The sequence below is a fragment of the Adiantum capillus-veneris genome, chromosome 14 (assembly GCF_014529385.1).
Source record: "Adiantum capillus-veneris isolate H3 chromosome 14, ASM1452938v2, whole genome shotgun sequence".
In the NCBI taxonomy this organism is placed as follows: domain Eukaryota; kingdom Viridiplantae; phylum Streptophyta; class Polypodiopsida; order Polypodiales; family Pteridaceae; genus Adiantum; species Adiantum capillus-veneris.
Window position 1 is genome coordinate 25,156,642 of NC_140944.1, and position 72,089 is coordinate 25,228,730.

Consider the following 72,089-nt stretch of genomic DNA (forward strand, 5'->3'; position numbering starts at 1 on the left):
ATGTAGCTACTCCAATTTATCCTAACTTCAATCAAACGGTTTTCGTCAGGTTATGTCAAGTGGTTACTTGAGTGAGAGTCGAGGTGTTGACTAGACTCACGGTTTTAATGCCATAACTGTTAACGCCATGCATTTGCATTCATCAATTTTGTGTGTGTTTGTGTTTGTGTGTGTGTGTGTAGGTAGTCTCTCTCTCTCTCTCACACACACACACACACACACACACACACACACACACACACACACACACACACACACACACACACACACACACACACACACACACACACACACACACAATTGTCTGTCAGCTGCATCTCACCATCGCACAAATCTCTCTCTCTCTCTCTCTCTCTCTCTCTCTCTCTCTCTCTCTTTCTCTTTAGTGGGCACTCCTCTCCCCAGTTCCCCATTTCCTCCAAGCCGTTGCTGCTTGTTTGCCTCCCCCTAGCACCCTCCTGGAGTCCTCAGGTTGCACCACCTCCGCTTTATTTTTCTTTGACCACGTGGTAGCCAAGAATGTTCTTCTCCTTAATACAGTACAAAAAAAGGTTTTGTAATGTGATTTTAATGGATTTGATTTTTTTCTACAATGCTACATCATTAGTTAGAGACAAATCCAAACATGAATGCAATCACAATTGGCCTATTGGCCACTGCACTTGGTTTACACCTCTAGATGGAGGAAATAAGTGGGACAATTTAAGTTTATTTTCTTTGTTGAGCTTACACTATTCTCAGTTCTCTCTAAGTTCAACCTACGGCGGCAAGGCACATGAGGGAGAACCAATGGGAGAGAAGATGGTGGTTTGGAGGAGGTCATTGCATGAACTAATTATATTGTGCCCAGGACCACAATCATGTGTCATCAAGTAGCACCAACCACCATGGGTAGTGTAGACCTCAATTTCTTACCACAAAACTCAAGTGTGAACATCGATGCTTTGCAAAATAGGGTATATCATAGCTGGGGAAAGTCTTGCAATGTGATGACAAACACGCTAAGATGTTGGCCCTAGAAATGACAAATATTCTCATGTGAATATCTTATCCCAAATGGTGCAAACCTGGCATTTCTAAACCTATAGAGGGCACATTTGTATGTGGCCCTTGTCAAAGCTAGGGCCAATACCACTTTCTTGCTCCTCTCCTCTACCTTTATTCATCCTCCCATGCCCTCTCAAGCCAACCTTGCTCTTGACTTAAACCTCCCATCACTTGCTCTAAATTCTACTCGCATTTTTTTTGCTCTAAAACTTTCTAAAGGCAATATCCTCCGCCATTGCGACTTTGATTGAAGGTCATTTTCAAGCCCGAGCATGGAACTCGACAATTAGAAGCTTGAGAACACGAGAACTTGGAGCTAAACAGGTGTTTGAGATATGAAATATAGCCAAGGAAGGTGAACTGTGAACAACACAATGCAAGTGTCCAAGCAGTGGGAAAGTAAGTGGATTCAAGCGACGGGTTGGTGAGAGCTCAAGCGGCAAATCAGTATATGGAACTCAATAAAAGCTCCTTTGTAGGTGTGGCTGACCAGTTAGAGCCAAAGATTTATACATGTTTAGAGAGAGAGAGAGAGAGAGAGAGAGAGAGAGAGAGAGAGAGAGAGAGAGAGAGAGAGGAACAATTTTAGTGGGGCCAAAAATTTTCGGATATTTAGAACAAATTTTCAAGGTACTAGTACTTCTAAACAACATTAATGGATGTTTGTTTATGCATATAGCAAGGCTATGAGTTGTTAATGAAAAGGTTTCATTGTTTGTACATAGAAGTGATTAATGTTTCACCTTCTTTTATGGTTCAAACGTTTTAGCAGCATAAAGTATTTAGTTTCTTTCCAGGACTATTTACACTACTCTTTAATGTAGGAGCATCACATTCGGCATAAGTATTGGCAAGCATGATCGTGGATATGCAAGTTCGGATCTGTTTTTGCTAAATGCATGCACACTAGGTGTAATGGGCCCTAGTTTTTAGCAAAGGTTGATTTGGAGTGGCATCCATATTCATCTCAGTAGTTGCTTATGAAGTATTTTGCACTCTATGTGCACTATCTCTATCAGATTACTTTTGGATTTACCAATCACCAATAGAGGTCATGGCTTGGTTTAGGTGCTTGTGGTTCTTTCAACATAACCAGGATCGTTACTTAGGACATTGTTGATTCCTCATCAATGTTGTACTACATTGTGATCCTCATGTACCAATCATTTAGAAAGATTGTCTATAAACAATGGGGAATCACACACACCTCACTGCTGTGAGTATCTAAAGGGCTAGGTAGATTATAAAACCTTAATTCAGTCAGTATCCAAGGGGATATGCAGATTACCTTGCTTTTAGTTATCCAAAGAGGATAGCGAGATTACTCTTACACTATGTTTTAATGATATCCAAACGTCCTAATACTCTTAACCAGCTTCTTTCTTACATTATCCTTGTTTTAGGTGTGCCCTTAGACCGGCTTCAGTCTCGCACGCGGGTTCATGCCTGCAACCTACCTCAACTCATTCCTTAGAGTAGCCTCTGCTAAATGTGGTTGTATATAACCCTCATATTGTGGACAAGTTTTCTTATTTTAGACAAGGAAGCCCACCTGTTTGAGTCGACTTTCTGCGCATGCACGCACGCACACACACACGTGCACGCGCGCGCACACACACACACACACATGCGCTTGGCATGAGAAGATACTATTTATCTTTGACATGCACATACCCCTACCATGAGAAGTGATTTTGATTACAACTACTTCACCCTTCTAGCCCTAGTTGTCTAAGGCGGTTTTGGGCACTTGGAAGGAAAAAAACAAGGGTGCATTGGCTTCTTATGTGTATGCATCTACACACACAAACACACTCTCCACATTTCTCGGAAGGAGGAACTTAAATATTGGAACTCACCTATCTTTATTTTGTAAGCCCTATCAGGAGCGGGTTTTGTCCTTGGCTACGCATATTCATCCTTGTAGTAGCATCACGTTCTGGCATGAGTTGTGCTCGCCCCTCTCAGCTGAAACACATTGAAGGCAATAAAACAATTCACACACACACACACACACACACAAAATCTTTTCACTGGAAAAAAAGCTTAGCTGATGATTATTTCAGGAGCCCTTCGTCTACATCTCTATTATGCCGCCCATTACATGATCACACAAACAGCTGTCACAGTAGAAGCAGGTGTTTGGACGCTCAGCCAAAGGTAAGATACGAGTTGCCAAGACTACCCCATACTCCCGAGTGCGGGGAGTAATGTTAAAATATCCTCTTAGTTGATGACCATAACTACGGTACAAGAAAATCTTATGAGAAGGTAGAAACTGGGCTAGCAGGTATAACCGATCTGAAAAACCTGGCTTTATTGAATATTCTATGTAATAATACTGTGGCCCGAGACCAAGTACCTCAGCAACCATCGCCAATCGGATATTGTTTTTGAAATGCTCACGACCCCAAAGAGTCACTCGCGTCACTCGGTCCTGACAGGTCCACCACTTAGTTTGGGAAACCGAGGTTCCTAATTGCGGAAATAAATGAAGTTCATAACGGAGTAAGGTTGCTCTCCGAGTAGATGTACTGGACAGATAAAGATGTGCAATTGCTATGGAAAAAACCTGTTCTTGACTGTATGCCATAATTTATTAGATATGCCTGGTAAGCAGATTAGCTGAAGATGCTAAACTTCGGAAAGGTTACTCTGGACTTTGTTTTTGTAAATATATCACCCATCTTTTATAGACCCACTGGTTTTTGACTCCTAGACCAGATTGGAAAGAAAATTGATTACCCAAAACTGGTTATACTCTCACCTTTATGATTGGTGCATCTTTTACCCTAGTGATAGAGCTAAATGACATAAATCTTTCTATAGGGTTGGGAAGTAGGTGTAAAACTGCTATTTATGATCATCCCAGGCTTAATATAATAAAACTCTTAACTAATTTATGGACCAGGTATCGACTATGGAATAGTTTGTTATCCATTACAATTAGGTATGTGGTGTACAATATGAGCTGTCTGTGCATTTAACTTTATACTATCCGTTCATTGTTCAGAAAATGTTGTGTAGCATGGTTTGTTTCACCAAGTGTGCAATGCAGCTGGAGTTGCTTCGGAAAATTGACTCTGGACTCGGTTTTTTGTAAAAATATCACTTTCTCTTTTATAAACCCACTGTACGACTCCGAGACCAAAATGGAAAATTAAATAAAACTACCCAATGGTGGTAAATCTCTCACCTTTTAGTATGACAAGAGCTTATTATAAGGTTCGGGGATTTATATGAGAACAGATCCTAGGCCGGTTGCAATAACTCCGACTGGGTGTAGACTATGGGAATGCTTAGTTATTTGGGGGCCATAAGGTGGCAGACTATATTGCCTGTCTTAGTATGTAACTTAATGTTATCTTTACCTTTTTTAGGGTAAATTTAGAAATGCTTTGTGGGTGGCTTTTATTCCCTGCATTAAGTAATCGTGCCTCTTGCTGCACGCTACCGCCTGTACTGTGGGGTGTATCTGCAGCCGATTAGGGTAAGCAAAATTAGCGCGTAAGGGGCCTGATTCTGCCGGATCTCTTGCTTGGTGTAATCCCTAAAGATTTGCTCGCATAAAGCGACCTCGATTGTAGGGGCTGGTACTACTGTGGGTCGCGTCTTCTGCAGATGGCATCAACTTGTATAAATAAACTCACAAGGTGAGTAGTCATACTCACTTAGCAACGTTTTTTCCGTTTTCACCTCTGTGTGTGTGTGAGTTCATTACTGTGTGAGTGAATATCTGCTGAAGCTGTGGGCTCAACATGCCGAAAAAATCTGAGAAGACGATTGTGGAGGTTTCCTCGGCTCCTAATCTACAGGTTAACTTAAATCTGTTCTGCTCTTTGGATTGTTGAAAGATTGTATAGCCGGATGATCTGGCTGTAGCGTATTTCTTTGGTAAATGGAAAATTTGGAAACTTGCTCAAAATTGTCCTTTTTTGAAAAAAAGAACCAGGCACTGTAAATCAGTTTCGTTCTTGTTTATGATATGTATCTCATGTTGCTATGAAGCATTGGGAATTTCTCTATGGGTTTACTTAATAAATATATGGGAAGTAGTGTTTCGCTAATAAGTTTCCGTGAAATAAGGGGAGTGGCGAATATTGGCTGGGTTCTGAAAATGGTTTTTTAGCTGGGATTACGGCCAGGTTTTGATGGTATGCTAATGATGTACTAATTACTAGGGCATGATGTCTAAATGGAAATTGGGATTTCTATGAGTTTTGTTTACTTCCCAAAAGAAGGTTAGCACTGTTGTAGTGTGTACTTCAGGGCTCGGATTGAATGCTGAAATTTCATAAAATAAGTTAAACTTAAAAATAAACTAAAAACAGTGAGCCTGATAGTTCGGGTACCTTGGTAAGTTAAAAAACAAAGTGAAATATAGTACTCTAGATAATGGTACTGATCTTGGACTAAATTTTTTAGAACAGACTTTGAATCTTCTGATTTAAACTAAAAGATTTTCTGGAATTACTGAATACTGCTGGTGTATTGCCCCAGTTTTGGATATTTTGGAAGTAAATGAATGGCAACATATACAAGAAAGTGGAAGATAGCTGGTTTCAAATGTATCTGGACTTTTTTTACTCCACTAACAGGGATTATTAATGAATGTTTCCTATTACTGTTCACCTAGTCAGCATACACACTGATTTTTACTAGCCATTGTTAGTTGGAACCTTGAATATTCAATAATAATTGCTGGCCATTGAGTGCTAGTTTTTATTTTTTTCTCAAGTGGATATTAACTGGTCTTTTTCTAACAGCTTGTTGTATATAACACAATAGGCTTCTTGTAGGTTGGTTTTTTATAAAAAAAAGGGGGGTGCTTGATACGATGAGGTTGTCATAAATTTTCCCTCTATCTGAGCCTAGCCGGAGACTTTTGAGACATTTCTCAGGTGGTGTCTGAGCTGGCTCTTTGTGACTGAGTCGTCCAGTGTACTATGGTATACAATTGATTAGCTAACATGTGGCAGCAGTATGTTTGACATAACATAATAGCAAGGGTATTTGTTGAATAAAGTTATGAATTTATCTAAGATATGGGTATCTCAGGAATGTAAAGAGGTAAATCTTGAGTTGTTTTTTGGGTGTTATCTTAGCTTGGTTATAAATCTGGTTCCAAATATAGGATCAATTCCAAAAGTTGTGTATTTACAAGGAAGTGGTAAGATTAGGTCTGGCTTAAGATTGCTTGTATATAAATCAATAGATTATAAGGTCGCTCCAATCTGGTTAGGAATGAAGTTCTGGTTAAAATTTTGATATTTTCCTTAACTCCTTAAATCTTAAGGATTGGTTAAAGAAAGCTTTGTATAAAAAACAGTAGAATCAGATTTATGGCTGCTCTATGAGGATGATCACTTTCCGTATCAGATTGGCAGAAAAGCCAAGAAACTTCATTTTTTCTAAAAAGAAACTTTTTTATCTTAAAAAAAAAACACACAAATTACAAGTTAAGAACTATGTTCTTTTTATGGTGACATGGATAACAACTGGGATGCCCAACATCACCTGCGTACAATCACGTGCTAACGAATTGTTTTCTTGTGGCTATGGGTGCAGGTGAGGGCTACCTTCCTTGATTAAAACGCTCTGTTCTTAACAAATGGTGGATCTCTTATTGTGAAGCCAAATTTCCTAGACTTTGGGTTTTACGGATTCCTGAGCTATATTCTGTTATTTTCATTACCTTGTACAAAATTTATTTTCAACTTCAAATAGATTATTGTACAAATCCATTGTACTTTTCTAGATATGTTGGTCTGTGAACAGTTAGTGTTCGTTTGGGTATATATATAGATTTAGAACTGTCACACACACACACACACACACACACACACACACACACACACACACACACACACATAGTATATTGAACACATGACACATATAGTCAACACTCCGTGATATCATGCGCACACAAGTACACACCAACTTAGCACACAAAAAATAACACCCTTTGGGTTTTTTTGAAAAAGACACAAGTATTGATAATATGCCACTAGAAATCTACTAATCTTCTGACATGGCACAGGCGACTACTTCATTAGCAGAAGAATGATGGAAGAAAGAAGTAAAGTTGGACACATGATGGTTTTTTACCAAGCCGAACGGCCCCTTTTATAGACATTTCCATCATGGAAAAGTCCTTTATTTGTAATTTTTGGAAGTCACCAAAAGTGTGTACAAACCCTTGAATAATCAAATTTCCACTGTCATTAATTGTGGAAATCCTAGAAAACAAGAAGTTTTGACAACACTCAAGTGGTGGATACACTAGCATAAGTAAAACAAGTGCACATGCTTAGTTAGTACACAGACAAAGTTGGTTTATATAGAATATGCATATTTTTCCCAAATTGGATCGTTACCTGGTTATGTTTATACACACTAATGGTGGATACACGGACCCATTGGCACATTGTAAGTTATTGCACATCTTACAAGGTTTTATTGCGATAATAAGCTTCTTATATAGTAAATTTTATAGTATTCTGTCTCACTGTGGGAGAGGACATGAATATCTCAATCTATCTAAAATGAGAGGAAAACTCAATCATTTTTAGATAAACATGAATTGTTTGGGGTTTACTTAACATTGCAAACATTTGATTTAGCACAACCAAGTATTGCTCATTTTCCATACTCTAGTGTGCATGGAAGAGTGAGCATATGATCTAACACAATCAAACAACATCCATTATATAATTAATACCTAAGTAAAACTCATAATTGACCTAAGTCTACTTAGAAGAGTGAGCAATGCTCTAACACATGATCATCCTTGTAGTAGCATCACATTCTGCCATGAGTTGTGCTCACCCCTCTTAGCTCAAACACATTGGAAGCAATAAACCAATACACACACACACACACACACACACACACACACACACACACACACACACAGAGTGGTACTTTAGAGCTCCTAGCCTATTTCTTTATTAACTCAAAAGCTTCACTTCAAATAAAGTCCATGGGACTTGGCACAACTTAAGGGACATGTTGGGGTAGCAACTTTTGTCTGGTCGGGCTAATATTCACACACACACACACACACACACACACACACACACACACACACACACACACACACACACACACACACACACACACACACACACACACACACACACTCATCTCCCATATGATCTATTGCTAATTAGTAATTAGTTGAAATTGAATTTTGTGTCTTTTTAGGCTTGATAAGGACTTTTTTTGTGTTTTTTTCTCGTCCTAGTGTTTTTGGGCTTTAGAAATCTCTATCTCTCTTTCTCTCTCTGAGGCATGATTTTTTGTGTCTTTATCGACTCGATAATGGTTTACTTTTGTGTATTTATGGTCGTATTGTTTTTCTAGCCTTGAGAAATGTGTGTGTGTGTGTGTGTGTACAAAATAATTTTCTGTGTCCTTGTCGACTTGATAATGGTTTGTTTTTGTGTTTTTCTAGTCGTAGTGTTTTTCTAGCCTTGGCAAATCTCTGTGTGTGTGTGTGTGTGTGTGTGTGTACAGAATGATTTTTTGCAGAGAGAGAGAGAGAGAGAGAGAGAGAGAGAGAGAGAGAGAGAGAGAGAGAGAGAGAGAGAGAGAGAGAGAGAGAGAGAGAGAGAGAGAGAGAGAGAGAATCCAGGCTATCCCTCAACCATGGCACAAACACATGCACAATCAGGCCATCTCTCTCCACACACACACACACACACATTTAAACATGACATTATGGTTTTACACTTAATAGATGAGAGCTGCGTGTCTCTTCTGGTTCGGAATCCCTATCATGTATCTCTTGCAAGGTTTGGTAGCCTATACCAATCTCCGTTCATGTTCCATGCTCAGAATTTCCGCATGTGTATATTATGACACAATTGCCAAAGGTATATCTTGCTATCTACTCCTTTTGCCACATTGTCCGACAGTAGGGATCATACGCATTCTGTTAATCCCAAACCATGCTCATGGAACCTCTTTATTTATATATAAAGCATGATATTCTTGTACATCTGGCACCTCTCTTGTATCATCTGGCATATGAACACTAGTGGCTTATACTAGGTTGATTTTACTTGTACATGGCTTTCAAAAACGTCTGATGCTACTTGTCAGCTAGTACCACCTTCCCTCATATATTCAGTCCAATAATCTAATGTTTTTTGATTATATCCCTAAAATGGGGTTCCACACTTGGCTTGTAACAAGCTTGAAAGCACTATAGCTAGTTGGCAAGTTTACCTTTTGTGGAGGCTCTCCAACTTAATATAGCTTGATATATTTACTACCTACCATAATCCTTGGGCTTGGTTTTCCTAAGCTGATGGCTAACTATTTGTAGTGGTCTCCAACCTAATATAGCATATCATGTTTATTGCTTACTAAATATAGCTAGATTACCCTTGTGGTGGTCGTCAACTTAATATAGCTTGGTTTACTGAATGCTTAACATACTCCTTTTGCTTGATTTTCTCGGTGTGTGGAGATATTCAACTAAATAATGCTTGGTTTACTGAATGCATTACATATTTCCCTACACACATTTTGCTATTTGATGGTGGTGTGTCTTTTGTATTAGCTGGAGCTGTGAACATGTGGTTGACTTGAACTAGTGATCTGTGAGATAATTCCCATAATATAGATGATCATAATGTAGTCAACAACGGTAGGCATGGGTGCTTAAATGGCCCCTCTAATTTTGGAATGGTCATTCTTTTATTATAGAGTGGTTGGCGTTCTCTGCATACCCACATTTCCTTCTAGTTCGGCTCTTTCCTGCGAGAGCGAACGTAGGCAAGAGCACATACACATACACACTTGTTCTGTCTCCCTCTCTCTCTCTCTCTCTCTCTCTCTCTCTCTCTCTCTCTCGCACACACACACACACACACACACACACACACACACACACACACACACACACACACACACACACACACACACACACACACACACACACACACACACACACACACACACACACACACATGCTTTGCATGGACAAGACTAACCCTGTGTAATTACTTGCGTGCACACATACCCGTACCTAGGAATTTCCCTCTTTTCTTACTAGTATGATGGGGTTTGCTACTCATGATCAGCAGGCTATGGCTCTACTCACAGATCCGTTTTCTATGATACGCTTGCGCATGCTTTTCACCTTGCTACACACACTCACACACACAACCAAGATGACGGTGTTGGAAGTTCGGCTAGTGAGGATCTTCCATTGAAAGTGGAACCGAGAGGATCTTCCTAATTGTACATACAATTCACATTCACTATGCTACAACGCCTGCAACCTCGACATCAGCATAACAGGTAGGTGGCCATGCACCTACTCAGGATGAATCACATGCTTTAGAAACGGTGTAGATTTGTAGTGTTTGCAGGATTTGATGTATATTCCCTCTAAACCAAAAATGGTACTGGATAATGAAAACGTTTTGCACTTTTTGATACAATTTTGAATGCACTTTCTATGTCCTATAATGCAATTTTTGATGCACTTTTTGGGTCGTGTAATGCGATTTGATGATGGGGTAAGGTTTGTCCTTTGAAAAAATGATCACAAACACAAACAATTTGCAATTTGCTAGCACCTAAGCTTATCCTTTGATTTGCTGGAGTTCTAGATGTAGGTAGTTTGGGCTTTTAACTTACTAACATTTTATGATGAAAATACTCTGGATTGTAATGATAGGTATTCGTGGTGGATTTTAACTTTATATTGAGAATAAATATTGTCTGGGCTTTGGGCTGAACATAAACATGGTTTTAGCTCTGGCATTCTCTTAAACTTTTACATACTAATTGCAAAAAGAGTCTCAAACATCTACCTATCAACGTGGCTCTGGTAGACTAGATCTGGGATCCTTTAAGCACACATATGGTAGGCTTATAGCTTAGATTGGGTTACCCCCATGGATTACATCTTGACACTCAGATCTGGTTTACATAGATTGGATTAATTTTGAATGTTCACTTACTAGCTTGAGGTAATAATGATCGATCGAGCTCAATAAATAATATTGATATGCTTATGCCTCTGGTAATGATCGTACAAGAATAGGTAATGATTAATTTTTTAAAGATACAATCTGTGTGACTTGAGGAAATTGTAGCATCATTTCAGGGCTACCATACCCAACTTTAGTACCTGGGCACTACTTTAACTAGTGTTCATGGCCACGAGGAATGCATGCATAGCAGTAATATAGTAAATAAATGCCGAAACAGATTACCATAACTTTACAAGAACTTGGTCCTAGAGACAAAGTTCTTTTATTTCTACCTTTTTACAGAGGAACTCAAATTTGATGAAGGTAAGTATATAATGGAAAATTCACAATTGTATAGTGCTTATGGATGCTATAATGTACTATTAATACTATCCAAAGATTGTTAAAAAAGCCTTAATCTTCAAGTGGGGGTCTCGAAGGAGATGGCAATACATTGGACTTTTGAAAATTGATCCAATTTACAAAGGAGACGCTGTCAGATTTTTTCTGGAAATAAAAGATGAAAACGTTATGGAAAATAAATGGCTCATTCTTTAACTTCATATTTCATCTAGGTTATGTTGTTTGTTTCTGTTGTAATTTTTGACACCAATAACAAGGGGAGGGTGTCATTGACTGACTGCTCCAATTTATCCTGACTTCAATCAAATGGTTTTTGTCAGGCTATGTCAAGTGGTTACTTGAGTAAGAGTCGAGGTGTTGACTGGACTGAGGGTTTTACTGCCATAGAGTGTTAACGCCATGCATTTGCATTCATCAATTCTCTCTCTCTCTCTCTCTCTCTCTCTCTGTGTGTGTGTATATATATGTGTGTCTAGGTAGCCTCTCTCTCTATCTCACACACACTCTCTCTCTCTCTCTCTCTCTCTCACACACACACACACACACACACACACACACACACACTCAGCTCTCTCTCTCACTCACACACACACACACGCGTGTGTGCGCGCGCGCACACACACACACACAAACGCACACACAACTGTCAGTCAGCTGCATCTCACCATCCCACGAATCTCTCTCTCTCTCTCTCTCTCTCTCTCTCTCTCTCTCTCTCTCTTTAGTGGGCACTCCTCTCCCCACTCCCGCATTTCCTCCAAGCCGTAGCTGCCTGTTCGCCTCCCCCCTGGCACCCTCTTGGCGTCCTCAGGTTGCACCACCTCCGCTTTATTTTTCTTTGACGACGTGGCACCAAGAATGTTCTTCTCCTTAATACAGTAGAAAAGATGGTTTTGTGATGTGATGTTAATGGATTTGATTTTTTTCTACAATGCTACATCATTAGTTAGAGACAAGTCTAAACATGAATGCAATCATAGTTGGCCTATGGGCCATTGCACTCGGTTTACACCTGTAGATGGAGGAAATAAGTGGGACAATTTAAGAGAAGATGGTGGTTTGGAAGAGGTCATTGCATGAACTAATTATATTGTGCCCAGGACAACAATCATGTGTCATCAACAATGTGCCCTTTGAATCATGCTTGGCCACATAACCCTGTAGCACCAACCACCATGGGCAGTGCACACCTCAATTTCTTACCACAAAACTCAAGAGTGAACATCGATGCTTTGCAAAATAGGGTGTATCACAGCTGGGGAAAGTCTTGCAATGTGATGACAAACACGCTAAGATGTTGGCCCTAGAAATGACAAGTATTCTCACATGAATATCTTACCCCAAATGGTGCAACCCTTGCATTTCTAAACCTATAGAGGGCACATTTGCACGTGGCCCTTGCCAAATCTAGGGCTAGTACCACTTTCTTGCTCCTCTCCTCTACCTCGATTCATCCTTCTACACCCTCTCAACCCAACCTTGCTCTTGACTTAGACCTCCCATCACTTGCTCTGAATTGTGCCCGCATTTGCTCTGCTTTAAAAATTTCTAAAGGCGATATCCTCCACCATTGCGACTTTGATTGAGGGTCATTTTTGAGCCCGAGCATGGAACTGGACAATCAGAAGCTTGAGAACACGAGAACTTGGAGCTGAACAGGCATTTGAGGTATGAAATATAGCCAAGGAAGGTGAATTGTGAACAACACAATGCAAGTGTCCAAGCAGTGGGAAAGTAAGTGGATTCAAGCGACGGGTTGGTGAGAGCTCAAGTGGAAAATCAATATATGGAACTCAATAAAAGCTCCTTTATAGGTGTGGCCGACCAGTTAGAGCGAGAGATTTATACATGTTGAGAGACAGAGAGAGAGATAGAGAGAGATAGAGAGAAGAAGAAGAAGACCAGTAGGAGTAGCTGATTGAGATTCGAAAGTGCTTGCAAAAAGTGAGGTTTATTGATCTTTGACCTACAAATTTTCAAACTTACATCTCAAAAGTCCATTTAATGGTCTTAAACTAGATCTCTTAAGTTTTTTTAACTTACCTCTCAAAAGTCCACTAAACGGTCTTGAACTGAGGACCTGCTAAGTTATATATATATATATATATATATATATATATATATATATATATATATATATATATATATATATATATATATATAGAGAGAGAGAGAGAGAGAGAGAGAGATTTAAAAAGGGGGCTTGATCATTTATCACAAAAAACCTAGGTTTTAATGTTCTTTAACACATAGGTTTTAAACTTGCCTCTAAATTATTTGGAAGCTTGAAGGTGACGAAATGCTCAAAGTTTAAAGAAAGGGTTTAAGCACTGAGCTTGATGACGATACAACGTGTCCCCCCCCCCCCCCCCCCCTTCTCTCATTCAGAAAAACACCATGTTCCACCTTTCACTATAGCCCAAATGGGAAGGGTACCCAATGCACAAGTAATGGCCTTTTTCAACCTAGTTAGCCTTTCTCAACCTAGAATTATTGTTCGACTTCTCTTTCAAAGACGCTATGTGTGATTGATGTATCTATTTCTCATGTTCTTAAGAGACCTCTAACTTTTATGGATCTTAAGGCTTGCAATGATGAGTCTCTCCCTCTCTCTCTCTCTCTCTCTCTCTCTCGGACAATGTGCACATTACCTTCTCATGCTATCTAGTGGAGCTTTGGAGAGTTTTTCGACTATCCCTCGCACCCCCTCTATCTTTGTCTTTCCATTATACAACCTTTTGATTGCAAGCCAGACCAATGGTGCTCTCGATTCAACCTTTGATGTTGATTTCACATGCGTAAGAAGAGAAGAAGAGGAGAATCTGTAAAAGTTATAGGAGGCCCTCGAGTGGTGGTGAAACGAATTCTATTCCAAAAACTTGGAAAACCTATTTCTCATAATTTATCTATCTATACTCTATATGAATGAGACTAATATTCCGGCTGCCACATGTCTTCAAAAGCACATTCCGGCTCAAATACAAGCGGGCCGATCTGAGGAGTTAAATTGCAAGAAAACGTTAGGCGAGCACTTCAGCCAACCTTGCAAGAAAACAAGAAGAGAGAGACCCTTCAACTCACCTGGCCGTCGTGCTATAAAAGCATCGATGAGTGAAAAGTTTCGCTGTTGCTAACCTACGACATTGTGCAAGGTGAGCTAGATTATAGAGTATAGATTTGGCTCTCTCCCGCCACAGTATGCAGTAGCCAACTAATGCTCTTTCTGTTGCTATGCTAGGCGGTTCTCTCCATTGGCTGTAGGCGGTTCGCTTCTCTCCATTGGCGTAGCCACCTGACCGACAACGACCAGCTGCCCAGGTTCTCTCTCTCTCTCTCTCTCTCTCTCTCTCTCTCTCTCTCTCTCTCTCTCTCTCTCTCTCTCTCTCTCAGATACTCTGTCGGGAGGGCAGTAGGAGGCTTATAAGCCTTTCTCAACCTTTCTCTCTCTCGGTTCTCCCTTCGGCCAGCAGGGGAAAGAAAAAAGGCAGGCCCCTGCAACAAGCGTTTCAATTGCTCGCCATGATTTAAGAAGCTCACATCTGGTGACTCTCTCTCTCTCTCTCTCTCTCTCTCAGACACACACACACACACACACACACACACAGCCTTTGCGCTTATGTTGTCGGCTTCGCTACCAACAGAGCTGCCTCTGCACTTTAGCTACGATCTCTCTCTCTCTCTCTCTCTCTCTCACACACACACACACACACACACACACACACACACACACACACACACACACACACACACACACACACACACACACACACACACACACACACACACACACAGAGGATAATTGTCTCTGCAACTGCGCTGCCTCTACCCTCTTTGTGAGCTTGGTGTGCATGCACGGGAGGAAAGCATGGCGGGGGAGGAAATCTTGCGGCCGCACAGAAAGCGAGTGAGAGTGTGCCTGCACACTCTAGGCTACCAGGGCCAAGCAAGGGAGAGAAGAGAGGTTGTTGTACATTTGTCGGGCTGTGAGCAGTCGCGGGTGTCGACGGATAGCATCCGAATTGTCCGTAGTTGTCGACGGATTATAGCAGCTGAGCTGTCCGCAGCAAGTGAGCAACAGCCTGGGTGTGAGCAGCAGCAATTGCCGGGGAGAGTAGGTGGACAATATCCGAGGTGTGAGCGTCCGTGGCTGTGTGTGGACAGCTGCTTCGTCAGTGGTGTGCCCGTCCACTTTCTGGCTGCATGGCTGCACGCAGGGGGAGGTATCAACCAAGGCAACAGGCCGTGGCTGTGTGTGGACAGCTGCTTCGTCAGTGGTGTGCGCATGCGCGGCTCGGTAGAGGAGTAGGGAGGTGCAGCCAGTGTTGGGCTCTGGCAGGCCTGCAGCGTGGTGCCCTTACATGGAGGAGGGCACTGGAGACTAATATTCCCATGCGGCCGACGCCAGTGGCACCCCAACTGCAGCATGCGCCCATGAATTGCTTCATTAATTTTAGCGCACTCAGAAACGAAAACGAAATATAATGAATTGCTTCATTATTTTTAGCACTCATTATTTTAGAATCTCAGGAATAAAGTCTTTAACAATCCAACCAAAATAAAAACAAGGGTATTTTGGAATTTTTTTTTGAAATTTGATTGGGTATTGTGGGAATTCCTGCAAATCAGAGGGGTATTTTGATAATTTTTCCTAAATGTAATTATGGGCGGCACCCACATGTGCATCCTTGCGAGAGTAGAGGAGAGAGAGAAAGCCTTTTGCCAAGCCAATACCGAGTTCATCGAGGCGTGAAGGGGCAGTGTCCTACTCCTCGCTCTACTTCAACGACTAGACTCTCGACAAACGTTAACATTCTTCGTGAGGCTCTCAACAAGTGAGCTTATATTACTGAGAATGTCTTGCTCAACAGAAAGTTACGAAGGTACCCAAGCTTTCAGGTGCAAGTTGCAGAGAGAGACATAGGCAAGACCCCTGCGTTTAGAAGTAGCTGTCCTTGCGGCCCTTGAATCCATGAAGGAGAACAATGAAGACATTGTCTTCTTCTTTATCTTCTACGTGGAATTTATTGCTAAACTGGCCAGCACGAACATCGTCCACGTGTCTTGATGAGGCAAGGGTTAGCGCCAAGATGCATGCAAAATTTGTTTATGGAAGCTCTCAATAATGCTTCCAAAATTTGTTTAAAAATACTATTTAGATGCCATCACAACCATTTGGAAATGTATGCCTAAGAAAACTCATTAGAAAAGAATAAGAAAACTCATTAGAAAAGAATCAAATTATGATGATTGTTAAGTAATGATTAGGACTCACATGGGTGCTTCTGCTTATATATGCTTTGACACAATATATAGACACTCGGATTTGAGGCCAAAGCACATAGATGATTGGATAATCACATGCAGCCACCATCGACACATGATTCTCATTCAGAATTACCCATCTTTGAAAACGCCACAATATTAAGCTGAGACACATTTTTTCCCAGACACTGGAAGAGAGGTGCAACACTGACTTCATGGCCATTTTGCATGTAATCTTTGTCAAAGCCTTTACCAATGGTTATTGTAATCGGCTTGAGTATGCATTGATATGAAAAACTTGGTCATTTTTAAGTGGGACCATGGCAAGTGAAACACATTGCCAACAATAGATAGGGCTAGGGCCACAAAGTTGTGGCCTATTTTTAGTGGATATGAAGTGGAGACATCTCTCTAGATGAAAGCGTGATGCTTGGCCGAATGTGGTTCCCCCCCCTCTCCCCCCCGCTATATGCACCTCCATGACTAAGCAATGACAAGTGTCTCTCTCTTTTTAGATCTAAGTTGTTCCACTTCATCATAATTTGTTTCTACCTAACCAAAGCGTACTTTTTCATGATCACTTGCAATTTGTCATAATAATCAATATCTAATTCTCCTAAATGATTTTCTCATATTAAACTGATCATTTAATGTGGTGAAGTGCCAGGGGAGAAAAAGCTAGAATATTGGTTAAGCTAGCAGACCGGCCACAATAGGTATCCAAAGGAGGGAAAATAGGGATCCAAAGGGGGGGGCCATTTGCAAAAGAGCCATGTGAAACAATGGGCTAAAAAGACCCTAAGGTTCAGCCCATTAAGACTTCCAAAATGCTAAGGTTCCAAAATTCAAAGGTTGTGTCCAAAGGTCAACCCTAGGGAAAATTGGATGCTTTGTGTGTGCCCTAAAAGTCTTTGCACATCCCTATATGGGAGGGGGCGAGCCCTAAAGGTAGGGGATGAGAGAGAAAGCCACACACACACACAGAGGCTCCCTTTACACAAAGGGAATGAGGGACACATGTCAGCTCCCTAGGCCAGATGCCCACAATGTGTGCCCAATTTCTATTGGATGACCCTTGAAGTGGACCAATGAGAATTAAGCTAGAGTAAATCTATTTTAATTAATTTAAAAATATTTAATAAAAGAAACCAATAAGAATTAAGTCTCCTAGAAGACTATTGGGCAGTCTCCCAAGGGGTCCAATGAGCATTCAAGAGCCCCATGGCTTGCCTGATTCCTATTGGCCAAGAGGCAAAGGGGTCCAATGAGAGTTTAGTTTAATTATTTAATTACCTAAAGCTCTCACAAAAGGGGAAAGGGGGACACATGTCAGAAGGCTATCACATATGCTGCTTAATTATAATTGGCTTGACTTGGGGGAGGGCCAATGAGGCTGCAGGAAGAGAAAATAGCAAGGGGGCTCGCCCAAGAGAGAGAGGGGGCTGATTTTTGCAAGGCATTATCACACACACACTCACACACAGGTTATGTGTGAAGCAAAGAAGACTATCTCTTCCCAAGCTTTAATGGAGAGCTCATCACCTACTCCAAGCTTGTGAGATAGAAGCCTACATCGACACTCTCTTGGCATGTGGATGCAAATCCAACCAAGAGCCAAGCTTCAATGCATGCTCATCTCCTCTACCAAGCTAATTACTAAGCTAAGCTATGCTAATATGAGTGATTATGTGAGGAGATGTACATCTTTCTCGTAAGATACTCCTTCTTCCTCTCAATCTACTCTCATACCCTGCTAGCTCTCACCATCTTCGAAGGTGTGTGAGGTCTTGGGTCTGAGAACGGGGATAGTTAAAGTTGTGTTTGTTAAGTGTTTTGCTTAGTGCATGAAGCTTTCATCTTCATTGCACTAGCTAGTCTTGAAGGAACACAAAGAATTGTATTGTACAATGTCTCTCTTGATGGGAGAAACCATAATACAAAGCCTTTTGGAGTGGGGACCGGCTCCATGCAAATCCGGTCCTCAACTGTTGTCAATAGCTTAATTTCTCTCTCTTTTGAAAGTATTGTCGATGCTATCTAACTAGGTGTTATGCTTTTTGTTGCTCTCTCCACCCAAGCACTCTTGTAATTCTCATTAGGAATCTATTCTAATGAAATGCCCACTATGTTCATGCTAATTTCCGCTACACAGAAGTTATTAGGCCATTAAATGCTACACAATTAATCGACGCATCTATTCTCTTTTAGTGAGGATAGCCCTTCTTCCGACTCTGGGAATGTTTCTCAAGGAGATCATGATGTAAATGAAGTCATCATGCCTACACCTCCAGAGTGCAATAGTGTGCGAGCCGCAAAGCAGTTGGCCAGATCAATGGGGCGATTGAATTGCAAGGGTCCTTCAAAGCGTTTACAAATCATTCATGGACTTTGTGAACACAATGAAGCTGTCCAACAAGAGTGCAAAAACTACTTACAAAAGGTTTGCAAACAAGTTCAAGGTGAAGAAGACCACATCACCTTTCGAGAGGAGGTGATTTTGGCATTGCAGGGTATCAAGGACGAAACTGCACGTTTGGAAATCAATCAACATGAAATCTATATGAATGAGACTAATATTCCGGCTGCTACGTGTCTTCAAAAGCACATTCCGGCTCAAATACGGGCGGGGAGATCTGAGGAGTTAAATTGCAAGAAAACGTTAGGCGAGCACTTCAGCAAACCTTGCAAGAAAACAAGAAGAGAGAGACCCTTCAACTCACCTGGCCATCGTGCTATAAAAGCATCGATGAGTGGAAATTTTCGCTACTGCTAACCTACGACATTGTGCAAGGTGAGCTAGATTATAGAGTATAGATTTGGCTCTCTCCCGCCACAGTATGCAGTAGCAAACTAATGCTCTTTCTGTTGCTATGCTAGGCGGTTCTCTCCATTGGCTGTAGGCGGTTCGCTTCTCTCCATTGGCGCAGCCACCTGACCCACAACGACCAGCTGCCCAGGTTCTCTCTCTCTCTCTCTCTCTCTCTCTCAGATACTCTGTCGGGAGGGCAATAGGAGGCTTATAAGCCTTTCTCAACCTTTCTCACTCTCGGTTCTCCCTTCGGCTAGCAGGGGAAAGAAAAAAGGCAAGCCCCTGTAAGCGTTTGAGTTGCTCATTCAGCCACCATCGACACATGATTCTCATTCAGAATTACCCATCTTTGAAAACGCCACAATATTAAGCTGAGACACATTTTTTCCCAGACACTGGAAGAGAGGTGCAACACTAACTTCATGGCCATTTTGCATGTAATCTTTGTCAAAGCCTTTACCAATGGTTATTGTAATCGGGTTGAGTATGCATTGATATGAAAAACTTGGTCATTTTTAAGTGGGACCATGGCAAGTGAAACACATTGCCAACAATAGATAGGGCTAGGGCCACAAAGCTGTGGCCTATTTTTAGTGGATATGAAGTGGAGACATCTCTCTAGATGAAAGCGTGATGCTTGGCCGAATGTGGTCTCCCCCCCTCTCCCCCCTGCTATATGCACCTCCATGACTAAGCAGTGACAAGTGTCTCTCTCTTTTTAGATCTAAGTTGTTCCACTTCATCATAATTTGTTTCTACTTAACCAAAGCATACTTTTTCATGATCACTTGCAATTAATCGACGCATCTATTCTCTTTCAGTGATGGATAGCCCTTTTTCCGAATCTGGGAATTTTTCTCAAGGAGATCATGATGTAAATGAAGTCATCATGCCTACACCTCCAGAGTGCAATAGTGTGCGAGCCGCAAAGCAGTTGGCCAGATCAGGGGGGCGATTGAATTGCGAGGGTCCTTCAAAGCGTTTACAAATCATTCATGGACTTTGTGAACACAACGAAGCTGCCCAACAAGAGTGCAAAAACTACTTACAAAAGGTTTTCAAACAAGTGCAAGGTGAAGAAGACCACATTACCTTTCGAGAGGAGGTGATTTTGGCATTGCAGGGTATCAAGGACGAAACTGCACGTTTGGAAATCAATCAACATGAAATCTATACATTCATGGAAAATTTCCAGAATGAGGTTGTGCAACAATTGTCTTTGTGCTTCAAGGAATACAAGGACCAAGTCGAAGCCTTGAAAGCACCCTTTAAAGAACAGAAGGAGCAAGTTGAAGCTGTGAAAGCGCATGTAGCAGATTTAGGGTCTGAGATGAAGACTTTAAAAATTGCAATTAATCGCTTGAATGCCATCAATAGGAGACTTAGTCGTGTTGTCATACCTAACGCACAGGGAGGTGTTACTACATCTTATCCTAAAATGTAATGTTTTTTAAACTAATGCTGTAGCAAAACTTCAAATTATCATTGCCACGCATAACGCACAAGGGGGGGTTACTACATCCTATCCTAAAATGTAATGGTTTTTGATCTAATGATGTTGCAAAACTTCAAATTATCATTGTAGTATCTCTCTTTCTCTCTCTCTCTCTCTCTCTCTCTCTCTCTCGATCAGGAACACATGCATGAAAAGCTGTGTGTGTGTGTGTGTGTGTGTGTGTGAGAGAGAGAGAGAGAGAGAGAGAGAGAGAGGGTTTTAGGGGTAGGGAATGAACAAAAAGGAAAACAGAAAAAGATATAGGGAGGGGTAGAAACACAAACGGAGAGGTAGCGAAAGGGGGAGGAAAGGAGATATGGAATGAAAAGTAATTCCTGCCAAACTTATGTGACACAAATACTCAGGGCCAAGCAGATTGGTGGCTCATATTAGATAGATGAAAATCTTCCTATTTAGAAGACTCCAATTTATTGACAACCTTTAAAAAAATTATTTAACACAGATGGTGTTCGGACCACGGGTTTTGGCCCCAGGACACACACATCGAGCTAGATTGTGCAACATTTCTCAAAAATCTAGGCGAGAAACAGCATGGGCTAGGGCTCAACGATCTTTGCAGCGAATCCCATTGGGTATTTTAGGAGATTGTGTGAATATCATGCATTTAAGCCATGGCGGTCAACAAATGGATGCAATGGCTATGCATATTGAAAATTGTACTACAAATGCTCAAAGCACTAGACCTTTAGAAGTACCTTCCGTTATTGGAGTTGCCAACAATTGGGAGGGTCAACAAAAACATCCTTGCATTGTTTTTGAAGAAGGAGGATTCTCTAAAATTGAGCATTATTGTCTATCTATTCGTTGCATTTATCAAAATGCAACAATCTTGAAGCATGACTCTATGCTTGCCCTCTACCATGGAAAATGCTTGGTCCACAACTTGGGTGGCTTAAATTTTGTGTGCTCCTTTTGTGGTGCATGTGCTTGGAAGGTTGAAGGTAGGTCTATACGCACATTTGTAGGTAAGTATTGTTGCTTATCAGGAAAAGTCAAATTACTTCCTTTGAGTGATCCGCCAATGGAGCTCAAAGAATTGATGCAAGGTGGTACTACCAAGAGCAAAAAATTTCTTAAACACATCAGAGCATATAATAATGTATTGGCTTTTTCTTCTTTGGGTGCTCATGTTGATGAGCAACTTACGCGAGGGAGAGGTGTGTACACTTTTAAAGTTCACGGTGCCATCTACCATAATATTGGGCCCATGACACCGTGCAAAAGAGTGGATCAGATCCCTCGCTTTGCACAATTGTACTTTTTTGATACAGAGAATGAGCTCAACAATAAATTGCATCATGTGCCAGATTTAGATAGAGATTCCTTGCATAGTTTCCAAGCTATGATGCATCGTGTTAACCCATATGCAAATGCCTTTCGGTTTGCCGCTACAACAATGGGGAATGAAGGAATCCCAAACATGAAGATGGTCATTACTGAGAAGCGTACAAATGGTTGGCAATATTTATCTCCACGTGGATCTGAGGTTGCAGCTATTATGCCAGGGCAAGGAGATGAGAGCAACATCGGCCATCGTGATATTGTATTGCAGTATCGTGATGGGGGGCTTAAAAGGATCTCCAACCTACATCGATCATATATGCCTTTACTATATGTTCTATTATTTCCTAATGGAGAGGATGGGTGGCATCCATATATACCGCAAACTCCCAATGAGCAGCAATTTATTACACAAAAACAATATTACACTTTTAGGTTGCAGATTAGGAGTGACACCACAGAATGCCTTTTACGTGGAGGACGATTGTTGCAGCAATACATTGTTGATGCCTACAGTACTATGGAGGAGTCAAGGTTATTATGGTTTAGAAACAATCAAAGATCAATTCGTGCAGAAGTGTATCAAGGCCTTGCAAACATGCTTGCTTCCAGTGACAATGTGCATGGGGTCATGGGTGTTAATGTTGGAAGAAGAATTGTATTGCCTTCATATTTTGTGGGGGGACCTCGGTACATGCATCAACTCTATCAAGATTCTATGGCAATTGTACGTAAGAGAGGAAAGCCCGATCTATTCATAACTTTCACATGAAACCCAAGGTGGAAGGAAATAGAAGATGCGTTATTGCCAGGACAGACTGCTTTTGATCGTCCTGACTTGACTACACGTGTCTTTTATCATAAATTCAAATATTTGATGGACTTGCTTCTTAAAAGGGCTATCTTTGGAAAGGTTGTTGGACATGTTTGTGTGATAGAATTTTAGAAGAGAGGTCTTCCCCATGCTCATATCTTACTGATTCTTGCGTTCGAATATAAGCCGACAGAGATGTGGCATTACGATAGAATGGTTTGTACTGAACTTACAGATAAAAATTTATTTCCTGATTTATATGATGTTGTGAGTCGTTGCAATGTTCATGGTCTGTGTTGCGCATTGGATCGAAATGCTCCATGCATGGTAGATCAAAGATGTAGATTCAAATACCCGCGCGAGTTTTGTGAATCTACTTCTGTTGATGGTGATGGATATCCAAGGTGTATGCGGCGAGATGATGGTCAATATGTGGTTCAAAAGCAAGAGAGGCTTGATAACAGATGGATTGTTCCCTATAATCCATTGTTGTCTCTAAGATATAAAGCTCACATCAATGTAGAGATATGCTCAACCATATCAGCAGTGAAGTATCTCTATAAGTATGTGTACAAAGGACATGATAGGGCCACAATTGTGCTCCAAGATGGAGAAGGTGTTCTTGATGAAATCAAGAGTTATTTAGATGCACACTATGTATCCGCATTGGAAGCAATTTGGAGAATTTTTGGATTCTCATTGCATGAGGAAACGCCTGATATATTGCGTTTGCAAGTGCATCTTCCACAACAAAATATGGTTGCTTTTGGAGACTCTACTGACATATCCAATTTGGTGAATAATGATGATAATAGAAAGACAACACTTACAGAGTGGTCGAATCAACAATATCCAGAAGCAAATGATTTATTATATATAGATTTTCCCTCCGAATGGGTTTGGAACCCCACTAATAAAGTGTGGTCACATAGGCAAAGAGGTGATACTATAGGGAGAATGTACAATGTTGTTCCCAATGCAGGCGATCTATATTATTTACGTATGCTGCTTACCATATGCAAGGGTTGTAAATCATTTGAGGAGCTTCGCACTTTCAATGGACAAACCTATGCCACTTTCAAGGAAGCTTGCAGTGCCAGGGGTTTGCTACAAAATGATGATGAATGGTTTATGTGTTTGCAAGAGGCATCATGTACAAGTACCGGCTTGCAATTACGACAACTATTTGTTATGATCTTGGTATTTTGTGAGCCATTATGTCCAGGTACAATGTGGAACCGATTCTCCTTGGAGCTTTCTGAGGATTATGTTTATGATTTTCATGAATGTACAAGTGATGAGGATGTATGTCATGAGATAGCGAAGAATCGAGCATTATGTACCTTGGAGTCTCTACTTCAATCATATGGGAAACGACTTTGTGACTACTCTGGGATGCCCGAAGTAGACCGTTCTGTATTATCTGGATGTGGGAGTGGTTTGATAGCAGATGAGAGGATGTTCAATGCAAACAATCAAATGACTTTAGCCATTTGTATGGAAGCATCTTTGAATTCTGGACAAAGAGCTACTTATAACGAAATCATGCAAGCAGTTGACTCATCAAATGGGACAATTTTTTTCTTGGATGGACCCGGTGGGACTGGGAAGACTTATCTCTATAATGCACTACTTTGTCGTGTACGTGGTCAACAAAATGTCGCTTTAGCATGTGCATCCTTGGGAATTGCAGCTTTACTTCTTAGCAATGGACGTACAGCACATTCAAGATTTAAGATACCAATAGAAGTGCATTCTGAATCAACATGCAACATCAAAGTAAATAGTCAACTTGCAGAGCTTTTGAGATTAGCATCATTGATCATCTGGGACGAGGCTCCCATGGTCCATCGTTATGCTTTTGAGGCCTTGGACAGGACATTGAGAGATGTTATGAAAAGTGATGCATTGTTTGGGGGAAAGGTGTTTCTCCTTGGGGGTGATTTTAGACAAAGTTTACCAGTTGTGCCCAAAGGAAGTCGAGTAGATATTGTTGATGCCTCTTTGTGCCGATCTTATGTATGGAAACATGTGAAGAATCTGAAGCTAATAGAGAATATGCGCGTACTTCATTGTTCCAATGACTTTGTTGAGAGAGACTTTGCAAAATGGGTACTAGACATTGGCAATGGGAATGTATGTCATGGGGATTTACTTGATATTGTAGCATTTCCAAGTAGTATGATGCTCGAAGATAACAATGTTCAAGGCCTAATTCACAGTGTATATGGTGACTTACAAAATGTCCAAAGACATACAAGCTTCTTTAGGGACAGAGGTATTCTTGCACCACGCAATAAGGATGTTTCCATAATCAATGACTTGGCTATGCATAAAATGAGAGGACTTGACAAAAAGTACTTGAGTGCAGATTATCTTTGTACATCAGATTATAATGGTGGGTTATATCCAATAGAGTTTTTAAACTCATTGGATCTTGGTGGTGGCTTCCCACCACACTGCTTGCACCTGAAAGAGAATGCTCCAATCATGCTCCTTCGCAACCTGGATCCAAGGCGTGGTTTATGCAATGGGACAAGATTGATATGTAAGCATTTTTATCACAGGGTCATTGAGGCGGAAGTAATCACAGGTTCTCATGTTGGAGACAATGTGTTCATACCAATGATCGACTTTATTATAGGAGCTTCTCAAGGATTACCTTTTGAAATGAAGCGCAAACAATTTCCTGTGAGACTTGCATTCGGAATGACCATCAACAAGGCACAAGGTCAAACACTTGGATTCTTAGGTTTGTACCTTGCTACACCTGTTTTTACTCATGGTCAGCTCTATGTAGCAATGTCTCGCGTGCATTCTTCTGCTGCCATAAAGATTTTGATAGATGGTAGTCAAACATTGATGGAAAATTCAAATGCAAATCCAATGGCTTGCAGCCCAAACATTGTCTACAAAGAAGTGCTAGAGGTCAGAAATGTTTAAGGTATCATACTATCTTTCATCCATGCATTACTCTTTGTCATTAACTTTTTGTTAAATGAAGTTTTATATTAATCCTAATCTTTGTTGTTGTTTATAGATGGCCAGCCGATCTACAATCAAATACACAATGGATAGGGTGTCTGAATATATTCGAGGTAATTTGTTGAAACTTTACAAAAAAATGAGCCCCACTTTGAAGTTTGAATGATTAAAGCATACTAATCGTGTTGTATGATGCATAGATCCACTTTTTTGGAGGGGACCCATACCTGCAAATGATGCTGTCCATATCTTAGAAGACTTTGATGTCATAAGGTATGGCTTTTGAATTATTATTATTTATTTATGTCTTGCAATAGGCTTGGATTTTTCTTAACATACTCTTTCTTTTTTGTAGAAAACACTATTATCCAGCCCATCTATTGGTAGGTCTATATGAGTCCACGTGCTATTTAGGACTCATAGGATACTATCATGTTGTCTTAGAGCTAGACGAGGTAGCAGGACGGGGTCATGTCTCTCTTAGAGAGATAGGGTATCAACAACCCATAAATGCACTACCTTCCTTTGGATTTGAAGTAGAGAATTGGAAAGTGAGAATGTATGTTGTCGATGATACTCTAAGGTGGCTTGGACAAAGTGTGCGATACATTGGGCCCTGGGTGTTACACGTGCGAAACCGTGTCTATCGCAAGCTTCGCTTTCAACCTAAATGATGCCTTCTACAATGGGTTTTGTTTGATGGTGATCTCTTTTTGGGGTTGGGATTCCTTATGTTTTATCCCTTATGTTTCTGATGATTACTCTCTTATCAAGAAGCCTCTTTTTGGTAACAAAACTATTGGCTCCTATTTGGAATGAAAACCATGTTGCACTCTTTGCGCGCGCGTGTATGTGTGTGTGTGTGTGTGTACCATGAAAAAAACTAATTAAGATCATACAAGCACAACTTATATGAATACCATGTGTGTCATCAATTTAATTTGTGTCAAAGTAAGAGCGAGCGAGACCCGCCGGTAGGCGGGTCGCGCAAGTTAGTTTACTCTATAATGGAGAGCGATATTCAAGCAAGGCCACGTGATGGGGAAGCAGGGTGGTAAGTAGGGGATCATAGCCTAGAATTGGTGAGCCAAGAGTATGTCGAAGGAGATGAAGCAACACCTTGCCACACGTGGCTGCGTATGCAGCTTTCAACCCCTCAGATGCGTTGCATGTAGTCTCTCTCCCCTCTCAAAATCTCTTGGTGAGTGTACTCTCCTCCAAAGTCTTGTGTGAGATCTATAGCTTCAGCCTCATCTCTCTCTCTCTCTCTCTCTCTCTCTCTCTCTCTCTCTCTCTCTCTCTCTCTCTCTCTCTCTCTTAGTTGAGCGCACTGCCACTTTGCCAAATAGGGTCTATCACGGCTTGGGAAAAGTCTTGCAATGTGATGACAAACACACTGAGATGCTGGCTGTAGAAATGACAAATATTCTCATGTGAATCTCTTGCCTTACTTGGTGCAAACCTGACATTTCTAAACCTACTGAGGTCACATATTTGTATGCGGCCCTTGCCAAAGCTAAGGACATTACCACTTCCTAGCTCCTCTCCTCCACATCCATATTCTCCCACGCCCTCTCAAACCAACCTTGCTCTTGAATTAAACCTCCCATAACTTACTCAGAATTCTGCCCGCATTTGCTATACTCTCAAACCTTCTCAAGGAAATATCCTCCCCCATTGTGACTTTAATTGAACCTGGTCATTTTCGAGCCCGAGCATGGAACTGAACAATCAGAAGCTCAAGAACACGAGAACGTGGAGCTGAACAAGTGGTTGAGATATGAGATATAGCTGAGGAAGGTGAACTATGAACAACCCAATGCAAGTGTCCAAGCAGTGGATTCAAGCGGCGGGTTTGTGAGAGCTCAAGCGATAGATCAATATATGGCACTCAATAAAAGAACCTCTGTAGGTGGGGCCGACCAAGTAGAGTGAGAGATTTATAAATTTTGGGGGAGAGAGAGGAAGAAGAAGAAGACGAGTAGGAGTAGTTGATTGAGATTCAAAATTGATCGCAAGAAAGCAAGGTTTAGTGATCTTTGACCTACAAATTCTTGAACTTACATCGCCAAAGTCCACTTAATGGTCTTGAACTAGACCTCAAGTTTTTGAAATTTACCTCTCAAAAGTCCAATTAACGGTCTTGAATTGAAGACCTGTTGTGAGAGAGAGAGAGAGAGAGAGAGAGAGAGAGAGAGAGAGAGAGAGAGAGAGAGAGAGAGAGAGAGAGAGAGAGAGAGAGAGATTCCTTCTCCAAGGTCTCCGAAAAAGTCTTGAATTTAAGACCTAATAAGTTTTTGTGTGTGTGTGTGTGTGTGTGTGTGAGAGAGAGAGAGAGAGAGAGAGAGAGAGAGAGAGAGAGAGAGAGAGAGAGAGAGAGAGAGAGAGTGTAAACAAGTGATAAATCACGAGGCCTGCAACCAGGAAGACAAGACTTTAGTAAAACTTAGGGAAAATTATTAAAATACTGCTCTAATTTGTGAAAATTCCCCAAAATACCCTTCAAATTTCAAGCATTGCTTCAAATTTCAAACATTGCTGCAGGGCTCTAGGCTAGGTAGACTAAAATTGAAACCGAGACAGAATTGCCGGAAAGCGCGTGCGCACACACACAAGTGTTGATCTGTTGAAGAGTTGTGTTACACACTGTGAGGGTCGATATTGATCTTGAGGGAGAGAGTGAAGAGCTTAGCAGTTTCCTGTTATAGACGTCCATAGCATTCTGTTTAGCCTGTAGGGGAGACGCATGGGCGAAGAGTGCATGAGAATGCACAGATTCTGGGGTGTCTTTTGTAAATTGACATGTTCTTGTGTGTGTGTGAGAGAGAGAGAGAGAGAGAGAGAGAGAGAGAGAGAGAGAGAGAGAGAGAGAGAGAGAGAGAGAGAGAGAGAGAGAGAGAGAGAGAGAGAGAGAGAGAGGGAGGGAGAGAGACGACGACGGTTATACAAAGAGCGAGTGCATCTCTTCCTTAGAGTGTGGAAGTTTCTCTATATCCTTATTGTCACTGCCCATGCAAGAAGAAACCGCAAAAGAGAGATTAAGGGGGAGAGGGGACTTTTAAGTAGGGAAAAGGAAGCCAATCAGGAAATTGATCCCCCGTGTGTAGCATGCCCATTACTCCTTAATATTACACTAATTTAGGGCAGGGGTGCCCATTTAAGTGTAGATCAGAGGCGAGAGCACTGGTACAGAGGTGGTTATATAGGATCAGGAGTGTCAACTCCAACAAACTAGTAGAACTAGCATGCAACTGTGACAAGGCCCAGGTCCCCCCTTCCTAGAATTGGATATTGGGAGACTCTGGAAGTCAAAGGCAACTGCCCCATAATCCATTGGCGTACTACTATTGCTTATACAACAATTAGATACTACCTGTTATAGAATCTACAGGCTCAGCCCTTGCATGAATCGTCACGAGGCATGGTCGCAGAGTGTAAGATCGAGGTCAGCATCTGCACAACATTATAGAAGTAATGATCCAGCTAGAAATGCAGGGTACTACTACAACGGCTACCACTGCACCTAGTATCGATAGCAAGTGGTTCGGCTGCTATCTTGCTAATAAATTTAACAGTCATTAAAGTATGCCTTCAACTATAATCATTTGGAGGTTGCTCGCTTCGTCCCCCTTCTTCACATACTCACTTTGAGAAGAGTATCGACCAATGACCATACCCACAATTCTCATGAGGTGTCTCCGTCCACACACGGTGTTTTCTCCTCTACAATGAGGCCTTGGATCGGCAGCTATGCTTGCTCTAAGTCTTGACCCCCTCGCGGACCATTTACCGCCACATTGCCTAGCACTCCTGCGTGCACAACTCCATTTGCTGCTAATACTGCTCCTGCTCATGCTTTGCATACGTCCCCTGGCTGCTTCGTGAAACTGAGGGCGGCGATCGACACAAAAAGCATCACATGCAGTGGTGCAGTGCAAACTACTCAACACAAGAGAGTGCGAGACAGAGAGAGAGAATCTCTCCAAATTTATCCGCGCTCGTCACCATCACTCTCCTATATTGGATTCTATCCTTGCTAAGAAATCCTCAACCTGCTCACCCGAAGGCGCGCAGAACCAGAGAGGCGCAGGCATGTTGGGATGGCGAGCCTGTTAGAGCTGAGCTGTCATAAGAAGCATAGCAATAGAGCTGCGCAGGCTGAGGCTCTCTTCCTGAGTGAGAGAGAGAGAGAGAGAGAGAGAGAGAGAGAGAGAGAGAGAGAGAGAGAGAGAGAGAGAGAGAGAGAGAGAGAGAGAGAGAGAGAACTGCGCCTCTCCCCACACCACCAACATCTCCTGCTTCGTATGCAATTACTAAAGAGCAACGCTGTAGCACTCTCTCTCTCTCTGGACACAAACCCAAGACTCGAGGTGCGAGGGCCTTCTCAGTAGGCACTCTGTGCAAACAAGAGCGTGCCTCATCAGAATCTCTTGCTTCTTCTCCACCTCGCTCTTTTGCACAACCATGGCTCTGACGGGGGCAATGGTTGCCTTCACACTCGGACGAGCAACAACAAGAGCCACCTTCATTCTCGACAAGTGGATGCAAGCATTCCTGCAGGAGCAGAGATTGTCAAGGATGCCATGGTTGTTGATCTCTCTCTCTCTCTCTCTCTCTCTCTCTCTCTCTCTCTCTCTCTCTCTCTCTCTCTCTCTCTCTCTCTCTCTCTCTCTCTCTCTTTCAGCGCAGGGGCGCAATGGTGCACGGCTTCGTCTCTCTCTCCAAGCACGACGAGGAAGCGGCCGAGGGCAAGCGTTTCTGCAGGGGCTCAAGGATTCCATGGTGCTGCTCGATCCATCCACCCCCCCCCCCCCCCCCCCCCCTCTCTCTCTCCTCCTACACAAAGGAAGAAGATGGAAAGAGTGGGGAATAGTAATTCACTGAAAAGCGACAGACTCACACACACCCCAAGTTCATAATTTTTTGGATCTCCTTGGCGCATAATGAGTGTCCACTGTCTCCATCGACCAATAAAGTAATCCTAAAAATTGTTTATTTTTTAAAAATTAACCTCTCCTTTTTTGTTAGCAAAAAGGGCACACATCACTATGACCACCCTTTGGGCAGATCAAAAAACTCAAAATTAAACTTTTCATTAGAGGCAGCTCAAAATCTTTAATATTTCAAAACTCAAAACATGTCATCATTAGAGTTACACACTCTTCATTTAAATGAGTACCCACTATCTTAATTCAACCAATCAACATTTTTGCCTTAGCAAAAAATGTTTAAAAATACAACTCAATTATTATTTTTATTTTAGTCAGCAAAAAGACATTGCATCGCTATAACCTTTGCCGTTTGCGCAGGCCAAAAATGGGGCTTGATCAGTTATCGCAAAAAAACAAGGTTTAATGTTCTTTGACCCACAAGTTTTAAACTTGCCTATAAATTACTTGAAATCTTGAAGGCCACAAAATGAACAAAGTTCAAAGAAAGGCTTTGAGCACTCAGTGTGATGATGATACAATCCCCCCCCCTCGGGCGGCCCGCCCCTCCCCTCGTCCCCAAAAAAAACCACTTTAGAAAAACACCATGTTCCACCTTTCACTAGATCCCATTTGCACAAGCAATGGCATTTTAATTAGCCTTTCTCAACTTGTTCGTCTCTTTCTGAGACGCTATGTGTGTTTGATGTATCTATTTCTCATATTCTAAGAGACCTCTGACTTCTATGCATCTAACGTCTTGTAATGATAAGGCCCCTCCCCTCCTCCTCCTCTCCCTCCCTCTCTCTCTCTCTCCCTCCGTGGCCATGTGCAGAGTGACATCTCATGCTATCGACTGGAGCTTTGGAGAGTTTTGGGACTGTTCCTCGCACCCCCTCTATCTCTATCGTTACATTATACAACCTTTTGAAAGTAGGCCAGACCAATGGTGCTCTGGCTTGCGTTCAACTTTTGGTGTTGAGTTCTCATGTGCAAGAATAGAAAAAAGAGGAGAATCCTTAAAAGTATAGTAGGCCTTGGGTGGTGGAAAACAAATTTTATTCCAAAAACTCAAAAAACCTATATCTACTTATCTATCTATTTTGGTGTTGAGTTCTCATGTGCAAGAATAGAAAAAAGAGGAGAATCCTTAAAAGTATAGTAGGCCCTTGGGTGGTGGAAAACAAATTTTATTCCAAAAACTCAAAAAACCTATATCTACTTATCTATCTATTTACTCTATTATAGAGAGCGATATTCAGGCAAGGCCATGTGATAAAAATAGAGAAATGTGGGGAAGAAGGGTGGTAAGTAGGGGATCAGAGCCAAGAATTGGTGAGCCAGGAGTATGTTGGAGGAGACGAAGCTCACCATGCATGGTTGCGTATGCAACTTTCGGCCTTCATATGAGCCGCATGTAGTCTCTCTCCCCTCTCAAAATCTCTAGGTGGGCGTACTCTCTTCCAAAGTCTCACATGTCATTTGTAGCCTCAAAGTTGCATCTCTCTCTCTCTCTCTCTCTCTCTCTCTCTCTATGTGTGTGTGTGTGTGTGTGTGTGTGTACATGCGTGCATTGCCCCTGTAAGCCCCCTTAACTCCTCACCCCGGCTTCAAATACCTATAAAGCCTTGCCTCCACCTCACACTGCACGCGTGTTGCCTTTCACACACACATGGGCATTGCAAAGGACTTCCCTTGCATGATTTTTTCCACAGTGGGCATATGTTGTAGCCTCACCGGCTTGCTCATGTTATCACTAGTCCTGTAAAAAACCGCCACTTTTGTGGCTTTTTGAGACTTTTGTAAAAAATTTATCAACACTATTTTAGTTATCCAAATAGAAAATGGTTTCAGGGAATTATGACCAACACTCAATATGAGTTGATAAAAAATAGTACAGAGCTAAATGAAGGTCTAAAGGTGTCTTTCCATTGCCATCTTCTAGAGCTAATTTGTGCGGATGAACAAATTTTTTTTATTTTCTTTTGAAAGTAAATCAAATCATTGTTAAGCAGGCCCAAACTTCTTTGAAAAATCCCTTAATAGGTATGTGATAGATGTACTAAGCTTTTTTAACCCATATACAAAGACTATCGACATTTTTTACTTCTCCAAGTTAAGTGTTGAAGTGCAGTTTTATGTAAAATTTACTAATTTTAGAGAAGTAATTTTTTTTTTATTGGTGAGTTTTTCATGTAAATTGTGTATTTAGAAATGTTTTTCATATCTTGAACCCATAATTAAGAAGTTTCATGAAATTATGATGTCATATGCAAAAGTTATGTTTCATTTACTAGCATCCTGATGTGAGCCACTTTTGTGGCTTCAGCCAGTTTTGTGGCTCATTACAAGTCTACTGTTATGGGACAGATAGTGTCAAGTCAAGCTTGGCTATTTCGCCATGGTACTCAAGGCTGCTACAAATTATCTATTCTACTCTATTATGGAGATCCAAATTTCGGCAGGCCCCACGTAGCTTGAATAAGCAAGCAAGGGTGGTGGGCGAAGAGTCGTGTATGGGGGGTAATGTGATGTGTGTCATGGGGAGATATATAAAGATAAACAAACACACACACACACACACACACACACACACACACACATACACACACACACACACACACACACACACACACACACATTGTTCATAATCAAAACCCATCGAGGATCAAGGTTTTTAAAAGAAAAAACGAGGCCTTATGTCAGTTAATCGACTAAAATTGTGAAATCTCGGTTAGATTTTTTTTGACTTAAGAAAATCGGATAATATACACAAGGTCTATGGTATCACCAGCAAATATCTCAAATTTAGATCTAATAAAGAAAATTTCATATTGTACATTACCAACAAGGGTATTTTTACCAACGAGTCTTTGGCTTTTTACAAGTTTTTTGTGCTCTAAGGAAAAAAGGTCCAAGTTTGAACACCAGGAGAACATCAAGTTGGTATTTTCTTCAGGTAAGGAAAATGTATTCTTTTAGTCTTACCTTGGGTATTCTTAAGTATACAAGAATTTTTGAAATATTTTTGCTTCTGCCATGCTGTTTTTGTGAGAGTGCGCGTGTGCGGCAACATGAGAGAGGGAAAAGAGAGAGCCAATAGACCACAAACGCTATGAGTGGTGAAGAGGGGGTGATCAACCCCCCATGACTATCATGAGCAAAAGACCCAATACATAATCAAATAGTGTGGAAGTGGGTACCCCCCTAGCCCCATAAATAGGTGCCCAAGGGGAGGTAGGGCAAAGCCTAATAAAATCCCCCACAACCTAACAAGAAGAGAAATATATATGAGGGCGCTCGGACAATGGTGGGCAGTCGGAAAATGCAGCCTATATGCATATGCAAAGGGTGGCCAACTCGGAGGTGCACTAGCCGTACATGCATGCCCTAGACCTGTGAGGCAGCATTAAAGGGCCTCTGAGAAGAGGTGTGGTCAGACCAAGCTGTCTGCACCGTAATCATCCTATAGATGTAGGGAAGCCAGACTGAGCAATCTGTGATGTGAAGGTCCTCTAAGAAGAGGAAAGGCCAAGCCAATCTGTGTGGGCCGTATTTCCTGTATCTCCTGCCTCCAATCCTTCGCTGTCAACCAAAACAGAATCCGCGCCAACAACGCCACCAAACCGCATGTCTGTGTGCCTCTTAATGTAAATGAGTTGGGAGTGGCCTACTGCCCAGATCGGGGGATAAGTCTGCGGTATGGTTATCGAGGGTGAGTGTAAGCAACTCTGAAGGTAGCAATCCAAATGATTAGGAGTGTAGAAGAGCAACCACACTACCATCCAAGCCAAGCTCCGGATGACTCTGGATGTAGTCGTGTAGGATGCCTGATCTCCCGCATCTCATGGGTAAACTCTCCAAGAGAGTCCAAAGAAGTGAAGTCCCAATCCAGTTTGTAGATCCAAACAATGAACCTCTCCAAGAAGAGATCCTCTCCCTAAGTCCATGTAGATGCTCCTGTGTAAGCAAGTGATCTGACGTGTCGAGGTCAAGTGGTAAGTGTTTGTCCACCCAAGATGGTGGTGTCTTCTCTAGGAATGTCGGAATCCCCTATGGCATAAGCATGGCCATATCTGGTGTGAACTCCTTTGACAAGTGCATAGGTGTGTCCATAGCAAACCACAAGTCACCACCCCCTCTGGATTGCGCAATTACCAAATGATGGCTGTAATGAATGGATCTCCCAAGGATCATACACCCGTAGATGATCAAGCCGATGTCGAAGATACTGTGTACTGCACAGCTGTCACTAAGAGACCGCATGGACCACCATTGGATGGTGTCCTGGCAGGAGGTAACTTCATCCTCTATGAAAAACACAAACCATGTGGCTGCTGTCCACCAAAAAACACAAATGTGAGGTGATGAAAACGATGCTGTCCAGTGATTTTTAGCGTGCTCATACGCTCTTGGCAGGGTCCGGAGCGATGCAGAGGGTTTGGGGAGGATGGTGAATCCCTGGCACAACCCTAGGTGGGCTGAAAACATAGAAAACAGCAAGGGTAGGTGGCTGAAATCTGATGATTTGAAGCGGATTTTGACCGGCAATGCACAAAATGCCAAGGTTGGGTAGGTCATGGCGAGATCCGGGGTCCAAAAGCTGAGCGCTACCCTCCTGCTGTAAAAATGCAGCACATGTCCAAAAACGTGGATGAAGATAAAAAACACAAATAGACCTGGAGGGGTTTTTCTCCACAAAAATTTCCAAAAATGGATGGCAGTGGCAGCCAATAGGTGATCGCCAATGGAGGAAGCAAAAACACTGGTGGAAATGGGGATTCTTGCGACAAAAATCGCTCCAGATGTCGTCGCTTGCTTGGTGTTTTGCTGATTGCCGGTAGTAGCTGATTCTTGCAAAAAAACAATGTGATGTTATCGCTTGGGAGGAGAACCTCTGTAGTAGGTGATGAAGCGTTAAACCATGAAGAGGCTGGTTATCGCTTGGAAGGAGAACCTCTGCAAGCGATGAAGCGCCCAAACCATGAAGAGCTGAAGCTGTTGTTACCATGTGACAGTGCGCATGTGCGGACGTCGGAGAGAGAGAGAGAGAGAGAGAGAGAGAGAGAGAAATGCAAGACATGGTATCAGCAGCTTCACACTCTGCCGTGTTCCAAAGCGCATCTCCGCATCAAGTACCTCTTCACCATATATTGTGTTTGTGTCTATATTCTCTCTCTCTCTCTCTCTCTCTCTCTCTCTTCCGCGCACACACACTCTCTTAGTTCTCTCTCTCTCTCTCTCTCTCTCTCTCTCTCTCTCTCTCACACACACACACACACACACACACACACACACACACACACACCCTTAAAGGTGCGCAACTACAAAGTTTTCCGGCACAATGGAATAGTGTTGATGTCCAAAATTGAATTTGGAACAATGCTCGATTCTCGACAAACACTCTCTCTCTCTCTCTCTCTCTCTCTGTCTCTCTCTCTCTCTCTCTCTCACACACACACACACGCACACACACAAGTCTCAGGCTACTTAAAGAGTAGCTTGCACTGCATAAGCATTGCAATTACAATGCATACTCGGCCTCAATTATTTAGCTCTTTCACTCACTCCGCTTCATGCCGACCTCTCCCATGATGATGCAGGTCGCACTCAGCACGAAGGTACTCTTTCCTGCTGTGTGAGCGTGGCCATTTTCAATTAGTTTACATTCTACAACTATTTGCATGCAAATATTATTTCAATCATAAGCTCTTAGCCACCCTCTTTTGATTGAAATCTCCGGCCACACAAGGTATAATCCCCAATAGGCATAAACGCCTAGCAAAGCTTCCTATGAACAACAAGCTCCGAGGCTATCTCTCGACAAATTTTCAAAACAATTACTCTCATGGTGGAAAAGCAAACCGATATGGGAGCCATGGACTCAATCCTCTGCCTCTCAAGTGGATAGCTCCCTCTATTTGCATAAATTTTGGTTAATTCCTTCCTAAGGAACTAAATAACCCAAGGTTGTATTTTTAATTATATAACTTGGTAAATCAATTATTAATGACAAAATAAGAAGGTCTTCATCTATTATTTTAGTCACAGACTTTCATTACCACAGCAGGTTATAATTGTTTCTAATGCTTAATGTCATGAATCTGACTATATGCCCGTAAATTGGTTCATTTACTGCATAATGTTAGGCCTATGATGTTAATTGGAATCTTTTATATATATAAAAAAGAGGAAACTGTATTGCAAAGGAGCAAGTAAACATAAGAACGTGCAAAACCTGTTTTGGAAGTTAATCAATCGTAAAACATGAGAGCTAAGGCCAATTTTTGGTCTGAAACTCAACTAACACTAAGATAAAACCTTGTTTGTATGAAAGCTTGAGTTATTCCTGCTTAGCTTTATGTTTTGAAATATATTCATGCTTATACTTAGCTAAATATTGTTCTTTGATAAAACCATTCTTTCACATATATTTTAAGGATTTATTCTTTGTTGCCATAGGCATACATGGCTCTAGGCACGATTTCTTGTCATCATTGAACATATCTGAATGCATGGATATAAGGGACATGGATGACAATTGTCGGGTCTGTCCTATATCTGTATTCCATGACTAAACAAAAATCCTAACGATTTTTTTTTTTTTTCATGATAGTTGCAAGTAAGGATTTCAACTTCTTTTATCTCTCAATTCAAATGTTGTTCGATCATTCTTTGCAGGAAAACTTCTTCTGTTGCTACTTCATTTTTTATTTCTTAGATGTAATAAAACATCAAAATTTCATTTCAAATGTACATTTTAAAAAAAAAAGAAAAAAATATGTACTCACTTTTATTTATCTTTGTCATGTCTTTTTTTGAATCATATGGTTCAAGTTGTGACTAAAGTATATAAATTAATACTCTAAAACACAAAAAAACACACACACACACACACACACACACACACACACACACACACACACACTCTTTATACATATATAGATACATAGAGACATTTGAAAGCAAGAAGAGAGAAATATAGTGTGAGTGTTTTTATGTGTGCTCATGAGTGAGCTTGAAAACTATATAGGATTGGTTATTCAAAACCGTTAATAAGAACGAGTGAGTCCGTAGGTGGGTCGCACGAGTCTATATATATATATATATATATATATATATATATATATATATATATATATATATATATATATATATATATATATATATATATATATGCATACATAGATACATAGAGACATTTGAAAGCAAGAATAGAGAAACGAGAGAAATATAGCGTGTGTTTCTATGTGTGCTCATGAGTGAGCTCGAAGCTTGTATAGGATTGGCCATTCAAATTATTTTGTAAGAGCGAGCGAGTTTCACCGTAGGTGGGTCGGGCGAGCTTGTCCATCTATAAAAGGAGAAGGGATTCCGATAATCCCTCCTCTGTGTGTCATTCTCTACTTGTTTCGATCGGTGCCACTATTCTCGCCCCCTGTTTTAAAAATGGGATCGTTGCTGAAGGTGATGTCATATACTGAGGCGGTTTTGGACGGTCAACAAGAGAAGCGACCTCTAACCACTCTTCAAGGCTCCCGTGCTGCTCAATTGGGGCTGGGGCGACTATAAGCACACAAGACAACAACAAACCCACAACCAAATCCAATGAAAGAAAGGGGCACTACCTAGTTATAGATTCGAACTAGAATGCAAATAGTATGTAGCCCAACGTGCAAAGAGAAGAATGCAAAATTGCCACACAAACACACTAAACACAGTCCTTCACAACCATAGGGATTTGGAAGAGAGTAAGGTAGAGAGTACAAATAAACTTGAATAATTAGATCCTAGCATAAAAGATTAGATGCTTCCAAGCTTAGAAATACTAGAGAGACAACACAAGGCTTGATCTTATTTTCATTTTACCATTGTCTTAGGGTTATGGGAGCCCTCTCACCATATCACTCCTCTTACAATTAGTCCTAGGCAAACAATTCAAGAAGCCCCTTAAAACCACAAAGCATGAAAGCATACAAATAATCTTGAGGACAAGTTCACCTTATACAAGCCATTGAGCCAAATTGTCAAGTTGGATTTGGAGAGAAGAGGCGTAGCCGTTGTACACAATTGCACCCCAAACTATCGATCTTATTTATGAGCAAGTGGAAGCTACAAATGTGATGGAGAGTAGGACATCACTCAATTCCTCTCAATAGCCTCAAAGCATCTCTATGCACATATGAGTATAATGTGATAGAGAGAGCCCTCAAAGCATCTCTATGCACATATGAGTATAATGTGATAGAGAGAGCCCTCAAAGCTTACAATCTCCTCACACAACTAGGGTTGGAGTGTGCTATGTTATGTGTGCAATTTTCCATTACAAAGAAGAGAAGGCTCTATTTATAGGTTTTTGTAAGCCCCAATTCGGATTAAACCGAATCAATTTTATTAAGAGTAATATGGATTATGATTTTTTTTTTGAATTTCAAATCAGAGTGGGTCTCTCTGTTCCTTTGAGTCACATGAATGTGGGCTCAATGAGAGAGAATTATTGAGGTTGAAAGAAGAGAGGTTTCAGTGAATAACTTGGGAGTGCCTACTTTAATGGATAGTAGAGGGTGCATTTTTTACAACAAGGTTAGTGGTTAGTATTTGTGATCACTAAAAAGTTAGTGATATAATTTACAATTTACGATGGGTAGAATGATTTTGATGGTAAAAGGAGATGGTGAATGAAGTGGGAATCATTGAGATGGTGAAGCCTTGAAGAATCTTGGACTTACCTTATGTAGATTGTCAAGAATGACTTCCAATCTTCTTCTTTTTCTCTTCTTTTCTTTACACCTTCATTACCGATGTCGATCACCGATTATGAAAATGATGATTCGGTGACGAGATTTTTCAATTTTGTAGAGGTTAAGCATGTACATGCAAAATTTGATGTACATAGAGAAAAGGTAAGATGAAATTATGAGCCAGAGGTAACATAGAGAGACATAGATAGGGTGTATATACATGTAGAGTTCATATGGGAGCTAAAGGAGGTGAGAGCGGAGGTTAATGATGAAGAGGGTGAAAGAAACCATGAAAGTTGCAGGTTTGAGTGAGGGATGGAGAGGAATGAGTGTGTGTGTGTAGAAGTGTGAAGGGAGGTGAGAGAAGACTAGGGTGACGTGAAAAAAAGTGGATAGAGTGGGGTCCACCATAAAATTCATATCTCACCAATGATAGATTCAAATATTATGCAAAAAATTAAAGTGATTATTCAGCTTGTGGGCTCCATTTTATATGTTGTTCACTTGTTCAAATTCCGAACTGAGAGAAGCTCCACAAACCTCACCAAAAAGTCTGCTTTTTATTCCTGCAAAAGTCTTTTAGTGACCCTACTTTGTTGAATTTGCACAATACATCCAAGAGTGAGACCCTTCTTTGTCATATCATGATACGAAGCATCCAAGTTATCTTTATACATGCATGGAAGAGGATTAATAGTGAATAAAGAAATATATACATGGTGGGACTAGTATATGGACTATTCATGGATTTTAGCTCAATGAGCACATGGTGTTAGAATAATGAGTACATAATGAAAAAATATGAAAGAATTATGGATATGAAAAAAGATATCGGAATATATGATATGGTACCCCTTCTGTATTATTTTGGGTGAAGGAGAAAAAGTATGCAAGTAAATGAGAAATATATAATAAAAGTGACTAATGGAGTAAAAGCCGTTTTTTTTGTTTTCACAAGGGTGAGGATAAAAATGTGGGGGTGATTTATATAAAAGAAAAAAATATTTATGAGACTAGGGAATATACAAATTCACAAAAAAAAACGCTTATGGTACAAGAGGATAAAAGAAGGCATACATAGGTCTAATAAAACACACACCTAGGTATACATAGGTCTAATAAACGAAGGTATACATAAGTCTAATAAAACACACACCTAGGTATAAATATATATAAAATACCAAAATAATTATAAAAAATCCTTATATTTAGGCCCTATATACAATTAAATATTTTTAGACAAAGAGACCATTATATATATATATATATATATATATATATATATATATATATATATATATTGGCTCAACTAGCCCAATGACTAGCTAATTGAGAGTTTTTTTAAAGGAGATATAGGAAAAGTCTCCAAACTCACACACGCATATGTATAGTGAGATGATGAGGATAACCACAGTGTTTGAGTGATTTGATAGGGTGAGGTAGCTCACTATGAAAATTTTGAATAGGCAAAAAACGGATATCATTAGCCCTCCCCCTGGATGATGGTATATTCATGTACCATCATAAAGCATCTTTTCCAAAGAGAGTGCTTCTCAGTCCTTGAAAAGATTTTCATTGTTTGGGTCCTCTGCATTTTGGCTTGAGTTACACTCATGATTCATGCAACAAAACTTACATGAGATAGTTGCCTTGTGATAGATCTTTGGTAGAAGGCGACTGAAATAAGGCTTTAGCCGATACCCATTTACCTTCTTGGAGTGCTCTTTACCATTCAGGTCCATGAGATGGTAGTAACTTCAATTGAAAGCTTTCTTGACTACGTACGGTCCTTGCCATCTAGTTTCAAACTTGGCATCGAAATGATTGTCATACCTTAGCACAAGCTCTCTTTCCTTGATGCCTTTGTCCTTCTATTTCTTGTGAAGATTCTCCTTTGCTTGTGTAGCTTTCCCCTTGTAGCGCTCATAAGCTGCTTCTCTCTTCCACTCAAGTTCCCCTAATGTAAGAAGTCAATCCATCCATGCTTCTTGGTTATCTTGTGTCCCTTTGCTCTAAAGCCGTATTGTTGGGATGTTGAGCTCGATAGGTTGCAAAGCCTCTTGACCACCATAAACCACGTAAAATGGTGTGAAATCTGTGGCTTCCCTATATGTGATTCAAAACGCCCACGAGGAAACATCCAAGAAGTCATCTAACAACTTTGTCTTGTTTTGCACCATCTTCCTAATGATGCTTGCAATGACACCATTAGCCTTCTCCACCAAACCATTTGACTGTGGGTAGTAGGGTGTGCTATGAAAATGTAGAATGTGAAGCTCTTTACAAACTTACATGATTAAATCCTTCCTGAACGCTGGACCATTCTCAAAAACATTCTCCAAAAGTGTGCCAAATCTGCAACAAAAAATTAGTGTAGACAAACCTGCTCACTGTTTTTCCATTTACCCTTGCTGCACTTTGAGCCTCTACCCACCTGGTCATGTAATCTACAGCCACTAGAATGTAGAGTTTGCCTTGGACCATGGACCAATCTTCTATTTCCATTTACCTGACAGTTGTGATAGCTTTTACGCCAATACTGGACATCCACATGCAAGCTTGGCCAAACATACCTCGCAAGAAAAATCTTCTTCACAGTTAACTCTTGGGAAAAATGACCACCACATGCTTCCTCATGAAAAACTTTTAGAATGGCTGGAATTTCCTTGATAGTTGGTACTCTTATGCACACTTGATCCTTCCCTCTTTGATAGAGGGAGCCTTCTAGGAAGAGATAGACACTTGCCTTCTTAATGAGTCTCCTCTTCTGATCTTTTGTGAAATCTTGTGGAAACTCGCCCTCCAAAATGTAGCCAATAATGGGAGCCAATGAGTCCAATCCGTGGTATCTTGGTTGCTTGACAGGTGCTGCCACCATGATGACCTGCCCCTCTTTCTCAACACATGTAATTGCTTGTTGTGCAAGTAAATTTGCATCTTCATTTTGTTTCCTAGGAATATGATATAGTTGTACTTCTTCAAACTGATCAAACAACCTACAAATGGCATGAACTTTTGTCCTTAGGCTTTCATTCTTGCATGCCCAAATGCCTAAAATCTGCTCAATGAGAAGTGCATCCCCCTTTACCATGAGACGTTGTATACCTTGGCCAATGCACATCTTTAAACCATGAAGTAGTGTGTCGTATTTTGCTTCATTGTTTCTAGTTGAACCTGGTAGATCGACCTTGTCTTTTATGACCACCTCTACACTTGGGTTGAGCAACACTAGCCCTCCCCCTTCTTTTCCTATGGCTCATCGAAAAGCTCCATCAAAGAAAAAGGTAAAAGCATTATGAATATTTTTGGTGGTGGCAATGGTAGGGTCTTTACTTTAAGCACCTTAATCTCCTTCTCATGTACCCTATAAGTGAGAATCCCTGCCAATTGTGCACACACACTATCTTCTACCTTGAAAGAGTATTAGAACTCTTGCAACTCCATAATCCACTTTGAGATCCTAGCACTAAGATTCATTTGAGATGGCACCCGAGGGAACACATTTCTTGCAGTGAGAATTACAAAAGGTTTTGGTAGCAAGTAGGATCTAAACTTTCTCACCGCAAACATGAGAGGAAGCATCATGAGTTCTACCTCTGTGTAGCCTCTCTCCAAGGCATTCATGACCCTACTAGCAAAGTAAATGGGTTGCATCTTGGTCAAAACAAGACCCTACAAACTTAATGAGGAAGGTGCTTGAGAAGCTTCCTATGCATGAAAGTCTTAAAGTTAGGGGAATCTTTGACTTAACTTTCCACTCATTTGAAGGGCACACCTTTTTCAAAGGGCACATGGGACACATGTCAGACTCTCCCTATGCTCAACCACATGGTGTGCTTGAATGCTATTGGTTGCGCTAAAGAGGGATCCAATGAGCTTCTAGTTCTATCCAAAAAATATCTAGATATTTTCAAGCTCTCTCTCTCTCTCTCTAAGGGATAAGGAGGACACTTGTCAAAAGACTACCCATGTACTTGAATGCATGTTGCATGTGATTGGCTAGACGGAGAGGGGTCCAATGAGCTTGCAGCATGTGAAAAAGTTACAAATTACCCCAAGAAAGCAAGGGGGGTTCTAGGGGTATATACACCACACACACACACACACTCGTTTTGGAGATCCATTCTCACTTGGCGAAAGTTGAGGAACTCCACCTCCTTCTCCAATCTTGTGAGAAGTGAGAGCCTACACCAACACTCTTGGCTATGGAATGCAAATCCAACCAAGAGCCATGCTTCAATGCTTAAGCTTGCCATGTTCTCCATCTTCATTACTATGCTATTATGTATGCTAGCAAAAAGAGTGATGATAAGTGAGGAATTATTTCTTTCTCCTATGGAATGCTTCTTCTTTCTCTCCCTATCCTCATTCCCTACTAGCTCTCTCCACCTTCGAAGGTGTTTGAGGACATGGGATTGAGGCTTGGGATATTAATGCTTTCTACAAAGTTTGTGTTATGCTTGTGATGCATGAAGCTTTCCATCTTCATTACATCACCTAGTTCACAAGGAACACAAAGATTGTATTGTACCAAGTCTCTCTTGATGGGAGAAACTATAATACAAATGCCTATTGGAGGGGGGGCTGGCTCCATATGAATCCGGTCCTCAACTATTGTCATGTTCTCTAAAATCTCTCTCTTGCAAAAGTATTTTTCATGCCAAGTTAACTAAGTACCATGTTTATTTTGTTACCGTCAAATAAGCTCACCCGCTATGCTCACAAAAGTAGTCTCACAAAAGTGCTTTATCTAATTTCCTAATTCCGCTACTCTCAAAGTTCATAGGACATTTCCATTACATTGGTATCAGAGCGTTTGGTTTCTCTTTTCTTGCTTAAGAAGAGAGGTCCTTAAGTATTCTATTAATGGTTTTTTTTGGTTAATTATATAAGGGTAAGTGGGACTAGGATCTATTATCGGTTTTGTTGAGCCCACTATGTGGGATATGGTGCACACCTCAAGAGCTTTGGTTTTGATAATGGAGTCTTTTTAGACTTGCCTACGGCTTTACCATTATTGAGCCATAAGAAGTCCGAAAGGATCTATACCTTGGCAACTTTGCTATGTTAGAGAGAGAGAGAGAGAGAGAGAGAGAGAGAGAGAGAGAGAGAGAGAGATAGGGATAGATAGAAATAAGGAGGGATAGATAGAAATAAGGAGGGAGAGAGAAAGAGAGGGAGAAATAGGGAGGGAGAGATAGGAAAGCGGGAGAGAGAGAGAGAGAGAGAGAGAGAGAGAGAGAGAGAGAATAAGGGAAAGAGGGGGAGATAGGGAGAGAGAAAGATAGAAATAGAGAGATATAGGAGTAGATAGAAAGAGAGAAAGAGGGAGAGATAGAAAAGAGGAAGAAATAGGAAGAGAGAGAAATAGAGAGGATGAGGGATAGATAGAGAGAGAGAGAGAGAGAGAGAGAGAGAGAGAGAGAGAGAGAGAGAAAGAGGGAGAAATAGGGAGGGAGAGAGAAAGAGAGAGGGAGAGATAGGAAAGAGAGAGAGATAGGAAAGAGAGAGGGAGAGAGAAATATAGAAATAGAGAGATATAGGAGTAGAAGGAGAGAGGGAGAGAAAGAGAGAGATAGAGAGAAGGAGAGAGGAAGAGATAGGGGGAGGGGCAGGGGGTGGGAGAGAGAGAGAGAGAGAGAGAGAGAGAGAGAGAGAGAGTAAATAGAGAGAGGAAAAGAGTGGAATAGAGAGAGATAGGGAAAGAGAGAAAGAGAGAGAGATAGGGAGAGAGAGAAAGAGGGGAAAGAGGGAGAGAGAGAGAAAGAAGTTAAGGAGATGAAAATTTGGCTCCAAAGGGATACCTGAGCAACTATCATCAAGATTACCTTCAAGGAAAGGATGCTTTGTTGAACGAAGTGCTTGCTTTACATGGAGGCACATGCATGACTCTGGGATGGAGCTTCCGCTTCATAGTTCAATTGCATGACCGAGAAGGGAAGAGCGAGAGGATAGAGAGAGAGAGACTCAGTGAGAGAAATGGAATTACTTATTACATTACATTAGAATCATAATGTTACGATCAATTGATCATTTAGACGTTGAATCTAGGTGCAGCCAACACAAAATGATGGTTACATTTACAACCATAACATATATGCGTGTACATACATATTTGTTTGTGCATGTATGTAGGCACTATGTACGGGAGCATAGCACCCGAAGGTTAGACGCTTCCTCTTGGGTATAGTCCTTTTTTAATCGTGGCGTTACGGTCATTGATCCACTCATGCATGGATTACCGCATAGTACCGTTGGTTTTACCACGGTTGAGACTACGATGATATATAAAGAGGTGCAATTGACCTTTGGCACTACTAGCCTCTACTTAGGTCTACTAGTATGTATATGTATCTACATGTTTGTGTGTTAATATATATATCCTCTGGGAGAGGATTGTAATGTTACGATCAATTGATCACTTAGATGTTGACTCTAGGTGCGGCCAACACAAAACGATGGCTACATTTACAACCATAACATATATATGTGTGTACATATATATATTTGTTTATGCATGTATGTAGGCACTAAGTACGGGAGCATAGCACCTGAAGGTTAGATGCTTCCTCTTGGGTATAACCCTTTTCTAATCGTGGTGTTGCGGTCATTGATCCACTCATGCATGGATTACCACAATGTACCTTAGGTTTTACCACGCTTGAGACTGTGCTGATATCTAAAGAGGTGCAGTTGACCTTTGGCACTACTATCCTCTACTTAGGTCTACTAGTATGTATATGTATCTACGTGTTTGTGTGCTAATATACTTGTGTACGTATTTATAGATGAGTGAGTAGGGTGCAAAGCTTAAACTTATATTGCTCTTTGTAATGTAGATGTCAGATGAGGGACCAACTGGTGAGGAGCATCTAGCTGGCTCTTCTTTTGGTTGGTTTACATCTCAGATGGGCTCCCACCCGGGGTGGACATTGCCTCCAATGGACCCAAGTCTTGAGTCGGTGAGAACAAGCAAAAAAATAAAGAATGTTTCTACGTAGTTAACTCTAAACCATGAGTGTCATAGGTCTTTTTTTGTTATTTGCAGGCATAGACATCCTACACCTACCCTTCTCAGGTTCCTCCACCGGTCATAGATCCTGACTTACAGCGAGCTATCTCTTTACGAGAGTAGTACCTCCGTTCGACGGAGGATTTGTTTGGTCGCTACACTCCGCACAACAGCTTGCGACCTACGACATTTGTCCGTAGACTACACCATGGGGGAGTCAGGGAGGGATTCCTTATCTACAGAGCCTCGGACCGATGGCACCTCCCTCTACTCTCCCTTCCTATCGTCCTACTCCTATTCCATCGCAGGGTCCTATTCCCCTTGCATTGCAGGGTCCTACTCCCATGGAATCACAGGGTCCTACGCCACTCCATTCCATTCCTACTTCGTCAGAACATCGTCGATGAACTTCCTCTGGCAGCGCGCATCGACGCTGGTCTCAGGGTAACGAGTGCCGTGAGCGACGAAGCGGCGTCAGATCTTGTGGTTTCGCATGTTTTGGTAGTGGCGAGGGAACGAAGTCCCCACTTGAACAAAGCGTGCCGCCCTTGACGCAGAGGACGAGGATACTGATGCATCCGTGCCAGACACGCATGGATGCTACTACATGGTTAAATATGGCGGGGAGGTGGATTTCGGCACAGCACATGGCAGAGCATTTCGACGCCATCTACAAATTCTTATATATTCAACGTATAAGAACTGTTTTATAAAGTTTAGAGACCAACTCTCCAATAATGCACGGTACATTGAGGACGTTCTGTTAGCTAGATTTTCAAACGCCCCCGATCAACGTTTCTCACAACAATGGTTGGAGGGATACATAAAGACATTTCTAAAAAACAAGCAGTCTAGTGTGCGACGCGCATCAGCCAACTAGGTCAGAGATCCAGACAGGAGTTACCGCGGTGGCAACATGGCAGACACGGAGTGGGAGTGGGCAATTCAAGATAAGAGCGATCAAGCTGTGAACGGGCTCATCATATAGATAACAACGCGAGGCTCGCGCATGAAAAACTCCCACGCACTATGGCTCAGGAGGTAAGGGAGCTTGGAAGGATAAATATGTAAGATTAATTAGATTATAACGTATCGGTGCTTATAAAGATTGTAGTTGATGATTTGGTATTGTTATTGCTAACTAGGAAACTATCACTCTCTCTCGACCAACTAGAGAGATGATCAAGTATCGAGAGCGACATACATAATTTGATACTTGGCGATGGTTGTTCGAAAACAACCACATCTCTTCCGAACAATTCGACACGGCGGTTGGACTACTACAAGCAGTAAGTTTAAATAAGTAATTTTGTATCAAATGTTTTGAGCTGTTGGTAAATGTTTAATTTGGTTTGGGTTTATGTAGAGTCAAAGTGATCCAACATACGTGCCTCTAGACGATGAAGAGATAGAGGAGGATTAGATAGAAAAATATTTTGTCCAAACTTTCGTAAAGTCCTAATGTGGCACAATGTATATACAACTATTTACTTTTTATTGTAACTTTTTAAAATAGTTGATCTTATACATTTTTTAATGTCAAGGTAAAGTAAATTCAATTTAAGTTCTTTGGTATTTTTTATATTTTTTTCAAAACACAACTGATGTTTCATTGTTTTATGCAGGTAAAAAATAAAGGTGCTCATTTGGGCCACCCAAAATTGGGTGACTCAAATGAGCACCTTTATTTTTGAATTAGCGTGTAGAGATAATAAGCGCGATAATAAATATGGCAACTGTCGCGATAATATCTGTGGGTATATTATCGCGGCTATTACCGCGCTTATTGCTGAGAAACCACTACCGCGTACATAGCCGCGGTTATTGCCTCCCCCGCAAATTTTTCTCTCTCCTTTTTCCTTTGTTTTTTCACGACAATGTTAGCGGTTATAGACAACTCCTCTTATAGTGAGTCACACTTCTTCTTCTCTTCAACAAAATTGCTTGCTTGCCATATCGTTCCCCAAGGATCTGCATTAATGGAGAAATTACCCGTCGTCGTCGTCGCTTAACTTCCACAATTTGATCCCTTCTTCTCCTTGTACCTTCGCTTGATAGTCATGAGATCGAAGAGAGAAGGGCATTAATGCTAGTACACTTCAAGAGGGATAGAGATCCACTCAAAAGCTCCCACAAAGTAAAGCTCTCCCTTGCATTCCACAAGAGAGGCATATGTGAAATGTGCAAGCCTATATTGATCTTGTTTACACAAATCTTGCCCGAATAACTTTGTGACTATGGAATTTTGCCGAGGATGAAGGTCTTGCATCTCGATGGAAAAGGTGCACGAAATTCCTGCCACATCCCACGTCTTGTATTGTACGCACATACAATCAGAGTAAATGTGTACTCGAGGCCTCCCTGTTGTTTTCTAGCAGTCGTACTCCAGTGTCTCCATCGCTTTGGTCCTGTTGGCGGTAAGGCTGACGATGACTGCTTTGAAATGCGGCTGTCTAATGGGATTGCCATAGAAGTCCGAATGCAAGCCAACCACAAATATCTCTTCGACGACATGATGAGAGGAAGATGAAGACTGCTGCCTGTGTGCAAAGCCATCTGCTGATGGAACTCTAGACGTACTATAGTTAGTACTAGAATCAGAAATGAGAGTGGAATATTGCACATCCTTTCCATGCATGGCAACTTTCACCTCTGCATATTCTGCTTCTGAACCAGCTGATATTTCAGTACTCATCTTATCCTCATTATCGTCATTAGAGGAACCTTCCTGCATGTTGATGTCATCGTCATCAGCCGATGGTGGAGGGAGTTGTGGAAGAAGCCAAGGCCGCCACCGAGTGGAGAGCGAGTTAATGACAAAGATTCGACGCGGAAACCAGCCAGGGAGGCAAAGGCGACAATGTGGGTGACAAGTGGCCGGGGCTTCAGTATGGCCACCGCCGACGACGAGGAATTGTGGAGTGTGGCGCAAGAGGTTCGCCATGTGATCCAATCGGAAGCACGCAGAGAAGGTGCGTGCAAAGATATGCAGAGTTGAAAGGTGATGCTGGAGTTGAGGGCCTGCAACGCCCTAGAGGAGCGAAGGAGCTGAGAGAAGGGCAAAGACGCATACAACTTTACATTTGTGTTGACAGAACGAAGGAACACCTTCTCCACTAGCTCCTCAGGAAGCTCCATCACTAGCCTATTTTTCACGGCTTAACGCTGGCACATACTCCAATCTTTGTTCTCAAACTAGGTCTAAAAGGTGGTGAGCCTGTGCACATATGTATACATATACATTTGAATCGTTATTTCATTTATGTATAAAGCTTGTGAATTCAAAAATTGAGTGGGTTTTCCACCAACTAACCCCAATTAACCCTTAGGTTTAAAAGGTTGTCTTCACACATGGCCATGTACATACATTCGTCGCACCATAGCATGATCTCTTCCATTTAAGTGAACCCATAATTCTCAACTAAGCAACACATTCTCATGCCATATGGTTCTGCAATGTGGAAAAAACTCACTGGCATCCAAGATTGTGTCTCATCTAGCCCTGAACCGTCTAGAAAGTCAACGCAACCAACTGAGAGGAGAGTGAAAAGGACAATTTTTGCTTAGATTTTGCAACAAATCAGTATTAACACACTAAAAGTATCTGTCAAAGACCCTAATAGAATTTTACGATTGATTACACTCATCATATGAATTCGGTATGTTCCATAGATTGAAGCCAATTATCACATGCGGTCGCAAGTGATGTCACATTAGGCATAGCAGTTGTCTACATAGGCACATCATGCTGACACTTGACAAATAAATGTTGAAGACCGGGTGGGTTTTTTCAAAGAAACTTTGCCAAATTGAAGTCGAAGGAAGTCCTTTGGAGGTGGCATTTGTTGCAACCGCCTCCTGCAATTGCTTCAGTGATGAGGATAGATCCGCAAGTCACATGGATGCTCACACTGTGTTGCAAGACAGTGAGAAGAAGATGCATGAGGACTTAGATCACGATATGGATATTACTACAATGAAAAATTCAGGGTCATGTATGGAACAATGTTTCTATTTGTGGTACATATATGTGTGATTTGAATATTTCAATGAAGAAAGTGGTTATTCAGAGGGGATATATAAGTACTTACTGTTACTAGCTTGTGCATAAAATATACGAATGACATGTTAATGGGAAATCTATACTCTCTTTGTGGCATATGCACATTTCTATGAAGAAGAGGTAGAGAGATGCCTACTAACAAGTAAAAAAGGTGTAGTTGAGAAGTAAGAGGAATAATTATAGGTATATACAGATCTTATGCATGCTCAATGCATATATATCTTTACAATAGACTACAAGGAAATTACAGGATATTTCAATGGTGGAGGAAGTTGATGATGCATTATTGGAGCTTCTAAATGATAGTTTGGAAGGGTTCCAGGCTCCATATATCAAGGGCACATACAATACGATAATAGATGTGACCTCTAGCGAACGAGGGGATGCAAATGATGTGGAGTTTATGAAGATGTTAGATGAGGCTCTAGCTGGTTTTATGCCTCCCTAGAATGATGTACATGCATTTTTTAATTTCAGGTTCTAGATGAAGTAGTAGATGCTCTAGAAATTTTTGAACCGGTGGTGCATATTGAGGGTGTTGATGCTAGTGAGGACGATATCAATTTCCTATTGATTTTAGCTCCAATGGTGGACTTGTGGTTGCTACCATTTGAACATGGTGGTTCCATAGGCTCTCCATAAGCTTCATGGACTAGGGAGAAACTTCAATTCACAATATGCTATACAGGTCTTCACTCATGCCAGTATCCTCAAGGTGGATATTACAATGATTGTTATTTATGGTAGCTAGAGACAATGTCATTTGATCCAGGAGGATATGGTTATGTGCACCGTAGTCTTGGAAATTTGATCTATATGCCATTTGATTCACGAGGGTGTTATGTTGCATACGGCCTGGGACAAGGTATGTACATATGCTATGATGAAGAGGATTTATAATTGGTTATTGAATGTTTACGCTCTGGTGGCTACAAATTTTTGTGCTTTTCCTACAATCTTGGAGGGGTTTACGCTTTCCTGAAGCAACATATTGGGAGATTGATGATAGCATGTTTACAGTGGGGGTGATACCTGCATGTGTTCATTGTGGACATGAACAAGATAGAAATCAAAGGAGTGTTTTGGGAGTTTTTCTATGAGGTTTCTTGAGGTTTTGCGTCCCCACCCCCTTGCAAGGCCAATGGTGTGGTCAAAATCTTCATTGGAGCAAGACATCATAAATTATACTTTGGGGAAAGGTCTCTCTCTCTCTCTCTCTCTCTCTCTCTATCTCTCTCTCTCTCTCTCTCTCATTGGGGTAAAGCACCATGTGGCCAGTTAGGTCAGGCACCCATCCACTATACTTATTCATTATGTACATAATAGAATAAGGGGGCTCACATATTGAGAGTGAGTTTTAGCCCCTGCAAACACAAGGTCTCCTCTTCTCCTCTCTATTGCTGCACACACTCACACATGCTCCGCTCGTGCACTTCAAATGGTATCAGCGCATCGTGGTTTACAACTTTCCAGTTGAAAGTTTTTTCAAATTCAAAACTGATTTTTTTGTACGCTTGGCAGACTGCCTACACATCTAGGGTACACACTTGCAGATTTTACAGATCTAGTTTGGTCTGTAAAGACAACCCATTTCAGGTCCATTCCCATGACTCCTAACCATTGTTTTGAGATCTACAACTTTGGAGAAGGAATTTCTGCAAATTCTGAACGGTTTGAGAGATATGGGCTGACTGACTATAAGGTGTTCAGAAAGTTGAAGATTATGTATGGATATTGTGGTGATTTGCTACATTCGGAAAGCTCAGATTGAGCTTTGTCATTCTCTTGTTTTGCACATTGATGTTTTGCTCTCATTGAAGAGAGTGTGGGTTGATATTTTCAACAAATTTATGCGCATATGTTGAGAACACTTTGTAGATCTATGCATTCTTGTGGACTCTCAGGATTTGAGAGTGGATTCATTATAGGTTATGTGCATTGACTTATGTGATTAAGAAGATTTCAGGCGTGTGGTACATGGATTTGCAAAGAGTTTTGCAAGCATTTCTGGCATGATTGTGAGTTGAATTTTCAACTGATTTGGATGCTGACCTGATACACATTTGGTGTATACTTGATACTCGTTTATATTTCCATGTGGATGGACATGATGTGCGCTTTTCCATGGATGATATTCTTAGCCTTGCAATGGCATATGTGGGTTGATTTTCAGTTGTTTTGAGCATCAATTTATGCCATATTTTGGTTGCTTTGCATCCAGGCTTATGCTAGTATATGCTTCGCTTGTAGACTGTGGTTGATGCACTTTGTGTTTCAGATTATAGAATTGTTTTCCAAGTTTAGAGAGTTGAGACTTTGGGGCAACTCGTGTATGCGTGAGTGAGGATTTTATGCATGATTTGCTTGTGGTTTTGAGCATGTTTATGGTATGTATGATTATTATGGTTAGATAGCCAAATACTTCCAAAACTTTGTCGGATTTCTCTTGCAAGTTTATTTATTTATGTGCATGGTTTGGAGTTGTGTTTTGATTGCAATTGGCACTCAGTGGTTGCTTGGCCATAGTGTTTTGGCATTGCATTGTGAGAGTGTTTTCTGACATGCCCTATTGCACAACTGGCTCAACATGCTCACAAACTAGAGCATCATGCAACCTATCTGCAAAGGAGACATAACTTGTCTCTTTGCATGGTTTCATACTCACAATGATAGTGCCGTCTCCCACCTGACATACTTGCATCACATGAATAGTGCCAACACTAGCACCTCTCGCTATGACTAGTTGTCCATGATGCAATCTAAAACTACGCTCGTCCAGCACTACCTGGTGTCTGTTGTCTCGTAATTGACTCACACAAATCAAGCTCTGCGCCAAACTTGGCACATGGCGTACATCTCGCAACACGTATGATGTACCACTTGCAGCAATAGTCTGCCATCTCGTACACCAACAACTCATTCAATGCATCATGCATACCTACTTTCCAATGCTCAAAATTTGAACCATCAAACTTCGTATGAAAAAGCACAAACTCTGACAATGATGCACATGCCAAATCAATGGCAATAACCTGTCACAAGATCAAGCACAAATCGATCAACTGACAATAGCCAAAGCCTGGCTAACTCATACACCAAGCACTATCAAAATACAACATAAACTGGCATAACCTGTCTAAGAGAACTCTCAACAAATATGGAAATCAATGTAACGAAACAAGTGAGAAAAATCGCTCAAATGATGCCAAAAAACCCGCTCTAATCCAAGAGCACTATGTGGTAGCCAATAAAACTATCATCAACAATCTCCCTCCTGAAGAGATTACCACATATATGTCAAATGGCATAGATACAATGACGGATATGGATGGCTTGAGTGATGAGGGTTCCGCTGTGATTCAATCATTCATGGATATGCTTAGGCCAGAGGCTGATGCATGCGAGTTGGAGCTAGGCATTGCTCTTGCCACATAGGGTTCAAGACAAAAAAATGCTCTTGGTGCACATGTGACATGCGATGGACACAAGGATGGATTCCAAGGATTGGAGTTCGGGTGTCAAGATGATTTCCATGAGTGGTGTTTTGAGCTAGATTTGACTGAGATGGTCAGATTGGCAAAGATTACCAGGATTGCATCAGCATTTGGGAGTCTCATGTATGAGATACTGATCTCGAGACCCGAGATTGCATTTGAAATAGGTGCATTTACAGTGGGAGAAGTCAGCCGTGCAGTGACTGACATTGTCCTTGAGCATAGGGGTACTTTATAGCGTACAGTGAGATACCTGCGGGATGTGTGCAGCTTTGGTGAGGAGTATGGTGTCGATCACTCTATACTTCCTCTACAATTAGAGCTGGATGCACACAAATTCAGTGAGCAGTGGCTAAGGTCATACTTGTGATGGCCTTGTATAGGTATTGCTCAAGTTTTGTATGGTTTTCTTTTCTCTCTCACGGTCACATTGGCCTTTACGTGGGAGGTGTTGGGGTAAAGCCCCATGTGTCCGGCTAGTCTAGGTGCCTACCCACTATACTTATTCATTGTGTACATACTAGAATAAGGGGGCTCACATATTGAGAGTGATTTTTAGCCCTTGCAAACACAAGGTCTCCTCTTCTCCTCTCTATTGCTGCACACACTCACACATGCTCTCGCTCGTGCACTTCATCTCTCTCAAGGAGCATGAAGAAGAAGACAAAAAAGGAAAAGAAAATCGCTCAGAAATTAGTAATTTTCTTGAAGCATTTGTCGTTAGCTTGCTCCTCTCCTCTAGTGTACATCACCCATTGTGAGGTACATAGAGGGTGAGTGAACCCATAGTGTTTGCCGTTCATAGTGAGCATACACAAGGCCCCGTTTGCAACAATTGCTTGTAATCGATTTCTAGTATTTCAATTAGCAATACAATGCTTGGTTCCAATTTGCAGCTTGTGCTACATTTCTTGTGCTTTGAATCTTCCTTATCAATTTTCCATAGCCAGTGGACCTTTTCCTTCTTGAGTCGTCTACCAAACCGCTTAATCCCCGACATCTTACAATTTGATCACTTATGCATTGGTGGTGTTTAGAGCCAAAAGTAGCTGCTCGACTTCCCTAGATTGTCCATGTCAATAAATTGAAAGCGGACACTAATGGATACTTCAACCGATTGGAATACTCTCTCTTTAGAAGAGTTCAATAGATGTAAACTTCTTATGCATAAATATCAAACAACCATAATTAGTTTAGTGCATTTACTCTTTTTGATTTGTTTCCACCATGTTTTAAGTCGGCAATTCTCCTCCCACACCAGGAACTTTGTCCCCCACAAGTCTTGCAACTTTTCCTAAAGCTTTATAAATTATGATGCTAACGAAGACCCTATCCTTGAAATTTTGAGCAATAATAGACGTGGAACCCCCACTAGGACCTACCACAAAAACCAAGAAATGCCCCATGATCTCGAGTTAGATAACCATATCAAATAATGGTATCAACCATGTGGTTGTGTTCCTTCTTGTTCTCATCTGGAAACACTCAAGTCTCTACAAAAATAACAACCAACACATGTCGTCCGAAATTCAATTGTGACACATATCAATGAAACAAGGAACAATTACTAAAGTATTATCCATACATGTGGCTTACGTCTCTTCATTGCAATGGTGTTATTTTAGTCCTTTTCTAGGATCTTCTAGGTGCTTTAGTTTGAGTTTCCCATATACAAAAATTCAAGAAAAAAACTCACTTTCCCTCTCTCTCTCTCTCTCTCTCTCTCTCTCTCTCACACACACACACACACACACACACACACACACACACACACACACACACACACAAGTTATCTCATAGCTAGTATTTACTTCTATTTTTTAATAAAAACATCCCTTGAACCTTTTTTTTTTACAGTTAAAGGACTTCTCTTTTACCACAAAAAAGACAAAATTTTATAAAAACAAACACCCCCCCCCCCCCCCCCTCTCGTGGGCTTGGCTCCTTAGAGCATAAACTGAACTTATACCTTAAACAAGGTGCATCAAAAGTTAAAATAACGACTTAATGCACCCGTAGACAACAATGAGCAACGTAGTAACTATTCTTGATTAAATCAAGGCATTCACACCTGTTGCATATAACTTATTTTACACATGGAGCTCTCTGCATCACACTTATTGCATGATGTGCTTCACCTCCCCTCTCCCACTTAATTTTCTATGAGCCTAGGCGATCGCTCATAGGTTTGCGGTGTTGATCTCGCTTATCACTTAGTGTATAGTGCACAGACAAGTACCCTGTGTACCCGCTTACTACGTAATGATGATCTTCTTTTCCTCTCAATCCCCCTATGGGGCCAAGGTGGATGTTTCTTAATGCATTACACCTTGGAGAAGGGACCACCGGCTACTGATCTGCATCATTTTCAAAAACCTCTATAAAAGGTGAGGGTTGGATGAGCCCCTCACTTAGTCTTTTTTGCGTTGTGATAGTGTTGGTATAAAGGGAGATTGAGGCTTTTTGAAGTTTGCCTACTACATAATCATGGAGCTTGTGAATACGGAAGGCGTTTCTAAGGTCTGCACTCTGTATATTTTTACTGGGCGCTCTGGTTTTTTCTATATCATCTAAATGGGTTGGCTTAGCAACCATACTAGTAATTTTTTGAAACGAAAACGCTTCCATTCTGCACTCTGGTTTTTTTACCTAGGTTCACGATAAACTAACTTCGTTTTAAAAATTTAAAAAAAAAGAGCAGGTTTGATTACCAAGCATATTGAACTATTGGAATGGGTTGCCTTACACTAGCATTTTTTTTGCTTACTGTCTCTGTTGATTTGGGATGACTGGCATTAGATAGTACATGATTACATCTTGGACATACCTGGAATTGTACACATGACTATAGTTATGGGCTCAATTTCCCACAGACTGGTTCATAACGTTTAGAGGTTTTTTGTACTACAAGGACAGGCCGCGAAGGCAATGTACATTTAAAGATATATATTTTGTTCTAAATGTAACATCTGGTTTAAAGGGATGAACCCGACTGGCTTGAGATTGCCTCAAAAAAATGGTTTTTTTGTTTTATAAAAGAGTGAAACTGCTAGTTTGATCTTGATTTCACTTTAATGGTAAAATATGATGAGGTTACATTGCAATCTAGGATGGGGATGACATGACAAAAGTATGGATCTCATGACTTAAGGAATTGTTTACTTACACTAGTCGGATCAAATTTTGGAAAAGCATTTTTTGATGAATGTTTTTTTTGCCTAAAACCAATCGAGTAAAAGCTTTGAAAGAAGTGTTTAAAAGATATTATACTTTGACTAATGGTTCTAAAGGTACATGTACCATTTACCTGATTAATTTCAGGATAGGTATGTACATGGCTTAATAAAAAGCTTTGTAAAAATGGGAAATAAACTTTGAACTAAAGATGGTACTAGGTCACTTATTCAAAAAGAAAGGTGGACTCCATATCAAAAAAACACATAGACAAAGTAAACTATTAATAACAAAAACTGGGTTATACACATAATTCATCGGGCTTATGGTTTCTTTACAAGTTCTATTGAAAGTTGGATAAAACTGAAGAGCATTTACACTTTGGACTTTTGCTTAAAAACAAAAAGTTGTAAGATGGACATGGATAACAACTAATATAGTCCATTGACACCTCTAAAACACATTCAACACTAACATATTTGTTGTCTTGATTGAATGGATGCACGTGAGGACTCTATCTTTTCTTGGAATTTTTTAGCTTGAAGCAATTGTCTGTCCTTGATTACATTAGATCATACCACCTGAGAAGTACTTCTCTAATGGGTTACTATCATTGCATACTAGAATGAAGCCTCATTTGTATATACCATGTACAAATATATTTCTAAGACTGAGTTGTTTTTGTACTAATCTTTACCCTTTCTCTAAAGCCAAGCTCCAACTGTCTTTTGAATGATAAAGTTTATTTATGTATTATTATTTAAAGTAAAAATAGCTACACACACACACACACTGTGGTATTACTAAATGCTTTATTTTCACCCTCCTTCTATATTCCCCCCCCCCCCCCCCCCCCCCCCCCTCCCCTCCCCTCTTCTGAAGCACTCATGGGACACTGACTCATAACATGCCACTCATGGCCGGTGGGACTAGGCCCTTGCATAAAAAAACTCTCCTAAAATTAAACACATTGGGCTCTCATGAGGCAGCCTACGCATCCTGGGCTGAGATCTCCCCTTGCAAAGTTTCTGTGCATCACTTGAAGACGCTTAACAAGAGGGCGGCTTGCCTCTCTCACCGATCACACTCAGGAAATGAAGCTCAACCTCTATAAATAAGGTGAGGGCGCACCTTGCCCTTGACTTAGCTCTGGAGTAGGTATTTCTTTCTATTTTTTTTGCTACTGTCTGATCTTGCCAACATGGAGCTTGCAGCTCAAGTAACACAGGTATCTTACTAAGCTTAGGATTTTTTCCAAGTAATGATGCAATACCTTGCATAGTAAGAAAGGAATGAAGCCGTCTGAGCTTTACACTTTGTACTTCTTGCTTTACCTAAAGCACTTGAGGAAAATAATGGATTCTTTTTCCTACATATATTCAGCTCAGAAAGTAGCCGCTGCATAAATTCGACTACTGTACTGTGAGGTTTTTTTGAGCCTTGGGACTTGTGCATACAAAGCATCGGGTTTTTCTTGCAGACTGTGTACAAATGCTATTTTCTGTTGATGATCTTTAACAAAGCTTGATATGGTAAACCTAGGAATATTGTACCTCCGCCTTGTATAAAAGCGTCTCCTGACCTCACACTGAATAGATCACCTCTATAGTATACTGAAGGATATGTCAATTCTTGTAAATCGTTGCAGGTTCATGAGCTTGATTGGTTATTTTTCTAAAGCCTTGACACCATGGCTGACCTTGGGTCTCTTGTGCATAAGAAAACGTAGGTCGGTGGTTGTTTTGCAATAAGGGTAGCCTCAGGAAGGTATAAAGGGCTTCATCTCCGCATAAAGCTTCCTGTGCATATATGGCAGTATGTGTATGTATGTATATGGTTGTGACCATGATGGTTGGCTTGATGGCCGCTCCTAACACATGCTACAGTTGGATGTGTACACAAAAATGGAGACTGATACTGTGTCCTGACTGTATAAATGGTGGCAACATAGGGGTTATGACCAATGGGCCACTTGGCTCTGACTCTGGTGGAAATAAACTGCTTTATGACTGGGTTTTTTCGCTGTTATAAACTGGTTGTGTTTTTCTCTTTCTCTAAGGAGGTAGAGGCATCTAATTGACTGGCAGCGTTCATAAATGGTTGGTTTTTTTTGTGATTAACTGGTTATCACTGAGGCTTATCACAAATTGGGAGCTCATATCAGGCCGGACACTAACAGCTATGGTTGGTAAGGCCGGACATTACTATTCTTGAAAACTGATAATGACTGATGGAAATAAAGGTAAGTATATGGCCCGGTTTACTTTGGCTTGGGTATAGCTCCCAAGCGTTTACCGAGATTTAAAAAAAAAGAGGGGGTCTTACTACTCTCTTGACTAGTTACATGGTTGTCTTATTGGTTTTAAACAGAAATGTTGTCACCACCCTCATTTGTGACCTTTGGTTGACAAAAAGAAGTCAGATTTCACATCTTTTTGTCTAAAGAAATACCCTTTTTACCATGGGTTCTACTGATCTTGAAGGTAAGTATATGGTTGCTTTTTATACATAGCTACTAAGCTATGGCTCGTAGTTTTACTTCTGATGGACTTCACCATAGAGTATAAAGTGATATAAAAGACTCCTAAACATACCAAAACTAATGAATAAACTTGCTTGTCTAAAGTAATTAAAACCTATAAGATGGACATGGATAACAACTGATATAGTCCATTGATACCTGTAAAACACATCCAAGGCTAACACAATTGTTGTCTTGTTTGGATGGATGCAGGTAAGGACTCTATCTTATCTTGGAGGGTTTTATTTTCTTTGGCAAGCAACATTACTGTGATGAAATACCCACTGAGGAACGGGGAAGTTTTTTTACTACCAACCCTACTGAAAGAGGACCTCTTTCTTACAATCATTGTACCTAAATAATTCTGATACCGAGTTATTTTTGTACATATCAGTTCATTGTTCCTTGGCCAGCTATCTTCTGAATGTAAAAACTCAATTATGTCTTATTAGTTAAGATTTAAACAGCTAAACACACATCCTATACATAAGGTCTCTCCTCTTCAGGAAACCGGGATGCTGACCTAGGAAATTATCATAGGAATAGAGCTCTAAATTGGACCCACAGTCGTTAAATCCTTCATTGGTAGACTTGTGTTAGGTGGTCCCTTTTAGACTCTCTTCTGGTTCCCATCTCACGGCTACCATAGTCTCAGACTTTGCCGGTTGAAGGGTTGCAGGACCAAAAATACTTTACTTTTTAGACACTTTGCTAATTTTTATGTTAGCTCTGTTTTAGGACTACTCACGTTATAGAATGAGAGCTTGCATGAGTACTAATCACAACCCTGAGAATCATGCAAAGATTATTGATCAGATTAAGCTCTACCTTAAAGACCATACAACAAAGGATGCCCTAGCTGCTAGAACTAGACCTTTCCTTGCTAGGAAAGCCAAATTATGTATCACATACTACGGCAAGAAAAAATAAACTTGACCTCACCGTTTTTGCAGACTCTTGCTTTATCTCAAGGATTGGAACTTACCGCGGAGCCCCTCTCTGTGGCCTCCTCTTTGGTCCTCAGATGTATTAGCAGTTTGGATGCTTCACAGCTTATTTATGATTTAGCTCTTGTTTCGGACAAAAAACTTTTTGTCTTCCATATGTTATCATTTAATGTCTCGGTAAAAATTCTGGATTCATTGGACAAAGACCCCCTAGAAGGTGTTAATCTGCTATCCCAATACATTGCCCAACTTCATGTCCTTGCTTCACAATATCAGCAAGAGCTTGCCCTGTTCTCCTCATTTGGAGCTGAGCTGTCAAATTTCCTTAAAAAACTCTGTGGACTTAACCCCTCGTTTGTCTGCACCCCAAATACCCCCTCCATCCCTCCAACTAGTGGCATCTTCTGTCAAGATAGTGCAGCTCTAGAAGCAGTAAAAGAGTTTCAAAATAATCTTTGCTCTCTCAATGATGTTAATCTCCTTGAGATGGTACCTAAAATCTCAAAAGTCTTTCCTGTCTTACCAATAAGACAAATAGAAAGTGAATCTCTCGGAGTTGACCATCAACTGTGGGTTCTACCAAACAAAGCCTTCCTAGCTCCTATTCTTAGTGAAACCTGGGTATACTTGGCCAACCTCCCCGCTTCAACAGTGGAAGACTGTAAACTTAAGATTCTTAAAGGTGGGCAATTCTTGGACAAGGGAGAACTGATTAAAGCCCCCTTTAACCTTCATCTTATCGACCACTCCAAATGCCCCTCAAATGCTGGACTGTACATACGTACTAAGGGTAGCATGGAATTTGCAAAAAGTAACCCAGATTTCTACACAGAGTCTATCTAGAATATCTTTCGTCTCTATGTAAAATGTGCCTACAGATTTCTTGACCCCAAAGCTACTTTTGAATCAAGCATCACGTGGTTTGACCATGCAATATGGTATATCCTCAACCATTTGGATCTATTGTTCCCAAAGAAACCAGTTGACTTTCATCTATCCCTCATTTGCTCATGGCTAGGTGGATAGGCCAAGTAGATTGTGATTGCGCAAATTGCTTTTAATAATATCTTCCGAGGACTGATGCATGATATTCTGAAAGAACTTAAAGCTGATGAGCCTGGTCTATACCTCACCACTTATGCTAACTACAAAGGAGTCAAATAAATCACTAATCTGCCTAAACCTTGTATCGAAGATGATGATTCTCCTGTTCTAAAAAAGAGCTAACTCTTTAGCTTCTCCCAACTCTTTCACCTCCTTTTTTACACCTAGATCCTCATCTAGTTGAGGAAAGTCTCGTAGCTTTACTAGAGGGAGAGGCAGATTCCCTGCAATCAGAAACTTCCATGAAATCTAACCCCTGAATATATTACAGGTCTCTACAAACCCATGTGGAAGAAAAGTTCTTAGCAAAGATGATTCAAATTATGGTGCTATCTACATACACTGTCTATTTCACAACATACTTCTCGATTGGATCTTACCAAAAAGTCTTTTTTGTGAGTGTTTTGACTTATTTTTTGGGAATCATAAACTGCTTGACAATATTCTCATTGGATGGAAATATTATCATCCTATAAGAGGATTAGTTTTAAACAATGACTTTCTTAGACAAGAAACAATCCCTTATTGTACATGCCAATTTACCTCATTCTGTAGGAATTTTGAAGGATTTGGGAACCTTGTCTGTACTCAGGACCTCAACATTATCAATAATGTCACAATACGTAAGTTACTAGCCAAAGGACTCAATCACATACCCAACTATCCAAAAACCCTTTACCTTGTCCTATCAGCTTTACTTAGCTTCCTCACTGACTTAGTCAGTGCTCTCCGACCGGAGATGACAGTCCTACCGGACTTAAAGGAATTAGTAAAGGAATGCTTCCTTCACAAAATTTCTCTACTTCCTAGAAAGTGGCTTTCTTCTGATAGTTCTTGTCTTACACCTCAGCTAGCTTTTGACTTTCAACTAATCTCAGATAAATGGTTGGTGGTCGGGCTTGAAAAAAGCTCTAACTATCCTACTATTATTTGCAAACACCTTGCTTGGCTCGGGATCGAGTATCAGGAAAAGAATTCTGTCATACCAACAAAACACCGCAAGATATCTCTAACAAGATCTCTTAATATTTAGGACAGCTTGGCTATGCTATCAGTAACACCATGTTACCAGTACTATTTCCTACATATAAATTCCACAAACATAAATTCAGATGGATATCTGATGCCTCTAACTGTATCTTCGCAGATATCACCAAAGATATTACTCTTTGCCTTGATATTATTCTTACAGGATTAGCACTCATTTGTGTAGAGAAATAGAAAATCTGCAAGGATTTCTTAAATATCCAATGTAATCCCTTATGGCTAACAAAAAATGCTACAGAAGTCACACTCAACCTTCCTCAACATATTTTCCACATCTTTACAACAGAAACTGATATTACACAATGCTACAAAAACATCCCACTTAGTGGGGATCTTGGCCTTAAGACAGTACTAGCCAAGGTCATTAACCTAGCATTTACCAATGCTAAAAAGAAAGCATCTTTTTATCTCTCTAGCCAAGAAACCTAGATGGATTCAAGCATCTCACTCCGTAAACCCTTTACACTTCAATGAAGCAAAAATTTGCTCCTACATTTTTTGGTTGTTGAACAACCGTACTATTATAGCAAGTGGTTGCTTCTTTAATCAGTGCCTTGGCATCCCTATGGGCTTCTCTTGCTCACCACTTATGTGTAACATTTACCTAGACTTTTTTGAGTACAAATGGTGTCTTAAGAACATGGAAACTAACCATAAAAAACTTCCACTATTCAAACACACTTTTAGATATATGGATGACCTGCTTAGTATCAACAACAGATTGTTCTCTTCGGAGATTGATCAAATATACCCCCACTGCCTAAGAATTGAGCCTACTTCCATCCCAGATAATTCGACCATAAGAACATGGAAACTAACCATAAAAAACTTCCACTATTCAAACACACTTTTAGATATATGGATGACCTCCTTAGTATCAACAACAGATTGTTCTCTTTGGAGATTGATCAAATATACCCCCACTGCCTAAGAATTGAGCCTACTTCCATCCCAGATAATTCGACTCTTGGGAGCTTCTGCAAATCAGCCCAATTTCTTAACCTTTCAATATCCCTTCACTCCCCATACAGGTGGATATGACCTTAGATTTATATGAAGAAAGGTTCTTCTTATGCTGCCTCACATAGAATTCATCAAGAGAAATAATAATAGGCCATACAAAGCCTCTATCTGCTCCTGTATTGGCCTTCTTTACTTAATCTGCTACTCTTCATCTACACCATCCATGGCCTGGGAAGAAATTTCTGTACTAATTAAAAAATACTGCCTTAACGGATTTAATCGCAATCAGATCCGTAACACCATCACTCAAGCTCTCATTAGGCACAATTGGCCTGGCCTATTATTCCAAAGAGAGAGTCTCATCTCTCTCGTAAGGGAGTAGGCCCATACACAATGGGCGTACTACCGACCCATTGTGTGTGGTGCCTGGGTTAGGGCGGGTACACACACACACACACACACACACACACACACACACACACACACACACACACACACACACACACACACACACACACACACACACACACACACACACACACACACACACACACACACACACACACACACACATAGTGGTATTACTAAATGATTTATTTTCACCCTCCTTCTATATTCTCTCTCCCCCCCCCCCCCCCCCCCCCCCCCCCTTCTGAAGCACTCATGGGACACTGACTCATAACATGCCACTCATGGCCGGTGGGACTAGGCCCTTGCATAAAAAAACTCTCCTAATATTAAACACATTGGGCTCTCATGAGGCGGCCTGCGCATCCTGGGCTCAAATCTCCCCTTGCAAAGTTTTTGTGCATCACTTGAAGACGCTTAATAGGAGGGCGGCTTGCCTCTCTCACTGATCACGCTTAGGAAAGGAAGCTCAACCTGAGGGCGCACCTTGCCCCTCAATTAGCTCTGGAGTAGGGTTCTTTCTGTTTTTTTCGCTACTGTCTGATCTTGCCAACATGGAGCTAGTAGCTCAAGTAACATAGGTACCTTACTAAGCTTAGGATTTTGTTCAAGTAATGATGCAATACCTTGCATAGTAAGAAAGGAATGAAGTCGTCTGAGCTTTACAATGTGTACTTCTTGCTTTACCTAAAGCACTTGAGCAAAATAATGGATTCTTTTTCTTGCATATATTCGGCTCAGAAAGTAGCCGCTGCATAAATTCGACTACTGTACTATGAGGTTTTTTTGAGCTTGGGACTGCTTGTGCATACAAAGCATCGGGTTTTTCTTGCAGACTGTGCACAAATGCTATTTTCTGTTGATGATCTTTTACAAAGCTTGATATGGTAAACCTAGGAATATTGTACCCCCGCCTTGTATAAAAGCGTCTCCTGACCTCGGACTGAATAGATCACCTCTATAGTATACTGAAGAATATGTCGATTCTTGTAAATCATTGCAGATTCATGAGCTTGACTGGTTGTTTTGCTAAAGCCTTGACATCATGGCTGACCTTGGGTCTCTTGTGCATAAGAAAACATAGGTAGGTGGTTGTTTTGCAATAAGGGTAGCCTCATGAAGGTATAAAGGGCTTCATCTCCGCATTGAACATGATGGTTGGCTTGATGGCCGTCCCTAACACATGCTACAGTTGGATGTGTATACAAAAATGGGGACTGATACTGTGTCCTGACTGTATAAATGGTGGCAACATAGGGGTTATGACCAATGGGCCACTTGGCTCTGACTCTGGCGGAAATAAACTGCTTTATGACTGGTTTTTTTCGATGCTATAACTGGTTGTTTTTTTCTCTCTCTCTAAGGAGGTAGAGGCATCTAATTGACTGGCAGCGTTCGAAAATGGTTGGTTTTTTCTGTGATTAGCTGGTTATCACTGAGGCTTATCACAGATTGGGAGCTCATATCAGGCCGGACACTAACAACCCGTGATAGCCTAGCATTTTGTAAAGGTAAGTATACAGCAGCTCACACATTTTTTTTGGCTTTGGAAAAAAGCTATGGTTGGTAAGGCCGGACATTACTGTTCTTGAAAACTGATAATGACTGATGGAAATAAAGGTAAGTATATGGCCGGGTTTATTTTGGCTTGTTGGCTATAGCTCCCAAGCTTTTGCCGAGGTTTTTAAAAAAAGAGGGGGTCTTACTACTCTCTTGACTGGTTACATGGTTGTCTTATTGGTTTTAAACATAAAGGTTGTCACCACCCTCATTTGTGACCTTTGGTTGACAAAAAGAAGTCGGATTTCACATCTCTTTGTCTAAAGAAATACCCTTTTTACCATGGGTTCTACTGATCTTGAAGGTAATTATATGGTTGCCTTTTATACATAGCTACTAAGTTATGGCTCGTAGTTTTACTTCTGATGGACTTCACCATAGACTATAAAGTGATATAAAAGACTCCTAAACATACCAAAACTAATGAATAAACTTGCTTGTCTAAAGTAATTAAAACCTATAAGATGGACATGGATAACAACTGATATAGTCCATTGATACCTGTAAAACACATCCAAGGCTAACACAATTGTTGTCTTGTTTGGATGGATGCAGGTAAGGACTCTATCTTATCTTGGAGAGTTTTCTTTTCTTTGGCAAGCAACATTATTGTGATGAAATACCCACTGAGGAACGGGGAAGTTTTTTTACTACCAACCCTACTGAAAGAGGACCTCTTTCTTACAATCATTGTACCTAAATAATTCTGATACTGAGTTATTTTTGTACATATCAGTTCATTGTTCCTTGGCGAGCTGTCTTTTGAATGTAAAAATTCAATTATGTCTTATTAGTTAAGATTTAAACAGCTACACACACACACACACACACACACACACACACACACACACAACATGTACTCCTCTTTATTTCCCCTATCAATGTTTGTCTCTATATTTCTAAAATGTCTTTGCTTTTGCTCTACCTCTTTGTTACTCTCACTATTCTGTCTTCATCTCCCTCTCTGTGTCACTGTATATCTCTATATATACTCTCTATATCTCTCTCTCAGTCCCTCTCTCTTTGACTCTCTAACTTTGAAAATTTTCTTTTTTCATTGATTTCTTTTACACATAATCTTTGGACGTGAGGTCCTTTTTTTTTTGAAATTGTGTGTATGTGCGTGCGTGTGTGGTTGTGGCAAGGATTTCATTAACGTGATAAAAAACACGTAAACATGTTACTAACATTGAGTGATCACACCTCAAAAACACATAATCATGGTAAATATTAATGTAACCTTCCTATTAACCTGGGGAAGCCACCTTAATTGGTAAGCTCGTCAGGATTTCTTTATCTCTTGACGGACTCTTTGTGAAATAAAAAAAGATCGTCGGCCATTTTTATAAGGTAAAATACTGTCATTGTTAGCCTTTTGGCTAGGGAGATCCCTGGGAAGTGTATCCTTATGTCAGATACAATAATTCTCCTTTTGAATTGGCTAAGGTCACTGAGTCACTGGTCCTAATACTGAGCTGGATGTAATTCTTAATATGATTACCACATTGTAAGTTATTAGAACCCTTGGCATTAGACAAAGGTATGATGCTGTACAAATTGGGTCTCTTTAGAGTCATGCTCATTGTAACAAAGCCACTTGTCTGTAAATGGGTTGAAGTTGGTTTTAGAAGATGAGTATATATTCAAAATGAGTCATTAACTAGGCATTGGATATCCTATTCTAGTGTATAAGTTATATCAAGATCCTTGAAGTCTTTCATTTCTCACCATCATAGGTTTTATTTAATGTGTGTTGTCTGTCACTACACAATATGAGAGTGGCAATCCTTCATTGGGTGAAAATAGCTCTTATATATTTAATTGAATGTATGAGGGAGAGTACAATCCTTGATTGAGTAAAAGTAGTCATCATCAAGTGTATAATTGCATTGAAGATTTCATAGTTTTATTTTATGCATAATGTCAAATAAAAAGTATATTGTGTACTCTATAAGATTATTGGTGTATGAGCTTGAAATCGTACATATTGATATTTTTGTTTGTGTTTTGCAATTAATTATCATCGTTACCATGTTTGAGGACTCAAAAGGTGATTATCTTTTACTGCATGAGAAAAATAGAGCGAATAATAAAATTTACCACCACTAAATAAAGACAATGTGATTTTTACAAATGTATCTTATTGTTTGCCAATCGCACAATGTATAAATTTGATTTCTTTCTTAATTAATGAAATTTTTAGTTTTAATATATGTTGAAAAGTAGGAAATTGTTTTTGCAATTGAATATGTAGTTCTTATGCCTTCGGCTATAATTGCAATCAATGGAAGAAAATGTTGAAAAGTAGGAAATTGTTTTTGCAATTGAGTATGTAGTTCTTATGCCTTCGGCTATAATTGCAATCAATGGAAGAAAATGTTGGCACAAGTAGTACACAGTCAGGAAAGAAAAAGAAAAAACCCTAGCGAAGAGTGGGAGTTTGCTCACAACATATGCGGTCGATATATGGAATGGCAATCTAAACTATGCTTGGTCTCAAAATTAGGCGGGGCTCCATGTATTAGGGACCTTTTTTTGGGTGGCTTCAAAAACATTTTGTCGCAAATGCACACATCCTCAAGCATTAGGGACCTTTTTTTGGGTGGCTTCAAAAACATTTTGTCACAAATGCACACATCCTCAAGCATTCGCACTTGCAAAGAGTTTTAGAGAAGATTTCAAGAAGCAAGGTGGAAAAAGATACCAGGTAGAGAAGTTTGTTATGAATGCATACTAGAGCAGCCAGAGTTCAACTCCAATCACGTCAATCCTATAGCAATGCCATTGAACACTATAAAACAACATGCACAAGGAGACACAATACTAGACAATTTTTCTTCTAGCGCGACAGTGAGGCTGGGCTTGGAAAAATGTGACAGATAACATTGCACCAAAGTTTTCTAACACATATGCTAGAAGAGGCACAAAATGCACTTGCAAAAGAAATTTTCTTCACTTGTACTGCATTAGTCATGGTTGACACCCATCATTTGAAACATGCATTGTCATAATAACTAATATCTAATCCTCCTAAATGATTTTCTTATGTTAAAGTGATCATTTAATATGGGGAAGTGCCAGGGGAGAAAAAGCTAGAATATTGGTTAATCTGGCAGACCGGCCACAATAGGGATCCCAAGGAGGGAAAATAGGGATCCAAAGGGGGGGCCATCTGCAAAAGAGCAATGTGCAACAATGGGTTTAAAAGACCCTAACGTTGAGCCCATCAAGACTTCCAAAATGCTAAGGTTTCAAAACTCAAAGGTTGTGTCCAAAGGTCAATCACTAGGAAAATTGGATGCTTATTGTGTGTGCCAAAAAGTCTTCATGCATCCCTACATAGGAGGGGGCGAGCCCCAGAAGTAGGAGATGAGAGAGAAACACACACACACACACACACACACACACACACACACAAGCTCCTTTATACAAAGGGAATGAGGGACACATGTCAGCTCCCTAGCCCAGAGGCCCACAAGGTGTACTCAAATCCTATTGGATGGACCAATGAGAATTAAGCTCTCTAGAAGACTATTGGACAGTCTCCCAAGGGGTCCAATGAGCATTCAGCAGCCCAATGGCTTGCCTGATTCTTATTGGCCAAGAGACAAAGGGGTCCAATGAGAGTTTACAATGAGAGTTTAGCTGCATTATTTAATTACCTAAAGCTCTCACAAAAGGGGAAAGGGGGACACATGTTAGAAGCTATTACTCATGCTCTTGAAATTCCATTGGCTAAGCCTAGAGAGGTCCAATAGGGAGTGAGCATGAGCAAATAGCAAGAGGGGTTGACCAAGGGAGAGAGGGGGCTGATTTTCTCAAGGCATTATTGCATACACACTCACACTAATCCATGCGTGGAGTAAGAAGAGAATCTCTCTGTCTCTCCTTCTCAAGCTTTCATGGAAAGCTTATCACCTACTCCAAGCTTGTGAGAAGGGAGGCCTACACCAACAACTCTTGGCTTTGTGATGCAAGTCCAACCAAGAGCCAAGCTCCAATGCATGCTCATCTCCTATACCATGCTAATTACTAAGCTAAGCTATGCTAATATGAGTGATTATGTGAGGAGATGTACATCTTTCTCGTAAGACTACCTTCCTCTCAATCTACTTTCATACCCCACTAGCTCTCACCATCTTTGAAGTTGTGTGAGGTCTTGGATCTCAGACCGTGAGGGAATTGATGTTGTGTTTTATAAGTGTTTTGCTTAGTGCTTGAAGTTTCCATCTTCATTGCACTAGCTAGTATTGAAGGAACACAAAGAATTGTCTTGTAAAATGTCTCTCTTGATGGGGGAAACCATAATACAAAGCCTTTTGGAGGGGGGATCGGCTCCATGCAAATCCGGTCCTCAACTATTGTCAATAGCTTAATTTCTCTCTCTTTTGAAGTATTGTTCATGCAATCTAAATACGTGTTATACTTTTTGTTGCTCTCTCCACCCAACCACTCTGTTATTCTCATTAGGAATTTATTTTAATGAAATGCTCACTATGTTCATGCTATTTTTCACTACACACAAGTTACTAGGACATTAAAAGTTACATGCATGGAAAAAAAATATGTGAGTAAGGTCCAAGATTTTCATCCCTTCATATCACACAATACAGAATGATTTCTTGGACAAATGTTAAACCTTAAAGTAAAAGAGCGTGTTTCAAGAATAGATCTTGGGAATATATCGCTTTTTGGATGCATAATTGCTAGTGATGGTTGGTCTAATGTTCAAAGAAGACCATTGATCAATGTTATGTTGGTGTGTCCAAGAGGAGAGACTTTCATAAAAGCTATTGATAGTTTTGGTGCTAAAAAAAATAGGCGTTGAACATGTCATTCAAGTAGTCATGGATAATAAAACAACTTATAAAAGTGGTGATAATATCATAAAAAGGTGCTTTCCATACATTTATGCGGATGTTTACAATGCACACGTACAATTTAAACTTGGTTCTAAAGGATTGGTACACTAGTGAATAATCTACATGGTTTGCTAAAATAATCGACATTGGATGTCAATTTGTGAAGTTTATCTTGAAAAGACAAAGAGTGCTTGATTTATGTAGAATATACATGTTAGTTATGTGAAAATTGTCTACTGATACTCGATTTTGCATGCACTATTACACATTGGAATCTCTTTTACGTAATAAGTGCATTGTGATTGATACTTTTGACTGCACAACATTTGATGAATGGCAACTTGGCCAGTTTGGATGAGTGGAACAGAAGATTACAAGTTTATGAGGATCCATTAATAAGCATGCTTGAGGGAAAAGTGTAACGGATGCATACCATGTAATATGCTTCTTATGGTTTGCAATTCACAACCTTGATAAAAAAGCACCAAGTCTAGGAAAAGTATGGATGACTTGGTGGACAATTTAACAAAGTTTAGAAAATTTTGAGGAGTTAAAAGAGTCTATAGTAGAGAAGGAGTGATGAGTATCATTCTCTGCAAAGCAACGGAAAGTTTTGTCCAAGTACTTTCATGCAAGGTAAAAGAGTGTTTATAGTCCTCTCCCTAGTGTGGCTTACATGCTGGATCTAGAGTATTGAAATTTAGACTTGATATCAGTTACAAAGGTGGTTAATGATTTCTATTAGGTAGTCGTTCTACTCCAATGATCAGGATCAAATTAATTGCATCAAAGAGATGAGTACATTCAAATTAAAAGGACCTTTTGTAAATGATTTTGTCCAATTGATGGCAAAAATGAAACCTACGACATGAAACTGGTGGATGATGAATAATGGGGAGCATTACTCAACTCTACGTCCACTACAATTGTGTGTGAAGCACAATATTACTCCTCACATTTGTTCAACAAAATTTGTAAATTAGGCTTGGGGTATTATGGTTGGTCTTTATGCAAGTCGCGTTGAGGCAAAAATTGCATTGATGCGTAAAGAGCTAGAGTCAAAGATTATGCATGAGGAAGATGACATGGACACTTTTCTTGCTGGTGTCAAGGATATCAATGAGCATCTTATTTTTGTAGGAGAAGTGATTTCAAATAACTCCCTTGTGCAGACTGTTCCGCCTTGCCATATTATT

At 40.6% G+C, this 72,089-nt stretch overlaps 3 protein-coding genes and 1 pseudogene across 3 annotated transcripts; 3 read left to right on the forward strand and 1 right to left on the reverse strand.

Moving 5' to 3' along the window:
• The first annotated feature begins 22,010 nt into the window (after positions 1-22,010).
• Positions 22,011-23,042, forward strand: LOC147442112 (uncharacterized). Its single transcript, XM_086529331.1, has one exon. It carries the CDS (start codon positions 22,011-22,013, stop codon positions 23,040-23,042), a length of 1,032 nt encoding a protein of 343 aa, XP_086385457.1.
• A 255-nt stretch (positions 23,043-23,297) lies between these two features.
• LOC147442113 (ATP-dependent DNA helicase pfh1-like) lies at positions 23,298-26,027 on the forward strand. Its single transcript, XM_086529332.1, has one exon. It carries the CDS (start codon positions 23,298-23,300, stop codon positions 26,025-26,027), a length of 2,730 nt encoding a protein of 909 aa, XP_086385458.1.
• A 97-nt stretch (positions 26,028-26,124) lies between these two features.
• On the forward strand, positions 26,125-26,743 carry LOC147442114 (uncharacterized). Its single transcript, XM_086529589.1, has 3 exons — positions 26,125-26,182; positions 26,270-26,342; positions 26,425-26,743. Exons 1-3 carry the CDS (start codon positions 26,125-26,127, stop codon positions 26,741-26,743), a joined length of 450 nt encoding a protein of 149 aa, XP_086385715.1.
• Positions 26,744-48,653: 21,910 nt separating this feature from the next.
• On the reverse strand, positions 48,654-49,888 carry LOC147442115 (uncharacterized; annotated as a pseudogene).
• Between the last annotated feature and the right edge of the window lie 22,201 nt (positions 49,889-72,089).

What these genes read in the sequence shown, in the direction of transcription:
- LOC147442112 (XM_086529331.1), top strand. Translation starts at nt 22,011, where the DNA reads ATGGAGCTCAAAGAATTGATGCAAGGTGGTACTACCAAGAGCAAAAAA.
- LOC147442113 (XM_086529332.1), top strand. Translation starts at nt 23,298, where the DNA reads ATGGTTTGTACTGAACTTACAGATAAAAATTTATTTCCTGATTTATAT.
- LOC147442114 (XM_086529589.1), top strand. Translation starts at nt 26,125, where the DNA reads ATGGCCAGCCGATCTACAATCAAATACACAATGGATAGGGTGTCTGAA. An exon ending in GGTGTCTGAATATATTCGAG is followed by an intron (nt 26,183 to 26,269) that starts GTAATTTGTTGA and finishes TATGATGCATAG; the next exon opens with ATCCACTTTTTTGGAGGGGA. An exon ending in GAAGACTTTGATGTCATAAG is followed by an intron (nt 26,343 to 26,424) that starts GTATGGCTTTTG and finishes TCTTTTTTGTAG; the next exon opens with AAAACACTATTATCCAGCCC.